The sequence below is a fragment of the Eptesicus fuscus genome, chromosome 10 (assembly GCF_027574615.1).
Source record: "Eptesicus fuscus isolate TK198812 chromosome 10, DD_ASM_mEF_20220401, whole genome shotgun sequence".
Classification (NCBI taxonomy): Eukaryota; Metazoa; Chordata; class Mammalia; order Chiroptera; family Vespertilionidae; genus Eptesicus; species Eptesicus fuscus.
The window spans coordinates 39,846,923-39,919,011 of NC_072482.1; positions in this window are offsets into that span (position 1 = coordinate 39,846,923).

The following is a 72,089-nucleotide window of genomic DNA, read 5'->3' on the forward strand; positions in this document are numbered from 1 at the left end:
CACACATCATAAAGATGAAGGTCAGATATATTGTCTGGCTTGAGAGCTCATAACAGGAAAGTCATTGTAGTGTTGTAGTTCAAGCTTTGTTCTATATGTCTTAAGGCTAAACTTCAAGTATCCTTTTGATTTAAATATTTTTTTTCTGGGAATAAGAATGCTAATTTTAAAATGTAACTTTAATAGAAACCTTATATTAATATTGACTCATTGCTGCAATCGGGAAAGGTAAATATTAGCCCTTTGAAAGGATAAAATGCTCTTCTAAAGACCTTCTCTCAGATTCTGATCATAAAGCCCGCTTCTAGGTTCTACCATATTTCAATGTTTTGTTTTGTTTTCTTAGCAGAATAAAACAGACAATAACAACAAAACTCTGACCTCTTAATAGTTATTTGCATTTTAAGTTTTGTCTTCTCAACTTTGTGTTCACTCTCCAGTGGGCTGCTTTCCATCTCCATTCCCCTAAAAAATTTTTATCTCATGATTTCTGTGTTGTATAACCAAGGATACTTCTCTGTCTGCATTGCCCTGCACTTCTTAGTGATCAATATAGATGACCACTCACTATGTATTGAAACAAATTTTTTTCTGGCTTCCAAGATGCCATGTTTTCTTGGTTATCATTGTAAGGAATAATTTGACTTTGGAATATACAAAGGAGATCACTGGATATTCTTTTTATGCCATGCTGGAGCTTCTGGGAATTATTTAATTCTATGGGGCCTATGATTTTATTTGTTTCTGGTCTGCCCAACTCTGAGCTATTTTACAACTGTGAATTATAGATAACTGAAAGCAATGGGAATGATTCTTGTCTATAGATATGGAAATAAAATTCTCTCTGGTGGAGGAAACAATTCTCACTTTCCCTCTTCCTCCTGAAAAAGTGAGTTTTGTGTCCATTTGTAAATTTGTTTCAACTTTTTTAAAATTATTATTCCATCTACATTTGTGGTTTTTTGACTTCTCCTTTGAATTGGTTTGGACATCTGTTTGGTTTTATTCAGTTAGTGACTTAAATAAAGTTTTGACATATTCATTTTATTATTATGTATGTTTGTATGAGAGTTAAGGTTTTTTTACTTTCAGTAAAATATCCATTAACACCAAGTGTTTATCTGACTTACTACTGTTTCTAGGTGTCATTAGTTGGTTTCTACTTCTACTGATGATTAGCTTTTCTCTGCAAGTGATATTATTCAGGCAACTTAATTTTTACTGATATCTTTATGCTGATTACTTTCAAATATTTATCTAGAGCCATAACCTCTCATCTGAGCTCCAGAATCATATATCCAATTTCTTATTGGATAGCTAGGTCTTATTGATTACTCACATTTTACAAGAAAAAAAAGAGGATTGATTCATGTTCTTCCTCCATCCATAAAACAATAGCAATAATAAGCAAATCCATCAAAAAACAACCTGTTCCTCTTTTAGATTTCCCCATTTCAATGAATAATACCATCTAGCCAATTGCCCAAGCAAGAAGCTCAAAACTTTGTATTGTTCTCAATAACCTCTGTCATTTTCTACCCTAAAATATCTCAAATGTGTTACTTGTCTTAATTTTCCCTATCACCACCACATTATCTCTTGCCTGGACCATAGTAATGGCTAGTTTAGTTTGTTTGTTTGGTACTTCTATTCTTGCCCTCCTATATTTGATTTGTTACCAAGCAGCCAGATAGATCTTTTAAAACATATATCAGATGACTTTAACACTTAAGACCCTTTAATACCTTCCAATTTCTTTTGGAATAAAATTCATATTCCTTACTATGGCTTATCTAATTCTTTATCTGTCTCCCCAAATCATTTATCTTGCTAACCTCTGCCTCACTTACTAAGCTCCAGTTATGGAAGACTTGTGTGTTTTTTTCCTTGAATAATCACAAGCCTTTTCTGTTTCCAGAACATTGCACTTACTGTTTTCTCCATCTAGAGAATATTCAATATGACTTTTCATATGTTTGACTCTTCCTGTTTGAATCTGAAAAAGAATCTTCAGGTTTCAAATCACCTTCTTCAAAGAGGCCTCCCCTACTTTGCCTAAAGTGGCTTCATCTCCCCTTACTTTCTGTCAGCTCACTCAGTCTTTTTTATTTACAGCATGCACCACAAACCACAATATTTTTTCACATTTTAAAAACTGATTTTATTTGTTTCTGGTCTGCCCAACTCTGCCCACCTCCCTCTTCCTCCCTTCTTCCATAGAATGCAAATACTCCAGGGTGCAAATAGGTTGCCTGCCATTTCATCCTTATGTTCTCCAAATTCATGATATACCCTGCATCATAACAGACAGTTTAAATGCTTTTTAAAAAATGAATGAATAAATGAAATAGTAACCTTCTATCTTTGGTGTAATAATTTGTCAATATCTACCTTGATCTCTCTACTGTAGAAGATAAAATGTAACTTGTAATTTTAAATTATTATTCCATTTCTAGGATTGATATTATGCCTGATCCATAGAAGACAATCAATAAGTATAAATTAATGAATTAATTAAGTAATATAATCCCAAGGTCAGAACAGATTCTTAGCTGCCACTTTACTACCAAAGACCAGTAGATCTAGTCTTTGAGGCCAAATGGGTGCCAATCCTGGGGCAGGACTAAGTATAGGAGGGCTGGTAAGATATGGGTAAATTGGTTAAAAGATTAGGCTAGAAACAGGCATACCATTGTTTTAGTTCCTAGGTCATTTTTTTAAATGATTACAGATGCTCCCCCTTTACTGACAGGGTTACATCCTAATAAACCTATGAGTTGGAACTATTGTAAGTGGAAAATACATTTAATACACCTAACCTATCGAATTTATAGATTAGTGTAGCCTAACTTAAACATGCTTAGAACACAATATCCAAAAAACATTTGCAACACAGTACACTATAGAGTAGGGCTTATTGTATTGGTTGTTTATTCTCATGATCTGTGGATGACTGGGAGCTGTGGCAGTGAGCAACATAGGATTTTACAAATCTATTACATGAGTAATGTTTATTTCATTACTGATTAGTTCTGATTGTGATGTATTAGGAAATTTGACTTGGTAGGAAATCTTAAAAAATTAAATATAAATGCTAATGTTTTAAAAAAAGAATCTATTTTACTCAGGAAAAGAAAATACAGCTTTGGTGGTGACTGTTCATTAATGTAGGAGTAGAAGAATTACTATAAACTCAGCTAAGGCCTCACTCCTTAAAAATATTAAAAATTTAGAAATAATTCCTCAACAGAAATTGACATAATAATAAGTATATAAAATAAAATATATAAATTAAGTAAGAATTTAATAAGTACAATAACTGTCAGGCCCAATTAAAATAACTTTTAGGAATAATTTTGGATAATGGAAAGAATCTTAAACACATAATGAGAACTCCTTATTCCAAATCTAGGTCTGATCATAATTTATTTTACTCTAGGACAGGTAAATTTATTCCAGTAAACTAGAAATCGTCATCTTCAAAATAAGGGGTAAAACATCTTAACTTTCTATGTTTATACTTAGGACATGATCCAGACCTAATTTATCCACTACTTTACTTAAAACTTATATTCACATAGAGGGGGGAAAAATCAAAGAATCTAGTCCAAAGGTCTTTTTATACATCACCTTTCTGAGAATTATGTGAATGATAATTTTTGCCTTTTTCCCACTTTTGATTTCCTAATGCAATTGGGTCTTATGGCAATGATCAGTTCTTGGATTCAGTAGTCTTAAAGAAAATGAAATCAAAGTAAAGTCTTAACTCTAAAACCCTTTTCATTCATTTTCTTTATTAGAATTATTTATTTAATATACTATCTCATTTACTCTGCTACTAACCTGGGTTACTTCATAAATTTTTAAAATTATGTTTTTTCTTACTTATAAATTTTAAAAGAATATTAGAACATGTTGACTATGACTATAGAGAATATAATTAAATATAACAATTAGTTATTGGACATTTGGAAAAATTGTAACCTCATGCTAATATCATTTATTTATTTGAGAAAAAAGAGTAATATAGCTGGCTCAATATTAAGTAAAATAGTTAAGAAATTTTTTCTACTGTCTGCACGCATAAGACAATAAAATAATAAAATGTAAATAAACTATTTAAAATACAGAAAAGAGTCGATGGAAAACTGGGAAATAAACCTCATACCTGAAACTAATATAACAAAAACACTAAGATGGTATGTCAGATTACAACTAAGCTTATTTTAAATAATTGGAAGCTTGAATTCATTATACTGTGAATGCATTGCACAGTATACCATAAAAAGTGATTCATATAAATAGAAAATATAGATCATATTATTTGAAATTAACCCAATCCATCATTAAGATTGGTTGGTAATGAATGTTGAAAAAGAGATAAATATTAGTTTAGATAGTTTAGAGTAGACACCTCTTATAGTTAACTTTTCTGTCAAGCAGAATGAAAGAGAAACATCATGATTCCATTTACCTACCAGCAGGTATTTACAGTTTTAACAAGGACATGTAGCTTTCTCTAAATTTCTCTCAGAGAAACCATGTTCACTGCACTGGGGGGATTTTATTCCCTCCCCACAAGTTTATGTTCTAGGAATGACAACTGTTATAGATTGAATATTTGTGTCTCTTCAGAAGGATTTTTGAAAACTCTGAATTCCCAATGTGAAGCTATTAGGAAATGGGGCCTTTAGGAGGAAATTAAGTCATGAGGGTAGAACTTTTTTTTTAATCTTTTATTTATTTTTTAATTTTTAATTTTTTTTAAAATTTCTTTATTGATTAAGGTATCACATATTTGTCCTCATCCCCTCATTCCCATCCCACACCCCCTCCCCACACATGCCCCACCCCCCTGTTGTCCTTAACCGATGGTTAGGCTCATATGCTTGCACACAAGTCCTTTGGTTGATCTCTCCCCTTTACCCCCACCCTCCCCTCCCCTCCCTCTGAGGCCCGACAGTCTGATCCATGAGGGTAGAACTTTTCTGAAGGGAATTAGTGCTCCTATAAGAAGAATCAGGATCTCTCTCTCTCTCTCTCTCTCTCTCTCTCTCTCTATTTCTCTCTCTCTCTCCTTTGCTTTCACTTTCTGACTCTGACTCTGTCTCACTCTTTGAGAAGCCAGTCATCTGCAAACTGGGAAGAGTACTCTCACCAGCATCTTGATCTTGGATTTCCCAGCTGCCAGAGCTATGATAAATAAATAATTATTGTTTAAGTCTTTGATATTCTGTTATACTAGTATCAGCCTGAACTGACTAGGACAACAACTTATCAAAGTTACCCCATAATTACAGGATTTACTGATAGCACCTTTTTGTGCCAAAATCTATTTTCTGTGCTCAGTTACTAACTTTTAGAAATGAAGCCACTTATTGAATTCTGCAACTACTTAAATCCTGAAGTAGCTTGTTTCTCTTTATCTTTGGTCATATATTCATTTTTACATTATCTGGAGTTTTTTCCAACTACTATATCTATATCTGTTCCTATATCAACCATTTTACGGACCATTTATTATCTTGCCTAATCTACGAACCATGCCTTTTACCACCTCACAATAAGTGGATTTGCTTGCCTTCTCTGTTGTGATGGTTAGGTCAGGTAGACCATGGTGCAGTGAAAATCTCAGACCAACAGGAGTATCTGAATAATGATAATCACAAAACAGTAAAAAATGATGATTTTAGAGAAATAGTCTAGTTGAATTGGTTACTTTGATTTTATTATAATAGAATCATTTGAAAGGTAATTGTGCTCCAGGTTCTCCCTTTGAAATATAGTTTAGGAATTCAGCCATTTTGAATTTTTGTTTTAAAATTCTACAGTCTTTTCAAATTATATTATGTAACTATTTTAATTTACTTTCAGATTGAATTGTTAAGGTGAATAACTTTATTTTGATTTGACCATGCCCAGAAAGCATATTTTTGGTGTGAAATGTCAAAGTATGTTTTTCTTCCCTACATGAAAATAGCTTGCAGATTTGGTTGACATTTGATAGAAAGTGATTTCTATAGTGTGAGGCACAAGTGAACTTCAATTTGAACCTTGTAATGATTATACATGTTTATGGAAAATGAGTTGAAATGTACAACTGCAATCATTTTCTGCATTTTCCAGGCTTTGCCAAGACTAAATACCTTTTTATTTAGAGAATTTTCCATGCCTTTGGTTACTAAGAATCAAAATAATGTAAACTAGTACATTTGGTTAAATCTGTAGCCAAAGAGGCAGTGACTGTGCGCTTTATTCACGATATCATATTTTACATGGGTTTTGCCTATGGCTCTTGGAACACAATGGTGGAATATTAGGATAGGGAAATACCATTCTGGGGAAATGACTTGGTTTAAGGCTGTGCTCAAGGACGGAAGCCAGAAAGCAAAGTTACAGTATTTAAGAGCACAGTGCAATCTCGGACTGATCTGTGATGGTGTTCAGGGTTTTAGCCCTGCCTGGTAAGCGGGTACTTAGCAAATTAAATACATGTACTAGTAATTAGTCTGGTGACATTCCATTGGATCCAAGGGGAATTCAAAAAGTTTGAAGTAAGACCTCATCCAGTAACCAAAAGGACTGGGATAGAACCCATCTCCCAAAGGAGAGGAAGCTGGCTAGATCCAAGCACTTATCAGGATCTTGGCCAAATTGTCTGGAGTTCAAGGTCCTAGTATCAGAGATATTTTGGCACACAAACTAGGAAGAGAGGCAAAGCCAAAATACACAGAATTTTCACAGATAGGGGCAACACAAACAAATGTGAGTTTTAGTGATCCAGTTATGGGGATTTCAGCTAACTCTAGACCCCACTTATTTCCTGGGAGGTAGTCTCTCATTGGCTTGAAGATAGAAAAGTCTTGAGCCTATGATTGAGGGGCCTCAGTCTAATGATAAATAAGCAGAAATGGAATTGCATGAGATCTCTAGAACCAATATTTTCAATTCAGTCAACTGATTGGTTTTATACTTTGTCATTGTTCTGATTAATTGATCACATTAAGCTTTTACCTCTAGGACTGCTTGGATACAATCCAAAGTACGTATATGGTCTTGAGTTCTTACAAATGTAATTCTTCTATATGATCTTGAGTTCTTACAAATGGAATTCTAAACCTGTTTTCATCTGAAGTATTTAAATATTTGGGTCATGTCCAAATTAATTTCAAGTAAAATTTTTTGAAGCTCCTTATTAAAGTATAAAATACATTGAGGAAAGTGGACACATTATAAGTGTACAAGTCAGTAAAAGTTCACAAACTGAACATGCCCAGGTCAAGAAATAGAACATTATCAGCATCCCATAAGCCTCTTTAGTTCTCCCTTCTAGTTACTAACTCCCAAAGAATAACCACTCTCCTGATAATAAATCAGTTCTGTGTGTTTTCAAACTTTATGTGAAATAAATTATATTATATATATTTTTTCTTGTCTCTTGCTCAACATTATGCTTGTGAGATTCTTTAATGTTGTCCTTAGCTGTAGATCATTCATTATCATTGCTGTGTGATATTTCATTGTATAAACATGTCATAATTTCTTTTATCACTTCTACTATTGGTAAATATTGAGGCAGTGTCTTATAATGGTGCTATTATGCATAGTGTTGCTATGAACATTCTAGTACATGTTTTGGGTAAATATATGTGCACATTTCTATGGATGCTTTGGAGTGGAATTGATGGGTTATGTATCAGTGAAACTTTTTTACATGCTATTGAAGTTTGAATTTTATCAGTTAGCCAATCCCAAAGATTTTGTCACAAATATATCACACATCTATCTTGTCCTTGCTGTACATGATTTGTATCACCTACTTTTTGCCAAGGTTTTTATATGTAAAGTTTAATTATGTGACTCTTCTGTTATACATTTATGATTTGCTAAATATTAACTCAAGTATAAGTGCTGTGATTGTAATGAGGAGATAATGTTTATTTGTGGTTTTAAAATTTATACATTAGTCTGTTTAGCTTTTAAGGTTTAGACACAACTTATGAAGAAATAGTAACGTTAACATAGCATAACAAGATTGTTCTCCATTTTAAAAACTGACCATGTCAAAATTGACATTTCAGAACAATAAATACCTGGATAATTATTCACCTTAAATATTCTCTTGTTTTACAAAGGGATCAACTTCAAATTTTTTAAAAACAAACTCCATTTTTAGAACAGTTTTAGATTTACAGGAAGATTGAGAGCATAGTACAGAGTTCTCATATACCCCACACAGTTCCTGTTATTATTAATATCTTACAAGTATGGTATACTTGTCAAAGCTAATAAAAAGACATTGATATGTTATTATTAACTAAAGTTCATAGTTTATTCATATTTCCATAGACTTTCATTAAAGCCCTTTTTCTGTTCCAAGATCCTATCTGGGACGCCATATTACATTTAGTCATCAGGTCTCCATAGGTTCCTTTGGCCATAACAGTTTCTCAAATTTTTTTCATTTTCATTACCTTTTGAGTTTTGTGAAGTACTGATCAGATATTTTGTAGAATGCACTTCAACTGGGATTTTTCTGATGTTTTTTTTCTAACTAAAATATTTAAATTGTGGTAAAAAACTTGTCATACAAAACTCATGTTAACCATTTTTCATCCAATTTGAGATAACCACATCACATAGTTACCAATTATTTTTTGTGTGTGTTAGAACTTTCAAGTGATACTCTTGTAGAAGATTCCAAGTATACAATACAGTATTTATCTATAACTATAATCACCTTGCTGCAGGACTGAAGTTGGAGGGCCTGGGCCTGCCTCAGAGCATGGGTGGGCATGACTGGAGCTAGTTCATGGAACCCTTCAGGGTCCACAGCCAGGACCAAGGTTAGTGGGCCTGTCATGGAGGGCATGAGCAGACGTGACTCCTGTTGAGTTCCTTTGCAGATGTTACTGGTCGCAGGTGCAAGGCCAAATGAGGCTATAGCTGAGCCCACAGGGGGACAGGGTTGTTTCCAGGTCTGTGGCTAGGACCAGGGTCAACAAGTCTGCTACACCTGGGCATACACCTACCTTCTCAAAATGGCCCTTGTTGGTCTTGGGCTCCACCAGTGTTTCAAAATCTCCTAATTGGATATCAGGGCTCCCCCAAAGGTACTTTCGTCTATGAAAGGCTATCAAATTATTGTTCCTGAAGGGAAATATAAGCAGGGTACCTCCTATTCTGCCATCTTGCTGATGTCACCTCTCATTTTAACCATTTTTGAGTGTACAGTTCAGTAGTGTTCACTATATTCACATTGTTGTATAAAAGACATCTAGAATATTTTTTATCTTGCAAAACTGAAACTCTATGCCTACTGAGGAACAGCTCCCATTTAGACCTCTTTACCCAAGATTCTTTTAATTATTAAATCCCCCAATACACTTAAAATACAATTCTGATTTTATATCAGACAGGTAAGAGTATTTATTGAAAACCTACTATGTGTCAGGCATTGTCAGTTCCTTTCAAATATGGTTTCTTATTTAGTTCTTACAAAAGTAGAGTGAGGCTCTGGTTATTGTTCCCATTTTTCAGATTTGGGAATCTTCGCTTTTTTAATAACCTGCTAAAGGTTACATAGCAATTGATGAGGCAGGTATTGAATACAAACTGGACCTATGGGAATGCAAAAATCTAAGGCCTTATCCTGTGTAATATTTCACTTCCAGTTTTTTAAGATTCTGCTTGTTATGTTAGCTAATGGAACAAATGGATGAATGTCTACCTATAGATAGTATTTTATAAATGAAGTTATGTCCCTAAATAAATGGGATAATTAAAATATTTGACAGAGGAAGTGAGAGAATCTGATAATTTAATAACATATTTTATTATTTTCTTAGAATATATAGAGGTTGGATTTTAAGTGGTTAGCAGTTTGGAGCTGGAAAGCCCTCAGTCTCAGGGTCTGCTGCACTCCCCACCATTTCACATTCCGTTCCTGTGACTGACTGATGTGCATGACTATGACAAACGCTTGGCAGCCTTGCTGGGCTGGGCCTGTGTGTGAGGACTCAGGCTGTCATTAACCTGGGGCCTGGAGCCAAGGACTGAGTGCATGCTGAAGACATTGCTCCAAGCTCCACCACCCTATTGGCCAAGGCACAAGTGCAGACTGTGCTTGTGAATTTATCATAAATTATTTTTTAATGGAAAATTTTAAATCAGACAAAGAAAACACTTTCCCTCTGGAATGGAATCCCACCCTATTGCAGTCTGAGTCTGACTTGATAAATAATGGGGCAGGCTACTGAGGGAGATTACAAATTATATCCCTCAAGGGTTTTAAAGAGAGAATAACCATCTGTCCATGATGAGTCCAAGGTAGGGTTGTGTCTATGAATCTTAAAAGTGCATGGTGTTGTGAAAGAAACATTTCACTAATAGGAAGCAGACCTAGGCTTTAGTTTTCAGCTTTTCGGTAACTTTCCTTGTGACCTTAAGTAAATACCTTGAATTCTATTTCCATATTGTGACATCTCCAGAGAATGGACCCTCATCTATATATCTTTGTGGCAGCTAGATAGCGATAAATCAATTCTAACTAAATTAGGATGAGAGGTTAGATTAAAATGTATCCTGTGGAAAGCTAGCTCAATGGGAGGTAAGTAACTACTCTGTTATAGAGGTGGTTTGTGACAAGCTGGGTAAAGTAAGTAGAACACAATTAAGCTTTCTTTTTTAATGCTAAGATTTCTCAGAGCCTTTAATATGCTAAAGAGCAGAGTAATTTTCAAGGGGTTAACTGGCATTGTGTTTCCCAAAGATACTTAGCCATGAAACTTATTGTATGCAACATAGCCTTGATCTGGTGTTCCATGAAACATTTTTTGAGAATCACAGATTTCAAGCTCAATATTGTAATTTCCAGCTTTAAAAATTCAGTATGCCTGTGTTTTATAAATATTTATCCTTATTTTAGCTGAAACCGGTTTGACTCAGTGGATAGAGCGTCGGCCTGCGGACTCAAGGGTCCCAGGTTTGATTCCAGTCAAGGGCATGTACCTTGGTTGCGGGCATATCCCCAGTAGGGGGTGTGCAAGAGGCAGCTGATCGATGTTTCTAACTCTCTATCCCTCTCTCTTCCTCTCTGTAAAAAATCAATAAAATATATTTAAAAAAAATATTTATCCTTATTTTAATACATACAAAGGAAAGCAAGAAAATGTATTCATTCATTAATTTATTTAATAAGGATTATTAGCACCCATTATGTGCCAGGATAGTAATGTTAAGTGCTGAGAATACATCAATGAATGAATAACAAAATGTTTGCCCTCGTGAAGCTTATATTTTAGTGCAGAGATACAGACAATAAACAGTTAAGTAATAACATATAAATCTGTGCTATGAAGAAAAATAGAAATCTGGGCTAACCATAATGACTTGTTATAAATGAGTTCAATAACATAATTTAGTAGAAACTGTATGATTTCTAAAGCTGGGTCAGAAAGTGACTGTGCCACTTGCTTTGATTGTCTTAGAATGGCCACTCATTGGCTGCTTTCTCATCAAATGTTGCATTCCCAGAGGCAATATTCCCATGCTCTGGAAATCACAAGCCACAGGAAGAGACCAAAAGTAGGTACTCTGGTCAACAGTCCAAGTTGCTCTAGTCCTTTGAGACATTTCAGCCCAAGTGCCCAAGATTTTTCTGTGTAACTTCAGTGCTCAGGCATGCAAGTTACCCCAGCCATGTAAGTCTTCCCAACTGAGGCTCCTGAAAAAGAAACAAGACATCCCTACTGTGTCCTCTCAATTCAAAGCTTAAAGAATCCTTGAGCATGACATGTTTGTTTGTTTAGCAGAAGTAGATCTGTAAAAAGGGTCATATCTCCATTTCTTAAGGTCACATATAGGTGAATGGCTGTGCTTTGCTTCAAATGACTTTTTAAAATCCATCTCTTCTTGTTGCTATTTAGATGGCATTTATGAGATCAGACAGCATCTAAAAGCTGGGTTGTCTTAGGTTCTGGCAAGGGCAACCCAAAAGTTCTGCCTTGCTTTTGTGTATACTATCAATGGCTTGGGGAACCCCAAACTTGATTCATTCAGTGCCATGGAAGTGAATCTGAAGACTGATATGTTAAACAGATTGCCTACTTCATAACGCACAGTGATTTATAACATAGCATGAACTAAGAATACTTATGTTGGCTGTTCTGCCTATCATCTCCGTTCAGAAATTTCTATTCAGGAAGTCAAATTGTTCAGCTACCATAAAATTAGAGCAAGAGTTGTTTGATTGATTTAAACGGCTAATAAAATTGATCTGTGATAAATTCATTATCCATTCCCATAAGAGACATAAATCCCTCACTATACAATAAATTAAGTGTAATTGTCTGGTTACTGCTTCTATACATAATACTAGGTGAGCACTATAAATTTGTTTCACTGTACATACTTTTTCTGTTCTATGCTGATCCCCAAATTTTGAGAGATACATACTTTCTTAAGAATATTCCAATGCCATTAATCATACTACGATAATATTTTTCTTTACACCCAAAAGCCATTCAGTCTCTTTAAAGTGGTTTTGAATATATCTCATCTTCTAGTTCATACCATTGATACAATATTCAAATTTCCAATACGCTAGAAGCCAACTATTCTATCCTCTTCATTGAGAAGGGTGGAATATCTACATATGAGCTCTTTATAAGGTACATTTCCTAATAGTCTCATGAAATCAATTATTTGGACAGAGTTCTACAAAAAATCTGTAAAATGGTACATTTATTTTAATATTTATTTTATTTGAAATGAATATAAAAAGCAGAGGCAATTCACAATATATTAATGTGATCTATGTGACATTGGTCATTATAATATGACTGGTTCTTAATTTAAATGAAGACTTTGGAAATTATTCTTAATGGCTTTGATGACAACTTATAGCACCCACTTTCCCCTTCCCACTGGCCCCTGCAGCCAGTCCTATCAAATTTTAAAAACCTAACCTTTTTTTTTCTCTTTAGGAGTGAAAATTTCTATGCCAATAAAATGAAAATCAACGTTATATGCAATTATTTTTCGTATAGGAAGAATTCTTTAGCATCTTAGTTCTAGTACTGTATAGTTGTCACAGTTATTAGTAAGGAATTATATGGTTTATGTAAGACTTCAGAATCAGTCCGTCTGCAGTTATGACTATGTATATAATTATTTACAAGCAGAATCTTCATCTTTGATTATTATAAATCAGCTATTGTCTCTTTTGGCTGACATTCTACAAGAAGAAAAGAATAAATGATATGAAAATTAAAGAAAAAAAGCTGACATTTATACAGCCTATAAAAGGAGACTATAAACATTAGGAGAGTGTAAATGGCTTGTTTCATGCTATGCTGCCTATGTAGTGCTGGAGTAGAGTCTATAAACTTAGAGAAACTTGTAGGTTCAGGCAGCCTTAAGACAAAACTGAAAAATACCCTGGTTCCCCAAGCATTTTATTGTGAAAATTGGCCCACACATTTATAATATAATTTTACACTTCAAAAATGCCTTAAGAGGACTTCTAATAGATAATAACAAATGCAGGACCCTTTTTTGGTAAAGCCCTAGCTCCATTTTTTTCTAAGCTGGCATGGTGTTCACATTTCCCCCTATTTTAAATGGCTTTAGCAATGCAGCCTCTCTTTTCTTTGTGGCTACTCTATTATTTGCAATCTTCATTTATTCATTTTCATCACATGTGTATTGAGAATCTCTTTTGGAGCAGTTACTGGATAAATAATGGATAAAAGCAGACATGTTTTCTGTCTGTATGAAGTATAAAATTCTAATAGGAGAGAGAAGCATAAATCTGGGGCTGATGTAACAAAATGTAACATTTAGTAGTTCTGGGAGTGATACATGAGTCTTGTATTATATTTTGAATGTATGAATAATAATGAGTTAACATTTATAAAGCACTTATTCTGTGCCAGGCACTGTTAAATGCTTTGCATGTGTTAACCAATTTAATCCTCACATCATATGATCCCATGAGATAGGTAGTCTTATTGTGCCCATTTCCAGGAGGATCATTAATTAGATTAAACAACTTTCCTGGGTGTGCATAACTTGTAACAGTCAAAGAAAGGTCTTGAACTTATAGTAGGTAGAAGAACATTTCTCCCTTCTCTCCACCCACCCTTTCTTCCCAAAGATAAACTAATCACAATTGGAACAGAGTTCAGGCAGTGGCTGGTTAGTACCTTGGATAGCTCCCAGGGCCTCCCTGGGTCTTTTATTTGTAGAGCATCCCAGCTATCTGATGGAGTTTGCCTTTCCCCTCTCCCCTTTCAGTGGGTCTCTGAACATTATAGAGGCTCAGCCAGCTTAATTTAGTAACCAGTTCATCAACACTTATTTAATATTACTTGGAAAATGCTTTAGTGGAAGGATGGAGGGGGAATTTATGAAGCAAATGTGCCAGTGTAGTCTGTGATGTGGGTGCTTTCTCCTCATTCTCCTCATATACTCCTCTCCCCATAGCACACACAACAGCCATTAGAAGAGAAAGACAGATCTTTTTAGCTAGCAAGGTATTCCACAGAGATTTAATGACCCCAGGAGCTCTAGCAGACTTGTGATAACACATTTTGAACAGTGAATCAGGAGTTTATTCAACAAGGATTAAAAGTAGAAATTTAAAGTAATTTCACAACATGGGGTATAATTGGTTTCTTTTGTGCTTTGCTCTGTTCAGCCAAAGATATGCAATCATACATTTGCTCTAAAATACATTTTTCTTGTCTTCATAGAATTGAAGCAAATAAATCTAGCTAACTATATATATATATATATATATATATATTCAGTTTATAAACATAACTGATTTTCAACTTCTGATTATTTATGGGGAAAACTCCTTCTATTGTTTTACCCATTGGCTCATAACCAGGAATAATGAGAAAACCACTGCCTGGTTCATCTTCTCTGTCCGCAACCCCGATGCCCACCCCGGGGAAAAATGCTGCCACTTTTTTTTAATTTTTATTTCCATGTGCACACAGTAGTTATCTTGCCTCAGATTTTCCACTTAATTGTTTAAGTTTCTGTACCTTTGGTGAAACTATAAAGAATTACCAAAGAATACAACAAGTTAGCGATAATGTGTGGACTTCAGAAGCTCTCTTCAAGGCCACTGCTACACCAGATGTGTGCTATCCATCAGAGCCTTTATTCTGCTCAATAATCCTATTGGCAAACTTTTGTATCTGTTCCTTATCATATTCTGAAAGGAATTTAATGAAACACCTTTGTAACAGAGGAAAAAAAGACAAAAACAGACCAAGAATTTCATTAGACAGCATTTCAGGGGGAAGAAAAAGAGAAAATCCCACATATTTGGAGTAGTCTAAAAGATCTTAATTTTAGTTTGGGATTTTTTACTAAAGTTGGGCAACAGTACTAATAAAACCAATCTGCTCTTCTTCATTTGATCCTCACAATAGAGAGCAGATTTTTGGCCTGATTAACAGATGTGTTAACCAATGCTCACAGAATATGTCTCACTCAAAGCAGGTGTGGTTAGTATTTTGACTTCCTAAGCTATTTCTACTTCACTAATCTGTCTCATAAATAATAAAAATAAATTATTTTTAAATGAAATAGAATATTATGAATTAAATTGTGAGGCAAAAATAACCAAGCCAAAACTCAGCATCAAATATCTCAGTGTCTGAATTTGATTGAATTATATGATCCTAAAAATGCTGTTTAATATGTCATCTCTATATAAAACCCTACTATGCAAATAGACCAAATGGTGTAACAACCAAACAACTGAACAGCTGGTCACTATGACATGTGCTGACTACGAGGGGGCATGCATGGAACATGGCAGGCATTGGTAGCAGGCAGCAGAGTGCAGAACATGGCAGGTGGCAGCCGTGGCAGGATGGTGGAGCAGGTGAGTGGGGGCACCAGACCAAGGCAGGGTTCCAGTTGCTGTCATTGGGGTGAGCCTCTGGTGGTTACTGAAAATTCTTTGCTCCCATGTGCTGCAGTACTGCCTGGTGCTTGCACCTGCTGCTGGCACTAGAGCTGCTCCTTGCGCTACCAGCGCCCAGCAGCGGCTGTCGGCTCTGATCGCCCCTCAGAGCTTCTCCACCTCCCCATGCTCCTGAGGGGCGATCGGGACAACAGCTGCTTCTCACACCCACTGCTGGCACCGGCCCTGCTCACACCCACAGCCACTCCCAGAGCTGCTGCTCACATTCGCTACCGACTCCCAGCGCTGGTTCCAATCGCTCAGCACCGTCAGTACGTGGGAGCAGCGGCGGCGGGAGTGCACTGCCGGCAGAGAGGGGACAGGGGCTGCGGCGCGAGAGGCCAGGTGGGGGCGCGGAGGATGGGCCAAGACCTGCCCCTGGGCCCACTGCAGCCTCGTGGCCCACAGTTCCTTTCAAAGTGCACAAATTTGTGCACTGGGCCCCTAGTCCTACCTAATAATAGACAAATATGCAAATTGACCACACCTTTGCTATGCCCAAGCCACGCCCACCAACCAATCAGGACAAGTATGCAAATTACCCCAACCAAGATGGCTGCTAATTTGCATATCAAGACAGCGTAGAAAGAAGCCAAGAGCTGCAGAAGGGAGCAAAGTTGCGGAGAAGCAAGCAAGCTGCGGGGAGGAGAAGAGAGGAGCAGAGGTGGGGCCGGGGGAGAAAGAAGGAGAGCAGGTGGCTAGTGGAGAAGAAAGAAAAGCAGGCGGGCTGGCAGAGAAGGCGGGGTGAGGGAGAAGGGAGGAGCCCAGGCGGGGCGGGGGAGAAGGGAGGAGCCCAGACGGGGCCGTGGGAGAAGGGAGAAAAGCAGGAAGGCTGGTGGAGAAGGGAGAAAAGCAGGCGTGCTGGCAGAGAAGGCGGGGTGAGGGAGAAGGGAGGAGAGCAGGCGGGGTGGGGTAGAATGCAGCAGGAAATCCTATTGCAGGATTTTTCCTGCAATGGGAATGCTAGTCTACTATAAAACCATAGCCTTATCAAATAATAGAAAAGGAGAATAATTACATTTATTTTAATGTGAGCTAAGTAAAAAATATTGAATAAAAGCTACATAGTATGGATAATTTCTCTCACATAGTATGGATAATTCATATGCAATTGTTATTAAATAAATGCACACTTCTAACATTCCTGAGTGCCAGATGTTCTTTTAAATAGATTAAACATTCCTCAATAGAGTGTCTTATACCATGAGTTTGTTTTAGCATACCTATTCATATAAATAGTGCAAAAGTGTTCATATCTGTGATCAAATTAAGATATAAAAGTCAATAAAACTACTCTATGTTGTCAGTTTAAGGTTATTGCTAAGAAGGATCTTTACTACTGATCAACAATGGTCATATAAAAGGGAGGGAGCACTGTCCATATCTTTTTTAAATCTAGCACAATAATGGTTTTGCGCACTCAGCTGGATTAAGCCTTAGCAATATTTTTTGTCAGTCTGAACCTGAGAGTTTTCATTACAAATAGCTGTTTGAAAATATTGTCTCCTGAATCATTTCCCATCAAATAGTAAGAAATGTTGTTTATGTTCTGTGTTAACTTTTTTCAAGCGTCAAAAAAATACTTCAGAAGAATAAGCACTTCAGAAAATTGATATATCCTCATTTTGGAAAATTCAAGCAATTCATTAAAATACAAAAAGGGAAAATACAGTCCGAATTTCATTACCCAGATGTGATATATAATTAATAGTACATTATACTGCATATTTCTCTATGTGTACATACTTATTTTACATGGTTGAAATGTGTATAAATTAAGTTGTCTTTCACCTGCAAATTACAAAAAATTAAATTAATAGTAGTTTAGATAAGTTTACTTTTTCCCACATAACAAGAAGTTGGAAATGGTATAGATAGAAGTTTAGTGACAAAGTTAAAAAAAAATACCCTTTATATCTTTTGCTGTGTTATTATTATGTCCTCCCCACCCCTCATAGTGACAAAATGGCTACTTTACATCCAAGCATCTATATGCAAGGCATGAACAAAAGGGCAGTGCTAGACTAGAGATGTGCTTTTTCTTTGTTACCAAGGAAGCAAAACATTTTCCAGGCAATTGTTACCTCCAGAAAATTTCTGCTTAAGGCTCATGATCCAGAACTATATTAAAGTTTCACTTCTAGCTGAAAATAGAGCTGAAAAAGTGAGGAATTAGCTTTTGCAGACTTTATAAGAGAAGGCAGTAAGGTAGAAATATATTTTTTATAAAAATGCATAATATGTAATCATATTTAATCTTGATACTTTAAAATAAAATATTTTAAGTTTAGTTCTACAAAAAAAATCCAAAGTAAACTTCAAAGAAACACTGAACTCCTATAAATATTTTCTTACTAAAATAATTATTCTTTAAATATACTTGTAAAATTAGAAAAAGTCAATAAAAACTGTTAAGTTTAATTCAATATCTTTTAAATACCACATTTAAATTATTTTCTGAAATAATTAAGTTGTGAGCTAAAAGAAAATTAGCACAAGTTTCTGTCCCTCATAACTTGATTTTTTTAATTTTTAAAATTTATACTGACCACTTTTTATTGTCAAGATATTGAACATTTCTATTTTTGTAAATTATTCCCATACTTGTTTATATGAATGTTCAAATTAATCAACAATTTATCCAGTCATTGTATGACAGCTTTTCCCTCACTTTATTTGTTTTGGATTCAATGAACTTGGTTATTTGATGGAGATTTTTTTTTAAAGACATGTTCTTAGATGATGAATTCTTCAAGTTGCTTAGCCTTTGAGAATATCTGTTTATAGCTTTTATGACTAATGACTATAGTGGGTAGTTGTAATATCTTGAGTCATAATTTCTTTCATTCATCATATACCTATTCCTACTTGTCTTTTGGCACAGTATGTTGCTATGGTGAATCTTAGGCTAGCCTGTTTATTTTTAATTATATAGGTGAATTACCTTTTTTTGCTTGTAGTTTTTGAAAAAAGTAGCTACTTTTGAGTTATTAACAGAATATAAGACCCAAATTATGTCATCTACATGGTATTTATTTGCAAATTGCTTTAATTTTATTTCATGTACTCTCCATAACAACCCGTAAAATAAATATTATCTCCATTTTTTTTTGTCATCCATATAAACTTAAAGTTCAAAGGATGAAAGTGATTCCCAAGGTCTTACATGTAGTATCAAACTAAAAATCCTAATATATAAAAACCCAGGGTCCGTAATGTCCAAAACGACCGAAGGCCTGACCAACTGGAAGTCAGTCCTGCAGTCAGTGCTGGGTTGCCATGGCGACCCAGCACTGACTGCCGCAGGTGCGGGTGCAGTGACCTAGCACTGACTGCCGAGGGGGCCATGGATCAGGCCTGGAGAGAGGCCCAAAGAGAGAGGCAGGGTCTGATCTGCAGTCTCTGTGGCAGCTGTTGATCAGCCGTTGCCTTTCTCTTTCTCTCTGGGCTTCTACAGCAGCCACGCCTCTGTTTCTCTCCGGGCCTCCATGGGGGCTCCTGATCAGCTCCGCCTCTCTGATCAGGCCTGGAGATAGGTCCAAAGACGCTGACTGGCATAGAAACCGACCAATCAGAACCTAATCTGGGTGAACTGTGAAGGCAGAACCTAAGGTGGGGGCTAAGGAGGGGTTTTAAGGGCAACAGCTATTTGGTGAAAGATGTAAAAAAGTGGTTCATTTTGACTGGTTTGGCAGTATAGAGCATATGGCTGGCTATCAGTCCAGATATAGGGATTATGTGGGATCTAAATGGGCAGTTGGACATCCCTCAAGGGGTCCCTGATTGGAGAGGGTGCAGGCTGGGCTGAGGGATTATCCCCCCCCCCGCCCCCGCATGTACGAATTTCATGTACCGGTCCACTAGTTGAGCTATAAAATAATTGTGAAAAAATGTCTCTGGTTGGCGTCTCTTGTGCTTTTTAGGTACATTATACATTAAAAATCTTTCTCCACTTAAACTGTATATATCCAAAGATTTAATATGGATGTTTCATGACCATATTTTTCCAAAGGGAAACAAAATCATTTTTAGATTTTTGTGTGACTTTGAACATGTGGATTTGTAGTGACAAAATCCTGTTTAGCTTTAAGTAGAATAATATGTGTGTGTGTGTGTTTTATTAGTACATATAAATTTAAAAGATGGAAAGTAAAGGGCATATAGGGTGACTAACCTAACAATTATTGAGCTTTTAGAAATGACATTGGAATTTTGTCAGGGATGGCATTGAATCTATAGATAACTTTGAATACCATGGACATTTTAATGATATTAATTATTCTGTTCCATGAACACAGGATATCTTCCCATTTATTTGTGGCTTTTTCAATGTCTTTCATAAATTTCTTATACTTTGCAGTGTATGTAGATCTTTCACCTCCTTGGTTAAATGTATTTGTAAGTATTTTATTGTTTTTGTTGCTATTGGGAATAAGGTTCTTTTCTTTATTTCTTTTTCAGGTAGTTCTTTGTTAGTGTGTAGAAATGCAACTGATTTTTATATGTTGATTTTTAAACCTGCAATTTTACTGAATTCATGGATTAGTTCTAACAGTTTTTTTGGTGAAGTTTTAATATATATTAAGCATATATATAGATGTATACACACACACACACATATGATCATGTCATCTACAAACTTCTTTCTTTTCAATTTGAATTCCTTTTATTTTTATTTTATTCATTTTTTCCTTCCTGATTACTCTGGTTAGCACTTCTAGCACTATGTTGAATGGAAGTGCTAAGAGTGAGCACCCTTGTCTTGTTCCAGATCATAGAGGAAAAGCTTCTAAACTTTCACCATTAAGTATGATGTCAGCTGTGACTTTGCCATGTATGTCCTTATTATATTGATATACATTTCTTCTATACCAGATTTGTTGAGAGTTTTATCATGAGTGGGTATTGAATTTTGCAAAAGCAGTTTCTATATCTGAGATGATCATATAACTTTTAAAAGTGTTTTTATTGATTTTATAGAGTAAGGAAGGGAGAGAAGATAGAAACATCTATGAGAGAAACATCAACATTGATTGGCTGGTTCCTGCATGCCCCCTGCCTCAGGAATGGAGCCTGCAACCCTGAAATGTGCCCTGATTGGGAATCAAACCAGTAACCACTTGGTACATGGGTTGATGCTCAACAACTCAGCCATACTGGCCAGGTGATCATGTAATTTTATCTCTCATTGTATTAATGTGATGTATCACATTTATTGATTTGCATATGTTGAAACATCTTTGCATCCTAAGGATGAATGTAACTTGATCATCCCACTTAATTCTTCTGCTAGTATTTTGTTGAGAATCTTTGGGCCTGTATTAATCAGGAATACTGGTTTTTAGTTTAGCTTTTTTTTTTTTTTTTTGGTAGGGTCCTTTTCTGGCTTTGATAGAGTGTAACGCTAGCCTCATAAAATGAGTTTAATTGTATTTTCTTGTTATCAATTTTTTGGAAGAGTTTGAGAAGTATGTGTCTTAATCCTTCCTTAAATATTAGGTAGAATTCATCAATGAAGTCCTCTGATCCTAGGCATTTCTTTATTGGGAGGTTTTTGATCATTTCTTTAATTTCCTTGTTATTGATCTGTTCAGATTTTCAATTTCTTCATAATTTAGTCTTGCTAGATTGTATGTTTCTAGAAATTTATCCATTTTTTAGATTGTCCAATTTGTTGGTGTGTAATTGTTCATAGTAATTTATGACATTTTGCATTTATATGATATCATTTGTCATTTCTCTTTATAATATATACTTATAATTTTATTTATTTGAGTCTTTTATCTTTTTTTTGTTGGTGAACCTAGGTAAGGATTTGTTGATTTTGTTCATCTTTTCAAAGAATCAGCTCTTAGTTTTGTTAATCTTTTCTATTTTTTATTCTCTATTTGATTTATTTCTGTCAAGTTTTTATTTCCTTTTTTCTGCTAACTTTGGCTTAATTTGTTATTTTTTTAATTGAATAGGACCTCCAGCTATACTACAATTCATCCATCTCTATCTGATTCCCATTGGTCAAGCTCTGCAGATACCCGCAGTGATCTGTCTGAGAAGAGACCCAAGTGGGCCTCCCAGTAAGTGTCTCACAAAGTGGATGAAGTTGAATGTCCACCTGGGGTTCTTTTTATCCTACTGGAGTAACTGTAGGTGTGGGGAGCCCTTTAGGTGCAGGGGCTGTGCTGACCTTGTTGGGGGGGGGGCACTGCAAAGTGTAGTTGTTCCTCTTACCTTGATCCTTCTTATCCAGGAGGGTACTTAGGCATCACTCTGTTTCTGGGGATTTTCACACTGGAGTCTTGTCTGTGAATAGTTGCTGGATTATCTTCACCTAGTGGGAACTGAAGTTGGAAATGACCTATGTTGCCATTTTGATGACATTACTCCTTCATTGACTATTTTAAAGGGAGAAAAAGTTTTTTATCATGAGAAGTTAAAAATAAAATCTGTCTTTGGGTTAGAATGGAAGGTGTTAAAATATGAGTAACAAGTTGCAAAGCAATAAAAATCATTTTATGCACACTTCTGCACACAACTCCTTATATACTATATAATAAAAGCCTAATATGCAAATTGACCAAACGGTGGAACGGCCAGAGGAATGACTGGTCACTATGACATGCACTGACCACCAGGGGGCAGATGCTCAATGCAGCAGCTTCCTCCAGCCTGCTCAGGCCAGCCAAGGTGGGTACCAGTGGGGCCCCCCCCCCAGTCGCCCCACCCATCACCTCCCACAAAGGGAGGTGACCAGTGGCAGTGTATATTGGGGGAGCCCCACTGGCACCTGCCTTGGCTGGCCTGATGCCGCCCGCTCACCGACCAGCCTTGTCCCCAAATCACCCTGCCAGTCACCCCACAGATCAGCCCTGATTGCTGGCCAGGCCTAGGGACCCTACCTGTGCATGAGTTTTATGCACTGGGCCTCTAGTTTGGATATAAAAATGAAATATTGGGCTAGAAACTTTTATCCTATCTAATAAAAGAGTAATATGCAAATTAACCACCACTCCACTACACCCACAAGCCATGCCCACCAGCCAATCAGGAGTGAGTATGCAAATTAACCCAACCAAGATGGCTGCAGCCACGGAGCGAGCAGGAGGCTTGGGTTTCCCCAGTAATGGAGGAAGCCAAGCTTTCCACACACTCTGGCCAGCCTAGGCCTCCACTCAAGGCTACAAAGTTTCAATTATAGAAGATAAATAAATCCCAACAAAAATGTCAGCAGCCACAGAGCTGGAGAGAGCAGGAGGCTTGAGTTGCCCCCGGCGATGGAGGAAGCCAAGCTTTCCGTACACCCTGGCCAGCCTAGGCCTCCACTCAAGGCTACAAAGTTTCAATTATAGAAGATAAATAAGTCCCAACAAAAATGGCTGCAGCCACGGAGCAAGCAGGAGGCTTGGCTCCACTCAAGGCTACAAATTTTTAATTATAGAAGATAAATAAATCCCAGATACCAGGGCCTCCACTTGGGTCGCCAGGGGGCGTGGCCGGCCTACAAACCACCACAGGCCCCTTGCCCAGGCCACCCCACACCCCAAGGGAACCCCCACCCTAATCTGGGACACCCTTCAGGGCAAACCAGCGGGCCCCCACCCACGCACCAGGCCTCTATCCTATCTAATAAAAGAGTAATATGCAGATTGACCATCACTCCAACACACAAGATGGCTGCCCCCATGTGGACACAAGATAGCCGGCACAAGAAGGCCAGCAGGGGAGGGCTGTTGGGAGGGACCAGGCCTGCAAGGGAGGGAAGTTGTGGGCTATCAAGCCTGCAGGGAAGGGCAGTTGGGGGAGACCCAGGCCTGCAGGGGAGAGCAGTTGCGGGGTACCAGGCCTGCAGGGGAGGGCAGTTAGGGGTAACCAGGCCTAAAGGGGAGGGCAGTTAGGGGCAAACAGGCTGGCAGGGGAGCAGTTAGGCATCAATCAGGCTGGCAGGGGAGGGGTTAGGGGGTGATTAGGCTGGCAGGCAGAAGAGGTTAGGGGCAATCAGGAAGGCAGGCAGGCGAGCAGTTGGGAGCCAGCAGTCCTGGATTGTGAGAGGGATGTCCGACTGCCCGTTTAGGCCCGATCTCAGTAGGATCGGGCCTAAATGGGCAGTCAGACATCCCTCGAGGGGTCCCAGATTGGAGAGGGTGCAGGTTGGGCTGAGGGACACACACCCCATGCACAAATTTCATGCACCAGGCCTCTAGTATTGTAATGTAAAGAAATAACATGAAGGAGTACTTTGTGGAATGTATGGTAGTAGGTAAAATATGCTCTTATAATAGCAACTAGAGGCCGGGTGCATGAAATTCGTGCATGGAGGGGTTGTTTCTCAGCCCAGCCTGCACCCTCTCAAATCTGGGACCCCTCAAGGGATGTCCAACTGCCCATTTAGGCCCAATCACGGTGGGATTGGGCCTAAATGGGCAGTCGAACATCCCTCTCATAATCCAGGACTGCTGGCTCCCAACCACTTGCCTGCCTGCCTGCCAGATTGCCCCTAAACACTTCTGCCTGCCAGCCTGACCACCCCCTAACCATTCCCCTGCCAGCCTGATCGACACCTAACTTCTCCCCTGCTGGCCTGGTCACTCCTGACTGCCCTCCTCTGCCGGCCTGTTCACCCCTAACTGTCCTCCCCTGCAGGCCTGGTCCCCCCAACTGCCCTCTCCTGCTGGCCCAGTCACACCTAACTGCCCTCCCTACCAGCCTGGTCACCCCCAACTGTCCTCCCCTGCAGGCCTTGTCACCCCAAACTGTCCTCCCCTGCTGGCCTGGTTGCCCACAACTGCTCTCCCCTGCAGGCCTGGTCACCCTCAACTGCCCTCCCCTGCTGGCCATCTTGTGGCGGCCATCTTGTGTCCCCATGGGGGCTGCCATATTGTGTGTTGGAGTGACAGTCAATTTGCCTATTACCTCTTTATTATATAGGATTGTCTAGATAGTTTTATAATTTTTAATGATTTTTATTTTCATCAACTAAATTACATGTTCTAATGTACAATTCATTAAGTTTTCACTATTGCTAGACTTCACTGTGGGAATTCCCATATTATTCAAAAGAAAGTATAATTTACAGAATTAATGTGTTGCTTACACATTTTTAAAGTTGGCAAAAATAATATGCAGGAACTCAGACAATAAAAGTAAATTATCTTTCAGAAGTAGAAAATGTATAATTTAAATTCTTCTCATTATTTACCTGATGCTGGGGGAAATCTGTGCTTTTAACTTTATGAAACTTTTCTTATTTAGCATAATTTAATCTTAATAATTTCCATTTTTATTAGAAACTATTACAAGAGGGAGAGAAAAACAATTCAAATATTTTGTAGAATGATACAAACTTGTGTATTTTAATCCCTCCCCCACCCCTATTTCTGCAATAGACAATCATAGAAAGACCCAGAAGGGAACTGAGAGGTTAATTTCTAAGATCCCCCTCCCTATCCTTTATTTAAGAAAGAAAAACAGAGGTTAATTAGTTACAGATCAAGGATATGACTTAGATCTCTTCATTTTTATTCAAAAGTCAGTTGAGTTTGAAACACCATGTGCTGATAGAAGAAGGGACAGTTACTACTGCTACTCTTGGTCACAGTGAACATCTAGAAGGTCTTGGAAGGTTTAAAAGCTGATATCCCTGCAAGAAAAGTGAATCATAAAATAAGAGATGAAGGAAAAAGACAGATGCAAGAAGGTAAAAAACTTTGTGCTGACTCCTTTTCTGTCACTTGACATGTTCACTCCAGTTAGTATGGTAGTTACTTTAACTTACATTTCTATCCTTGTGTTACCTTTAGTGTTGCCCTGGGTGAATGTAGGTCTTACCATTTTAAGCCAGGAAAAAGTTAGTGACTGATATGTGCCATCTCAGTACAATATGATTATTACAATCGAGTGTCTCCCCCTGAAAAGTCCTACTCATCTTCCAGACCCATCTCGTACACTGGGCTAGGAGTGAAGACTATTACCACCATACTAAATGATAAGTGTATATGATTCTGAAGATTAATATGAGTCTAGGTATTTAGATTATATTACTTGACCAATGTAAGAGAAAATCACACTTACAGATATTTAGCATAAAGAAATGGTGGATTGTTCTTTGTAAGTTTTTCTTTCTTTTTTAAATTGTATAATTTTCATATTATATTAGTTTCACATGTACAATATAATGACTCGATATATGTATATATTGCAAAATGACCACCACAATAAGTCTGGTTAACATTCATCACCATGCATAGTTACACTTTTTTTTCTTCTGATGAAAACTTTTAAGATCTATTCACTTAGTAGCTTTCAAATATACAATGCAGTGTTATTAACTATATTCACCATGCTATACAATACATTCCCAGGACTCATTTATTTTTTATTACTTTCTTCCCCTTTTGCCACCCCCCCTTTCTGCCTCTGCTTCTGGTAACTGCCAATCTGTTCTCTGTATTTATGAGTTCAGCATATGGTATTTCTGAATGGGCCTAAGCCTCCACTCAAGGCTTCAAAGTTTCAATTATAGAAGGTAAACAAATCCAAACAGAAATGGCAGCAGCCACTGAGCTGGAAAGAGCAGGAGGCAAGGGTTGCCCCTGGCAATGGAGGAAGCAAAGCTTCTGCAGCTCTGGCTGGCATAGGCCTCCGCTCTAGGCTACAAAGTTTCAATTATAGAAGATACACAAACCCCAAAAGAAATGGCTGCCGGCCTCGGAGGGAGCAGCAGGCTTGGCTCCACTCCAGGCTACAAAGTTTCAATTGTAGAAGATACATAAATCCAAGATACCAGGGCCTCTGCTTGGGTCTCCAGGGGGCGTGGCCAGCCTGCAAACCACCTCAGGCCCTTAACCCAGGCCGCCCCACACCCCAAGGGAACCCCCACCCTGATCCAGGACACCCTTTAGGGCAAACCAGCTGACCCCCACCCATGCACCAGGCCTCTATCCTATCTAATAAAAGAGTAATATGCAGATTGACCATCACTCCAACACACAAGATGGCTGCCCCCATGTGGTCAAAGATCCTGCCCCCATGTGGACACAAGATGGCTGGCACAAGATGGCCAGCAGGGGAGGGCAGTTGGGAGGGACCAGGCCTGCAAGGGAGGGCAGTGGGGGCAATCAAGCCTGCAGGGGAGAGCAGTTAGGGGTGACTAGGCCAGCAGAGGAGGGAAGTTGGGGGTAACGAGGCCTGCAGGGAAGGGCAGTTGGGTGGGACCCAGGCCTGCAGGGGAGAGCAGTTGGGGGGGGGACCGGGCCTGCACGGGAAGGCAGTTAGGGGTGACCAGGCCTAAAGGGGAGGGCAGTTAGGGGCAAACAGGCTGGCAGGGGAGCAGTTAGGCATCAATCAGGCTGGCAGGGGAGGGGTTAGGGGGTGATCAGGCTGGCAGGCAGAAGCGGTTAGGGGCAATCAGGAAGGCAGGCAGGTGAGCAGTTGGGAGCCAGCAGTCCTGGATTGTGAGAGGGATGTCCGACTGCCCTCAAGGGGTCCCAGATTGGAGAGGGTGCAGGCTGGCCTGAGGGACACCCCCCACCCCACCCCTGTGCACGAATTTCATGCACCGGGCCTCTAGTGTTACGATAGTTGGCTCTGTCAAGCTTCACCGCTCTTCTTTCATGAAGCTTCTCCTGAAACCAGATAACAGAGAAAGAGGAAAGAAGACAAGATAGAGTGAACAGAGTCAAATTAGAACTTCATCCAAGGAGCATTTGGTAGCCCAGTCCATTTGTATCCACTGCTATAAATTGAAAAGCACTTGGTAATCACAGGTAAACAAAGAATTATTTATTTACTTTCCAGTGCCAGGTAAACATTTATATGACTTCCACCCCCACCCAACAAAGTAGGTCATATTCTCCCTTGGTGTATATTGTTTCTGACTTATTAGACCCAATAAATTTGATATTAACTAAGGAGTTGATCATCTTGGCATTACTTTAGTCATTCCCTGCTTTCCAGTTATTTGCTATCATTTTGTAGCCATGGAATCTAAAGCCAGCCAAGCAATCTGCCTCTCAACCCAGTCACTTTAGTTCCTGGGCAGAATCCAGTCTCACACATGGACATAAACAAATCTCATTTGAATTCTCAACCAGGGAAATGCCTCTTTGGTGTGATCCAGAAAAGATCTAAATAGCAAAATTGTGTTATGAGTAAAGTCTGTTAATATCCAACGAGTTTGGCAGAATTTCACCTTTTAGTACCCATGAGGGTGCTTGTGAGTATAAAGTAGAATATTATGCAAGAGTCTGAAGTTTATTAGTCATATTTACTTACCTTATAAAACCAAAGTTATCGCTCTCAATTGTTTTGAAGACAGCTGCAGCTAGCACGTCTATTCCTCAGGGTACTCTCAGACTTGGGTTATATTTTCTCAACTCTTTGGAACAGTTTAGACCCTGGCTACCACATTGCTATACTGCAGCAAACAAATTATTCAGAGCATATTATTATTATGACTCACCACAGAGAGGGAGCTTCGGATTTAGAATGTTTCCAATGTTGTATGAAGTGGAAAACCTTGAAACAGTGGCATAACCATGTCTGCTTTTACGGGGAAGGCAACTATTTAGAATGGAGAGTTGGATGGCAGGTACTGATTAGTTTTTGAGTGGGAAAGTTGATTCTTAGCGGAGAACAGAATGGTAAAAATGGGACCTAACCTGCATCTGGATTTAGAGACTTTAGTATTTTGTGTGTGTGTTTTTTTCCTTCTAAAACTCAAAATCACTTTGATAGTTAATGTGTGTCAGGAATGTCCGACACTTTAATAAGTATAAAGATTACAAATTGTAAATGAACATACCCTACTTCATTTTTTATGTCACTGTAGTATTTCTTCTTTTTTTTTAGAAGTTGAATTTGTTAGTTTAGGTGAGGGGTCAACAAACTCTTTTATAAAGGGCCAGGGAGTGAATATTTTAGGCCTTTTAGGCCATATGATTTCTGTTGCAATGACTCAGCTTCACTGTGGTAGCTTGAAAGCAGCTATAGACAATATGTAAATTATGGGTATGTTTGTGTTCTCCAAATTTTCATTTCCGAAAATAGGATTGGCTGAGTTGGCCCGTAGGCTGCAGCTTACACCTCTGGTCTAGGGTTATTCCCATCTGAGGCAAATAGACCAGAGTTAAATTCTCTTAGGTTCTTAATCTTTGCTATATTTTTAAAATTCTAAACTCTTAGAATTATGTCAGTTTTTATGGCTTGAATCATCTATTTAAAACCTATAATAGGCTAATTAAAATAGTCTAGTTCTACAATATTTTTGAGGTGTCTTAAAATTCAACTCTTATTTTGCTTAATATACAAGTAATTTGATACCAGTTGATTTGTTAACATGCATCTAATCCTATAAGGCTAATATGCAAATTGACTGTATGGCGGAACTACCGGTCACTTGATGGGCACTGACCATCATGAAGCAGACACTCAATGCAGGAGCTGCCCCCTGGTGGTCAGTGTGCTCCCACAGGGGGAGCGCCACTCAGTCAGAAGCCCTGAGCCAGGCTCACGGGTGCAGCTGACATCCCCCCGAGCGCTCCTGTGAGCGGGCGCAGGCCGGGCTGAGGGACCCCCCTGAGTGCACGAATTTCATGCACTGGGCCTCTAGTATTCTATAAATACCCTCCCATAAGGTATCTAAATACCTTCAAGCATTCTCTTTGTTACTGCATCAAACTTTAGTTTCATATAGAAAGCTGTCTCTTAAGGTGTCTACTGAACCTATTTACACAATATTTAAATGATTGATAAAGTCTAATGCCCTGGATCACAATGAGGAAAAATTTCTGAACAATAGGCAATTGGGGATTTTTATAGGCCAAGAGGGGAAAATAAGCAAAGATGATTACCTGGGTCATTCATCATTTCCTAACCCTTTCATTATTTGAATGTTATTATATATTTCATTTACTTTGTTCTAAAAGCCCATATTTGCCATCTTTGTGTTTTAGATATTCTCAAGGTCAAATAGACCAATAAGCTTCCATTACTTGCTCCTTCAGATTTTGTTATTTATTCGGATTTAATTTTTTATCATTTGATCATTTGTTTCTCCATCATAATATAAATCCTTCATAATAAAATACTATAGTGATAATTGGTTCTTTAATTTTCCAGTTGATGATATCATGTGGCAATGTCACAGAATCTCAGAGGTAAAAGGGACTCAAAAAGCATCTGTTTCCTCTTTTCATTCAACAGCAGGTTGTAGATATTATCCACATTTTTTTCCTACCGGAGACTCGTAGACATTTTGTATTTGTGTCATTGCCAGCAAATAGGCAGAGAACTAAGCTTTAGCACATATTAAATCCTCTAATAAAACAACTTCAAGTAAAAATATTATTTACTAAAAGTAGGATATCTGTAACTGCTTAATCTTCTACCTCCTTTTTGATAGTAACATGGATTATTCAGAGGTGTCATATGCACCCACATTCTGAGTTTATTGAATTCAAGTGCAGCATAAAGAATTTTCTATTAAACTCAAAAAATATAGCTAAGAGGCAAAGAAGGAAGGAAGGAAGGAAGGAAGGAAAGGAAGGAAGGAAGGAAGGAAGGAAGGAAGGAAGGAAGGAAGGAAGAAAAAGAAAGAAAGAAAGAAAGAAAGAAAGAAAGAAAGAAAGAAAGAAAGAAAGAAAGAGAAAGAAAAGAAAAGAAAGAAAGAAAAGTAGAGCCATCATTTTTTAAGCTGTGGTTTTGCTGACCTTTCGGTGTGCTTTGCCATCTTTACTACAGTTTACTGTATTCTCTGATAATGTAAATAAACATAAGAATGCCCTTCCAAGAGATAGAGAGAGAGAGAGAAGGGGGGGGAGGGGAGAAACCGTATTCCATGGGGTCAATGTTTTAAAAGACACAATTTCTATTGTCCCCTACAATATGCAATGGTAGCCTAATAGAAGTTGTTAAATTGCAAACAAAAAGGGGGGTTGCTTTTTTTTAGATACTTTAAAAATAATAAAAAAACTGAATCTAGATTCTTAAAAATCACAGTGTATGCTGTCATTCTAAACAATGTCAGTGAGTAAAATGTTTCTCACCCCCATTTTTTTTTTTTTTTTTTTTGCTTGTCTAAGCTCTAAATCATGGAGATATTGGCAAACTATGGCTAAATTCAACATGTAACATAATATAAATAATTTTTTAAGGGATTGGTGAAAAGTAGACATTTTTTTCTCTCTTGTTATATAAGTACTATAGAATATTCTCAGTTTTGCTTCTTGGCCTGCAAAAAGAGTAAAATTTTTACTATTTGACTCTTTAAGTAAACAATTTGTTGACCCTTACTTTAAACAATTGTAGTGGTTAATGTTTCATTTTTATATATAAAATATAAAAAGCTTCAGACTTATAAGCTTGAAATAAGAACATTTTATCTTTTTTAAATTAAATCTTTATTGTTGAAAGTATTATGTATGTCCCCCATTGACCCCTTCTAGCCTGCCCCACCCCCACCCCAGGCCTTAACTCTATTGTCTGTGTCCCTGGGTTATGCATATATGCATGTATTAATTATCTTTTAATACCATTGTTAATTTGGAAAGGATTATAAAGAAGACTCCAACATACAAGGTTTTCACTGTTTACAGTAGTTTCCATTCCAAGTTCATAAACCATTTGAACTACCTTTGAGTACTGTTAGTACATCCAGTCCTGTAGCACTACATATTCCTAAATTTAAACATTTGAAATAAACAATGGTAGTACACTTTGTAAGTACTAAAAAGAAAAAACACACACACATTAGTTACTTCAATTCTTTCATTCTCTGTGACCACAAAAATGTTTGCAAAGAAACAGCCTTAAAAAGTTAAATGCAGACTCAGAAATTATTCCCTGATCATCAGTGATGAATAGAAAGTATGAAGAATATTAGCCATGCAGCAATAAAATGTAAGGAGATTGATAATTACATAGGAAAAAGTAACAAATATTGAAGAACGTCAGGAGAAATGACAAATGATGTTCTTACAGAAGAAATATAAGAGACAAAGTTGAATGTAGTTACTGTTTTCACCAAAAACTGGAATTTTTTTTTTTAAAGTGGATCAAAGAATGTCTTTTGCTCTAATTTTTGCAAGAGAAAAAAATTGGAAGTTTTTATAGAATATAATCTAGATTTATGATAAATTTTTTTGGTTAAGACATTTTATTAACATTTTTTTCTTATGTGAATGTATTTGCAGGCTATTAGAATCAATCCTGATGAAATAAGGCATCCAATAATACAGCATATTCTGGAATTCAGTGTGAAATGGGTTTTCATTAATTTCTACACAACTTATCCTTTAACACTTTTCTTACCTATTTGTATATCTGCTGCTTTACAGAAGCTTTTCAAAATTAATGCTAATAGAATAGGTGTGTTTTTTTTAAAAATCAGCTGTGAGTGAAGATAAATTGATAAATATTTGGCTATATTATCTATTGAGCATAAATACTTTTTAAAAATCCCTATTAATGAAATCATTGGTTAACTCAATATTAGTATTATTTATAACTGTGACAGATCAATATGTAGGTATAAGATTTTCCCTATGTTGTAAAAAAATATTAATTAAAAAGTATTAATTCAATATTCTTTTTACTATAACATTTAATTCTTAATTTTTTTTATGGAATAATTTTATGTATATACTAGAGGCCCAGTGTACAAATTCATGCACCAGTCGGGTTCCTCAGCCTGGACTGTGAGATCAGGCCAAAACCGGCTCTTCAACATCCCCTGAGGGGTCCCAGATTGTGAGAGGGCACAGGCCAGGCCGAGGGACCCACCAGTGCACGATCGGGGCTGGAGAGGGATCACGGGAGGGCTCCAGGGTGTGTGTTTGGCCTGTCTCACTCAGTCCTGATTGGCCAGACCCCAGCAGTAAGCTAACCTACTGGTTGGAGCATCTGCCCCCTGGTGGTCAGTGCACGTCATAGTGAGTTGTTGAGTGGCCTTAGCATATCATTAACATATTATGCTTTGATTGGTTGAACAGCCGACTGGATGACCGGACACTTAGCATATTAAGCTTTTATTATATAGGATAAGATTTATATATAAAAGATACATGTATATATGTGTGGTAGATACAAAATTAATACAAATATGGCCTAATTGGTTTGGCTCAGTGGATAGAGCGTCAGCCTGTGGACTGAAGGGTCCCGGGTTTGATTCTGGTCAAGGGCATATACCTTGGTTGCGAACACATCCTCAGTGGGGAGTGTGCAGGAGGCAGCTGAATTGATGTTTCTCTTTCATTGATGTTTCTAACTCTCTATCACTCTACCTTCCTCTCTGTAAAAAATCAATAAAAAATATTTTTTAAAAAACCCCCAAAACACAAAATTAATACAAATAAATTATTAGTCAACATTTTTCTTCTTCCCCTTTTTATTATTAATTTTTTTACTTATTTACTTCATGTCCTGATTTATCATAGAAAATAATTGTGCTATATAGAAGAATAAGCTATTTAAGAATGATATTTTCTGTCTATCAAAAATGCCAGGCTTGCCCTGTGTTCACATGTATCATTGTTATAAAAATTAAAAAAGTTAATATTTTCTTAGTTTATATTTCAACTTTAATGTATTACACAACAATTAACACTTTGAATTTCCTTTTCACCTTTAACTTTTCCAAGCAGTTTCTCATGTTTTCTGTGGCTTAACAGAAATAGGTTATTGGCTTGTTTGTTTTTTCAACAGGTCAGATTTTAAAATTTCAAACTATAATGCACAGAACTGAAGCAGTGAATTCTCTTCTCCTGATATTTCCATCCAGTGCAGGGAGAGCTATTAGTAAACAATCTTGGCCTCCTTCCACCTTCAGGCACCTTTCCCTGAGACAGGGAGTTGAAAGTGGAGAGGTGGGAGGGGAGGAGAAGCTGGTTAATGAATTTGGAAATATAAACTAGACACAATGACTCAGCTTTTTTCTCTTCCTTTATTCTGGAGCCCAGACATGGTCTCCCATAACATTTTTCCTTGTACTTTTATTACTATGATTCTATTTTCAACCAGCAAAACTGTCATGGTTGAGTGAGTAAATTGTTTTAATTCTGGTGTTCAGGATTAAGAAATACATTCATATTTAGAAATAAGTCTCATTCTGTAGTATCAACTTAATGATTGGTGGTACTTTGACCCCATGTGGTTTACTCTATTGTCTTATTTCCTAGTTGGTTCAGAACCTGAATAGAGATGGGCCTCCTCAGAGACCTTTCAATGGCAAATAACACTGTTAAACTTTGTGGTATATAATCCTTCCAGCCTATCTATCCTAATATATAAAAAGCCAGGGGCCATTATGACTGAAACAACCGGATGGACAAACGAACAATAGGCTGTGTGGGGTGACAAGGCCGGCAGGGGGGTTAGTGAGGGACGACCAAACAACTGAACAGGCAGGCTGCGTGGGGCGACCAGGCTGGCAGGGGGTGCCATTGGGGGCGACTAGGCCAGTGGGGGGGGAAGTTGGGTTCAACCAGGCGAGCGGGGTGCAGTGAGTGGAGACCAGGCTGGTGGGGGGGCAGTTGGGGGTGACCAGGCCAGCAGTGGGGGGCAGTTGGGGGCAACCAGGCAGGCAGGCAGGTGAGCAGTTAGGAGCCAGCAGTCCCAGATTGTGAGAAGGATGTCCAACTGCCGGTTTAGGCCCAATCCCAGAGATTTGTCCTAAACCGGCAGTCGGACATCCCCCGAGGGGTCCCAGATTGAAGAGGGTGCAGGCTTGGCTGAGGGGATCCTCCTCTTTGCATGAATTTCATGCACCAGGCCTCTGGTTTACAGTATATCCTATCTAATAAAAGAGTAATATGCAAATTGACCATCACTCCAAGACACAAGATAGATGCCCCCATGTGGTCAAAGATGGCTGCCCCCATGTGGACACAAGATGGCTGCCACAAGATGGCCTGCAGGGGAGGGCAGTTGTGGACAGTTAGGGGAGACCAGGCCAGCAGAGGAGGGCAGTTGGAGGTGACCAGGCCGGCATAGGAGGCAGTTGGGGGAGACCAAGCCAGCAGAGGAAGGCAGTTGGGGGAGACCAGGACTGCAGGGGAGGGCAGTTAGTGGGGGACCAGACCTACAGGGGAGGGCAGTTGGGGGGGTCCAGGCCGGCAGGGGAGGGCAGTTGGGGGAGACTAGGCCTGCAGGGTAGGGCAGTTGGTGGGGGACCAGGCCTGCAGGGGAGGGCAGTTGGGGGCAATCAGGCCAGCAGGAAGGGCAGTTCGGGGTGACTTGGCCAGCAGAGGAGGGCAGTTGGGGGAGACCAGGTCAGCAGAGGAGGGCAGTTGTGGGAGATCAGGCCAGCAGGGAGGGCAGTTAGCGATGACTGGGCCAGCAGAGGAGGGCAGTTAGGGGCAATCGGGCTGGCTGGGGAGTGGTTAAGGGGTGATCAGGCTGGCAGGGAAGTGGTTAGGGGGTGATCAGGCTGGCAGGCAGAAGCAGTTAGCGGCAATCAGGCAAAGGCAGGCAAATGGTTGGGAGCCAGCAGTCCTGGATTGTGAGAGGGATACCTGATTGGAGAGGGTGCAGGCTGGGCTGAGGAACACCACCACCACACACCCCCCGCCCCGTGCACGAATTTCATGCACCAGGCCTCTAGTTATATATATAAAAGGCTAATATGCAAAGTGTCCTCTCAGGAGCTCGACCGAGAGATTGGGAGTTTGATCGCTCACTATGATGTGCACTGACCACCAGGAGGTGGCACGGAATGAGGAAGGCCCTGGCCGGCAGCCAGCAGCCAGGGAAGGAAGGCCTCATTTGGCCCTGATTGCCAGCCAGGCCAAGGGACCCTAGCTGCTACTTCTGACAACTTTATCTTTTGCATATCATTCACTTTTGCTCATTGTTTTTTTTTTTTACAAAAACTTAGACAATTAATGTGTATTTATTAACATTACTATGGGTTTTTGACAAATGACAAATTTTTGGTATGTATCCACCATTCCAGTGTCATACTGAATAATTTTGCTGGCCTAAAAAAATCTTCTATGCATCACCAATTCATCCCCTCCCCTCTCTCTCTACCTGTACCTCAACAACTATTGATCTTTCTATAATCTCCTTTTCTAGAATTTATATAATTGGAATCATGCAGCATGTAGCCATTTCAGATTGACGTTTTTCACTTAGCAATGTGCATTTATGGTTCCTCCATATCTTTTCATGGCTTGATAGAGCTACTTTGTATACTGGATAATATTCCGTTGTCTGGAGGTACCACAGTTTATTCATCTATTAATTTATTAGAAGATATCTTGGTTATTTCCATAGATGCGTCTGTTATCATATTGTTTTAATTTGCAACTCCTTAATGATATATGGTGTTGAACATCTTTTCATATGCATGTTTGATGTTTGTATATCCTCTTTGGTGAGTCAGTTTAGATCTTTTGCCCATTTTTAATTGATCAGTTATTTTCTTATTACTAAGTTTTAAGAGATTGTTGTATAATTTGCATACCATTCCTTTATTATATATCTTTCTCAATGATTTTCTCCCAATCTGTAGTTTGCCTGTTCATTCTGTTTTACAAAGAAGAGGTTTTTAATTTTAATGGAGTCCAACTTATCAAGTTTTGATTTCTTTTGTAGACCGTGCTTTTGGCATTTCTTCACTTTTTCAATGCTATCTTTGAAGACTTCAATTACCAAGCATTTCAGATGGTATTGATGTTTCTTCCTTGCCCCTTCTGTTATATGCTCCTGTAGTTTTACTGTTTCTAAGTATTTCCACTATGTGAAAGGAAAGCAGTGGTTGACTTTTATTACCTGTTACTAAATTGATAAAGGTAGAGGAAGAAAATTAAAGCTGGAAAGAGATTTTATGGCATATTTGAGCATCATCCTGTCTTAGTACTCACTCTTCAATTAAATAGATAATGATGAGTTGATTGAATAATATACATGTTTTGTGATCTTCTGTGATACAAATTTGATCTTTGATTTCAAGCATTTTTTTCTATCACCTCCAGACCACTGTCTTGTAATGTGTATCCTTGAATTCTAGTCAATTTCTATCATGTACACATGTAATGTCAGCCACACGGCTGTTTACTTTAGACCAGTGGTTGGCAAACTCATTAGTCAACAGAGCCAAATATCAACAGTACAATGATGGAAATTTCTTTTGAGAGCCAAATTTTTTAAACTTAAACTTCTTCTAACGCCACTTCTTCAAAATAGACTCGCCCAGGCCGTGGTATTTTGTGGAAGAGCCACACTCAAGGGGCCAAAGAGCCGCATGTGGCTCGCAAACCGCAGTTTGCCGACCACGGCTTTAGACCATGTGACAAGGCTCCTGGTTGGGCTGCCACCCTTAATGCCCCTTGCTCCCACCTCATCTCATCATGCCCCATCCCTATGTGAACCTGTCACAAGAGTTCCATGGAGCACATGAGTCACTTATTCAAATATGATAGGGTGTGAGGCAGTACTATAAATGTTGTACTTAGAGACTTTTAGAATAATTTTGGCAAACAAATGGGCTAAATTTTAGAATTTTAAAATATATTTTTGTAGAAAAAGGGAGTTTTAAATGAAATAGAATGCTAGTTACTGAAATACTAGAAAGCATGACTACAGCCTGAAATGAATTGTTCACTGAGGGGATAAACTTTTCTGAATTGGCCCTGGGATATCCAAGCAGACCTGGGATTATTCTAGCTTATCTTCTCAAATATTGCTTAATTGTTATTTGGAAGAGGCATTTGCATACTGTATGAATTTGTTAATTCTTTTGTGAATGACTGTTAGTTTTAAAGAAATTACATAATTATTTTAACAATATGAAGTTAGTGAAAAATAGTTGAGTTGCAGCTACTGAATAAATCCTTAGAGACCACCAGAACAATTACAGAAACTGGGAAGTGTGCCTCTATAATTTCATTTCTGGGTTAAATTACAAAGGTTTATATTACCCATGGCAAAGATCTGTTTTTAATAAACTACAGTTAAACATGTGACTTGATAATAATGAAATGAATAAGTGGATAAGTCTAGAACAATATTTTGCACACAGCTGGCATTCTTTTAATTGTATTTGCTGTTTTCACAAATATAATTAGATGCAAAAAAGCAATCTCACTAAATACTAAACAGTGGCAAAACATCCTATTGTGTTGTGTGGTTTGTTTTTTTTTAACTCAAGATATGGGTTCCTTATTCTCTTCTGGAGGTTTTAATGATAGCAAGATGGTGATAGCATTATCAGGCATTAATTATCATAATAAGGTTAAAATATTTGATGCTTTGAGAAGTCTATGAAGTCAAGTAAAACCTCACTTATTATCCTTAGGGTTATATTTCTAAACCTTGTGCTTTGTATATGGGGCTCCTGATCATATATGTAGCTTTGGAGAAAAGAACACATAGGAAACATTTCATTATAGATTTAACAAACATTTTAATCTACATCATGAAAATTTTCAGTGCTTAAAATGCATAGACATTGCTTGGAGTAGAGAAGACTTATAGATAGAATTTTAGAACAAGCCTTTCTAGTATAAATTCTCTTTTACAGATTCAACAAGGGGATTCAGCAAGGCCAGGTGATTTACTTAGGGTCTCATTGGTGACTGCTGCAGGGCAACAGTCTGATCTCAAGTTTCTTCATTTACATCTTGGCATGCCCTTCCTGCTGGCCTGATTGCCCCCAACTGCCCTCCCCTGCAGGCCTGGTCCCCTACCAACTGCCCTACCCTGCAGGCCTGGTCTCCCCCAACTGCCCTCCCCATGTGCATCATGTCTTCAATTCATCACCCAGACTTTTTGGTTTGAGGTAAGAATATAGCTATTTCCTTTTCTCAGATCAGTATATGTACATAAACATAGAGTACTGTTAAAAAATAACACATACTAGTAAACATTTCTTCTAAGTTCTTCTAGTGATTGCTTATGAAGTTTGGGTACATCCTAATATATAAAAGCCCTGGGTCGTAAGATCTAGTAAGGACCAAGGCTCAACAACCCAGAAGTCAGTCCTGTAGTCTGCGCTGGATTGCCGTGGCAACCCAACGCTGACTGTTTCCACTGCAGGCATGGTGCCCCAGCACTGACTGCTGAGGGGGCTGCGAATCAGGGCCAGAGAGAGGCCTAAAGAGAGAAGCAGGGACTGATCCATTGCATCTGTGGCAGCTTTTGATCAGCACTTGCCTCTCTCTTTCTCTCCCAGTCTGGCCAGCAGCCAGGCCTCCATTTCTCTCCAGGCCTCCACCAGCGTTGCTGATCAGCCCCGCCTTTCTGATCAGGCCCCGTTGATAGGCCCAGAGACACTGACTGGCATAGAAACCGACCAATTAGAACCAAATCTGGGTCAACTGTGAGGAGCCAATGGCTGCCTAGGAGGCGGAGCTTTTGACACTGACTGGCATAGAAACCGACCAATCAGAACGAAATTGGCCAGCAAAGGAGAGCAGTTGGGGACGAGATCAGGCCTACAGGAGAGGGCAGTTGAGGGCAAGATCAGGCCGGCAAGGGAGGGCCATTGGGGGCAAAATCAGGCCAGCAGGGCAGGGCCGTTAGGGGTGAGATCAGGCCAGCAGGGAAAGGCAGTTAGGGGCGAGATCTGGCTGGCAGGGGAGGGCAGTTGGGGGCAACCAGGCCTGCAGGGGAGGGCAGTTGGGGGCGAGATCCAGCTGGCAGGGGAGGGCAGTTGGGGGCAACCAGGCTGGAAGGGGAGGGCAGTTGGGGGCAAGATCAGGCTGGCAGGGGAGGGCAGTTAGGGGTGATCAGGCAGGCAGGCAGGCAGAGGGGTTAGGGACAATCAGGCAGACAGGCAGAGGCAGTTAGGGGCAATCAGACAGGCAGGCAAGTGAGTGGTTAGGAGCCAGCCATCCCAGATTGCGAGAGGGATGTCTGACTGCCAGCAGTCGAACAACCCCCAAGGTGTGCCGGATTGGAGAAGGTGCAGGCTGGGCTGAGGGAACCGCCCCCCCCCCCCCACATGCATGAATTTCATGCACTGGGCCACTATTAGTTTTATAAATAACAAAATGTATGATGATTGTGTTTCTGTTATTACTCTCATTCTCTTTAAACAGTTTATTAAAGAATTTGTACTCCAAAGTCATGTGACCTTTGTTCAAATTTTGTTTTTCTATTATTTATCTATGTTGACCATGGGAAATTATTTAACTGCTATGTAGGCTATGATAGTACTTTCAGTCTTTCTTCATAAGGTAGGTAGTTGAAATAATTAATGTATAACACCTGTGTATTTGATTAATAGTGATGGTGATGATGCTGATGCACATGGCAATGATAATGGCACCACACTTTTCTGGTTTGCTACGCATCCCACTGGTCACTTATTTTCAAGTGACTTTTGGCTGATACCTCATTAGCCTGACCTCTTAACATTTTTGCTCCTCAGGGATCACCTTCTCTACCTGCATTCCCTTCTCTGTTAAATTCGTTTAATCTCATGGCTTTAGTATTGTATCAGCTAGGGCTCTCCACAGAAACGTAACTAATATATATGTGTGAGAATATATAGGAGAATTTATGTATATGGGAATATGTATAATGGCCTGAAAACCAGAAGCTTTGATGTCCAAAGGCAGAAGATTAATGGCCCAGCTTGAGAAGAAAGAGGAAGATTTTGCTCTTCTTCCAACTTTCTGTTCTGTTTGGTTTCTGTAAAGATTGAATGATTCCCACCAGCACTGATGAGGGTGGAATTTTTACTCAGTCTACTGAAACAAGTGCTAATCTCTTCCAGAAACACTTTCACAGAAGCCTCAGAAATAATGTTTAACAGCTATCTGGGCATCCCTTAGCCCGGTTACTTTGACACATAAAATTAACCATTACAAATGACATCTATCCTCTGACAACTATCAAAATAACTTCTACATGTATCTCTCCAAGATTTGCACTTGACTGTTTAATAGGCATTTTAAATTGAAAGGGAACAGAGGTAACCTTTTAACTGCAACCCAAATAAACAACCTCCCAGAGTCTTTCTAGCCTCATTTTGTGGCTACTCTATATTTGTATTGCTCAGACACAAACTCTTAGAATGATTCTTTTTTTCTTAGTTTTCTCTTAATATCCATATTTAATCCATATCAAATTTTAGTCAAAACTTATTCAAAATATATTCAGAAAATAAATGCTCTAACTCCCTCTATAGCCACCACCATCAACCCCCCTACCCCATCATTGCAGCTGTCTCCTCACTGGCTTTCAGTACTTTCAGTCTTTCCTCAATACACCAATCAAAATGGTCTTTCCTTAATGCAGCAACCAAAGTGGTCCTTTAATAGTTTAAAAAACGGGTCAAATCATGTAATGCCCCTACTCAAAAACCTATTTCCCTAACTTACTCAAAGTAAGTTCAGACTTTCCCCCATGTTCTAAAATGCCTACCTTCAGGTATACCCCTACTTTATCATTAATGCTTTCACCACTGTTGACTCTGCTCTAATCACACTCCTTGGGGTTCTTCAAACATTTCAGGCAAACTTCAGCCCCACTGCTTTTGCTGTAGTTGTTCTCTCTGTTTGTAACCATTCTCCCAGGCAGGTTTGCCATCTTACTTCCTTTGAAAATCTTTTTCTTTTTCCCAGTGAAGTCTTAAATGTTGCTCTATTTTAAAGTAAATTAATGATGTTGACTTTTATAAGATATTCACATCTATTAAATAATCTTGTAAAATCAAGTTGTCTTGCAAAAGGTAATCATAAAGGTTCAGAGTAATTGATGTTCCATCAAACACTGAAAATCTTGTGGAGGTGAAAAGGGTCAGTAGTAGTGGTCTCTGTGTTCCCTCACCCCATATCTTTTTGTTTCTATCAGAAGGGCCATGATTTGAGAATTGAAATGGAAGGATAAGGTGCTCAACTGTCAACTCAGTGTGGAAATTAGGAAGCCATAAAAACCAAGAAAATTATGTTAGAAAGCTTTCCATTTATCAGCTACTATAAACCATTGATTCTATTAAATTAATATAATTTATTTTATGTTTTAGACTGTAAGGACCATGCAGGAAGAGCTCTATCATTTTACCACTATATGCCATGCTTGGAACATGGAATGGTCTGAATAAAGTTAATAATTTTGGTAACCAGGCATTTAAGAATTTATGTTCCAGGAGAGCACATATTCCAAGGTGTAATTGCTAAAATATATGTTCTTCAAATATAAGTGGTCTCCATATGCTATTGCCCTGTATATAAGATAAAAAATATGTCTGTCACTTGGGAACATAGATGACCTCAAGGATGTTTCATTGAATACAATAGTGATAAATAATTTTGGGTTTATGTAAAAGTATGGTTTGTATGTTTTAAAAATAAACAAATTCACTAAATATTTTTACTGTGAATGACAATATTTGATAAATTTTCAGACTGTTCATTATAAAACACTGAAAGAAAAACTTTTAAGAATTTCTGGCAATATTATTATGAATAAATTGATAAATCAGATGCTACCTTTGTTTACTAGTATATACTATAACCTTGATCATTGTGATATTTATCTTTATACTCAGCTACATGATTTCAAGAAAAATTACAAAGGCAAATATTATTTCATTGAAATAAAATATTGAGTATTTAAGAAGGATAGTCTTACAGGTTAAAGAAAACAGTTGCTTCTCTGCATAATCTGACTACTTGTTTTATTTTGGTAATAAAGTACTCTTTTTGAAGTATATCCTAATAACAGGTGATTAAGGAAAGGTCGTTAATGGGAATAAAGAACAAGATAGAAGTTTAGTTATCCAGCAGAGCCTAATGTGGAGATTTGCTCTCAACTAGAGAAGAAGCCCAAATATTCTATCAGGGTGACAGATGACAGGGCCTTGGGATTTGGGGCTGGATCTGTTTAGATAATACCACAAATATTTCCAAACTGATGCTGGGAAACTGGGCTGGGGCAGGGGCTGGGACTTGAATCTGGTGAGGATGAAAGGGCTGGAGAATCTGGGAACCATCTGACTCACAAAACAACTTAGGATCTAGAATAACTTAAAAGCTCTTGAAAGAAATAAAACCTAAGATTCAGTAATCAACTATTTGTCTTCTTCCCCACAGAATCCATTAATGATTGGCAAAATTTTATTTTAACAGCTTTCATTTTACAAGAATACTTTTTCACTATAAAAAAATTAGCAAATGAATGGAAAAAACCTTGTTAATTATTGTTACAATTTTGGTGCTTGTAATTTTAGGTATTTTCTCTATATATGTATTTATATCCCCAACTTTTTCACATTGGAGTTCATCTTAATCTTTATTTGTTTATATTTTTATTTTTCGTCTTAGTCTTTAAACCACGAGTGTTCTCTTTCTGCACTTGGTCCCTTGATAACCTTATCTAGTCACAAAGTCTTAAATACCATTCAAATGCATACAGTTCCCAAATGTAAATCTCTACCCATATCTTTACCATACATATAGATAATGTATGTATATATATAATCTGTGCCTATGATTATGTCTGTCTATGTCTGTGTCTATGTCTATATCTATCTATGTGCATGTGTGCATGTATGCATGTGTATGTGTGTGTGGATTTACTGCATTGTGGCTATCTCCACTGAGCTGTTCCACAGTCTTACCCATTGTACTTAATGACAATTATGTTCTTGAAATGCCTCTTCCCCCAAAACTTGACACTATCCTTGACTCCTCTCTTCTCTCACACTCTTCATATAGTACGCCAGAACAATTTCCTAGCCCAAATTTCAAACTATGCTCATAATCAGTCAATTTTTCACCTCCATTGGCATCACCTTGAATTAACCACCATTATCTCTCCCCTAGATTATTATAATTGCCTCTTAATTCAACTATCTGTTTCTACACTAGTTTCTTTTCCAGGGTGGACATATAACACCCCATGTATCTCTCTCCACCTCTCTCTCTGATTTCTTCTTTCCCTCCCTCCCACTCTCATAATTTTCTGCTATCTTTTAAATATATCTAATTTAGAATCTATCAACTGTCTCTATTTCTAGATAGTAAGGATTCTGAGGGCAGGAATGTATGTCTTATTAAGCTGTGTCTCTCTAGAGATGGCATACAGTAGGTGCTCAATAAGTTTAAGTGAAATTAAACAGTGACATGATCAAAAGAATGAATATGGAATGTGGTTTGGACTGGGGAAAGTTGATGATCTGGCATTTACAATGAAGGCAAAACTGTGGTGTGAAAATGTGAGTGGTAGGAGAAGCAAAGATGTTGGAATAAGAAAGGAGGACATAATAGAATGGGGCTGCTTTAAATGATGATAAGATCAGGGTTTTCTAACATGGTAGTCAGTAAATGTGGAGTGAAGAGGGTGTTGATGCTTGAGAAGTCCAAGATGGCTGAATATGAGATGTATCATCCAAGTTACTGAAGATAATTGCAAGGAAAAAAACAAAGATTTTGATTATCTTATGAACTTCTAACTCATAACCACAAATATGTTTATCTTACTAAGTCCTCCAGCAATTTTGCAACTTCCAAAATAGACACAGTTGAGGAAATGAGGCCCAGAATGGTAAAATCACTTGCCAGGTGTCCACAAATAATAAAAGGTGAAACTTAAATAAAAATGTCTGTTTATCTGAATCCAAAACTCATGCTGTATCCACTATGCTACTCTGAAAAACGTGAAGCGGGTGATGAAATTTTCTATCAAATGGGAGATTGAGCTAAAGTAAGATTTGGATGGAAAAAGTTGACCCACTTAAGTTAAATGAATTGTTTGTGCTGTAGGACCAGAAAACTTAATTCAAACTACATTAAAAATAATATTAACTCTCCTTACTAAATAGCCCAGGGACTCTCTAACATTTGGGGCACCCTCCCCTCAGGTACAAATAATGTCAATAGGATATGATTTATCTTCCAATTTCTTGACTCTGTTTTCTCCTATTTTCATTTTATAGAATGTTCTATTTTCATCACAAGATGGTGATGAGAAGCTCTTGAGGTTGCATTCATCTTTCCTTTACCATGCACATCAGCATAGAAATGATCTCTTGCAATAAATTCTGCAAAATGAATAGGTTTTCCCCTTCCCTTAAATGGCTGCAAACTCTCACTAGCTCTTATTAGGTCACATGTACATCCCTGAAGCAGTTCTTTTATTTTAAGCTTTTCCTTGAAGGTGTCATAGATCAATTCTCCAAACTCCTAGACTGAAAATGTAGGAGGGGTTAATGCTCTGTTGGTTTGAGTAAAGTTGCCATGGTGTAAGTGTTGGGAAATGGATGATGGAGAGTCAACCAGATATGAATACTTTATCTGGGATGAATACTTCTTGTATTAATTTACTCATGCAGCAACATTTATTGATCATAAAATGTGTTAGATCCTGTGTCAGGAGTTAGTTATATAGTCAACAATGGCACTTATCCTCAAGGAGCTCGAGATCTATTATAGAAGACCAATGAACTAGCAATTAAAATGGGGTATAATAGATATTAGTGTAGCAGTCACATGGCAACAAGTAGGAGTCATCTGATAGGAAAGGCCAGAATGAAGAGTAAGCAAGCAAAGTTTTTGGGGAAAGATGCACCTGAGTTGAGACTTTAAGGCCCAATAGAAATCAAGAAGGTGAATAAAGGAATTCCAGATAAAAAGAGCAGCATGTACAAAGCTGTGTAGGTGAAAGACAGTGTGGTTCATCTGCCCATTGCAATTAGTATTTTATGAAGAATCTGCTCAAGGACATCTAGGCTTTTATAAAACATTCTTATGAATGTAAGAGTGAAATTAAATGAATCAGTGGTTGGTTGTTCAAGTAGTGAATTGTGGTTGGCAAATGAATTACATTTTGAGTAGTAATTTTCTTTACCCTTCATAACTTATGAATATGTTACTGTTTTCTTAGGCATGGAGCCTAGTCATTTTGTGGGGAGAGTAATATGAGGAAAAAAGGACAGAATGGGATGGGAACATTTTTTTCCTAATTTCAGTCCAGTTATTTTAGAAGTGAAAATTCCAAATGTGCTTGTCTGGAGAACAAGCATGTTGGACAGATCCTAACAGGTAATGCTTAGGAAAACAAATCTACTGTTTATTCTCATTTCCAGGGTGTTTCCTAAAGGAATCATTGACTTTCAACAAGGAAGAAAGAAAAACAAGTAGGTGTAAGGCCCTGTAAGAGCTTTTCAGAGAATTGAGGAACCCATTCAACCCCAAATAATATTTTACTTTTGATTAAAAATAACCAATTTTAGATTTTTTTTTTGTTTTTTTTTTTTTTGTTTTTTTTTTTTTTACTGATAGTATCATACTGGGCTTAAATATGAATAGGGAGAAAAAGAAAACTTTAGAAATCTTAAAAAGAAAAATAATTTGACAACACACAATAGAGAATATTCTATGTTCAAATATAATTGTTTTTCTTCCTAGGCTGACAGTGGAACTATTAGTTTAGGAAAGCCTCTGGGATAATAGGTCTTGCCAAGCCATTTCATAGACAAACACCATCCTAGTTAAGAAAATAAAGAAAAAAGCAAGACAAACAGTATTTGCTGGGATGATCTCATCTTCACAGACCCTCTGTTAGGGGCTGCTGGAGGAGGGAATCCTCTGTCACTTTAATGTGACCATAGTCTAGCCATTGTCTGGTCTGATTCTGAGAAACAGCTGGAGACATTTGGAAACCGTTTAGGAGAATCCTGTTTGATTCTGCATTGGCAAAGTACTAAGTGTCTTGATAATAATAACAATTCTATATTTTATTGAATGACAATATTATTTCATCACTAAGAAAAACAAGGAAAAATTATAATGAGCAAATCCACATTTCAGCACACTAAAAAAATTAGGATACAGTTTTTTTCATTTTCATAGTTATATTTTTCCTTAAATGGAATTGACTGACTGAAGATGTGAATGAGATTCAGAAGGAAAAAGAAAAAGAAGATAGGAAGTCAGAATTTTAAGTTTAAGACAATACGGGAAAAAAGGAGTCAGAATTTTATGTGGTAAAAAGCATTAAGAATTATCATACGTTTAGTTCAGTATTATTTTTACAATTGATACTCTCCTGAAATTTGTTCCATACTTATTTCTATGCTAGTAGATAGAAATGGAATAATTCTTAAAGATGAGGAAAGTGAGGGATAAAACAGTGAAGTTATTAGTCACACAGTTAAGTGCAAGCTTTCATAAAAACAAAATAATATATTGAGAAAAACTTTGAAGTCAAGCAGATCTCATATCAAAGCTCCATGATTTTTTAACAAACCATCCCCCAAACTTAGTGGATTAAAACAAAAGGACCATTTATTAGTTTATAATTCTGAGAGCTGGCAGTTTGAGTTTGAATCATCTGGGTAGTTTTACTGCTGATCTCTCCTGAGCTCAGTAGTGGACCTGAAGTAGACTGTCAGATTGGCCGAACTAGTTAGTCTATGAAGCCTTCACTTACATAGTTGGCAGGTGTCAGGTTGTTAAACCAGGATCCCTCAGTTGTTTTCCATGTGGTACCTCTAGAAGGCTATCTCAGCCTCATTCATATCTTTGCACACTGGTCTCAGAATCCCAAGAGTTGCCAAAGAGGGCAAGACTCAATGTGCAAGTGCTGCTCAAGTCTTTTTTTGCATCCTATTGGCTAATATTCTATTAATAAAATAAGTCATATGACCAAGCCTAGATTTAGGGATGGAGAAATAGGCTCTTTCTCCTAGAAGGAGGAGCACTAAAGTCACATTGGAAAGTAGCAGACATACATGGAAGGAGAAATTGTTGGGGTCATCTTTACAAGCAATCTATCACAATTCAATTAAATAAGAGGGAAAAAATACTCCTAGACAGATTATTAAGAAACTTAAGGGCAATTAAAACAGAGAGAAAAAGGTAAAAGCTTCTAGAGGGAAATAGCAGGTGACTCACAAAATTAAAACAATTGACTGCATATCAGATTTTTCAACAGTGGTAAAGGGAGCTGTTATATTAAAACTAGTGTCTCGGTGCACGGATTCGTGCACATTGAAAGGAAATTAATTAGAAGAAATATTTTAATATTGCTATTCACCCTTTCTCTACAAAAGAAGTGTCAACCAAATTCACGATCGACAATGACAGATTGAAACACACCTGTGTGATTTGCACCAGCGAGAGCTTTATATGTATCGCACATGCACAAGTCAAGTTAGCCTTTTATATATATAGATAAACTTGCTTAATTAGACCTGCTTTCTGATTTAGCTAAACTTTTTCTTGCCCAGTGAAGCATCCCAACTTCTCTTTCAGGTAATTGTCAGCAACACAGCAGTAAATATCAACAAGAAGCAGATTATCATTGTAGATCACACAGGGAGAACAAAGGTAAAATATTTAACTGCGGCAGTGTTTGACTCTATTCTGCGCAGTGAGAAAACCTGAAGTCATTTTCAAGACTCACCATTTCTTCTTTTCAGTTGGGTCAAGTTTTTAAACTTTCTAAATCTCCATCTTCTGGCTAATGAAAAGAAAATAGGATTCTACCAAGTCTCCTATCTACCTGCTCCAGGACTTCTGTGAGGATCAAATAAGATGAAGCACAGGAAAATGCTTCACAGACATTTAGTTAAAGTGTGAAATGTTTACACGACTGTAAAGCAAGTCGTGTTCCTGGGCTGAAGAAATTGCAAGGAGTCTTTAAATGTTAACCTCATGTATCTCTCTCCCTCCATCTCTCTCTTCTTTCTTCTTTCCCTCCCTCCCACTCTCATAATTTTCTGCTATCTTTTAAATATATCTAATTTAGAATCTATCAACTGTCTCTATTTCTAAATAGTAAGGATTCTGAGGGCAGGTATGTATGTCTTATTAAGCTGTGTCTCTCTAGAGATGGCATACAGTAGGTGCTCAATAAGTGTAAGTGAAATTAAACGTGACATGTGATCAAAAGAATGAATATGGAATTAGACCTGCTTTAGCTAAACTTTTTCTGATTTAGCTAAACTTTTTCCAGCCCAGTGAAGCACCCCAACTTCTCTTTCAGGTAATTGTTAGCAACACAGCAATAAATATCAACATGAAGCAGATTATTATTGTAGATCACACAGGAAGAAAATAGGATTCAACACTCGGCTTCCCTCAAGTGGGACACAGGCCCCGACACCACCCTGGAGCTACACCCAACCAAATCACAGCCAACGCTGCCAAGACCCCATGGCACAAAATGCGGCCCACAGCCCAGCCCAGCCCAGCCCAGAAACAGTTGCTGTGGGTGCTGGGCTATAAATTTTATAGCCTGTACTGACTTAAAATTATTTTACTTTTGTGAGTCACCTGCTATTTCCTTCTAGAAGCTTTTACATTTTTCTCTTTGTTTTAATTGCCCTTAAGTTTCTTAATAATCTGCCTAGGAGTATTTTTTTCCCTCTTATTTCTCTCGGCTTCCTATTTCTCACGCAGGGAGAAAAAAGGGTAAAATATTCTACCAGGTGCTCGGTAGAATCCTATTTTCTTTTCATTAGCCAGAAAATGGAGATTTAGAAAGTTTAGAAACTTGACCCGACTGAAAAGAAGAAATGGTGAGCCTTGAAAATGACTTCAGGTTTTCTCACTGCACAGAATAGAGTCAAACACTGCTGCAGTTAAATATTTTACCTTTTGTTCTCCCTGCATGATCTACAATAATAATCTGGGGTCATCTTTACAAGCAATCTATCACAATTCCTCCAGGGACAGAAAGCTGGGTTCGTGACGTCATTACCCGGTGCCCACAGCAACCGTTTTTGGGCTGGGTTGGGCTATGGGCCACATTTTGTATCATGGGGTCTTGGCAGTGTTGGCTGTGATTTGGTGGGGTGTCACTCCAGGGTGGTGGCAGGGCCTGTGTCCCACTTGGGGGAAGCCGAGTGTTGGTTTGTCGGGCCAGGTCCGTGATACCTTTTATTTTTAAACTAGAGGCCTGGTGCACAAAATTCATACACTGGGGGAGGGTCCCTCACCCCAGCCTGCCCCCTCTCACAGACTGGGAGCCCTCAGGGGATGTCCTACTGATGGCTTAGGCCTGTTCCCACTGGGGAGCAGGCCTAAGTCGCAGTCTGGCCTCCCTCTGCAGGAGGCGACCGGACTGATCAGGGGAAGGCGCCAGCCCCATCACCACGCTGCTGCAGCCACTGCCAGCCACCGCAGCTGCCAAGGTGTTTTCATCAACACAGACTCCAGTCCCTTCACCAGGAAAAAATGACACCTTTCTTTAGGCATTTTCAAGATGTGTCTTCCATAGGATATGACATTTCTTTCTTTTTTCTTTTTTTAATCCTTACCTGAGGATATGTTTCCAATGATTTTTAGAGAGTGTGGAAGAGAGAGGGAGAGACAGAGAGGAACATCAATGTGAGAGGGACACTTTGATTGGTTGCCTCCTGCATGAGCCCTGACCTGGGTCCCGGCCAGGGAGGAGCCTGTAACCTAGGTACATGCTCTTGATCAGAATCGAACCCGGACCCTGCAGTCGGCAGGCTGAGGCTCTATCCACTGAGCAAATCCGACTAGGGCAGGATATGACATTTCTTAGCCCCTCTAGCAGCAGACCTTCGTTTTTTCCTCCAGGAGTGTGGTGGAAAAACCTAGATCACCTTCTTGGATTCTTATAACCCAAGTTACCAAGAACACTGCAAGTGGTGGCATACAGGGAACTTAGCCAATGAGCGGTCAGAAAAGGTGTTTATGTTCAAACTGGTTTGGCTCAGTGGATAGAGCGTCAGCCTGCAGACTGAAGGGTCCCAGGTTTAATTCCTGTTAAGGGCATGTCCTTGGTTGGAGGCACATCCCCAATGGGGAGTGTGCAGGAGGCAGCTGATCAATGTTTCTCTCTCATCGATATTTCCTACTGTCTATCCCTCTCCGCTCTTCTCTGTAAAAAATCAATAATATATGTATTATTGATTTATATATATATTTAAAAATATATATATATATATTTTAAATTTCTTTATTGATTAAGGTATCACATATTTGTCCTCATCCCCCCATTCCCATCCCACACCCCTCCCCACGCATGCCCCCACCCCCCTGTTGTCCTTAACTACTGGTTAGGCTCATATGCATGCACACAAGTCCTTTGGTTGATCTCTTCCCTATATCCCCACCCTCCTCTACCATCCCTCTGAGGCCCGACAGTCTGATCCATTCCTCCTTGTTTCTGGGTCTGTTCTTGTTCATCAGTCTATGTTGTTCATCATTTCCCCTAGATGAGTGAGATCATGTGCTACTAGAAATACACATATAAGAACCAAAAATGAGACAAGCAATAATGGTTATGCTGAAAGGCAAATGAATCAGTCTGTAGTGAGTTTCTTTCTGGGCCAACAGTTCTTTTGAGACCCAATTTCAATGTCAAACAGTTCCTTATGTGCACATGTCATCAATGATATTTCAGTTCTGGATGGTGGACAAATGATGGTAATGCAGGTCCGACCCTCTCTGGTTTGGTCCTGGGCAACCTGCAGTGATGCACAGCTGCTGACTGCTAGTATGGCAAGGCGATGTCAGCGTCTTCCATCTCTGGACTGCTTCTTTTCTGTCTTCATGGCTGGAGTAGTCTTGTCGATTCCTCTCTGTTGCCGGAATCCACATGGTCTCGGAGTTGTTTAAATATATTTTTTTTAAAAAGAAAAGAAAAGGTGTTTCCTCTGCAGCTCATGCACAGAGGACCCCCTGCGTTGTATCCACTGGGCTAGGGGCGTGTCCCTGCGGCCCGGAGAGGCACTCCCCAGAGGCCAGCAGCCAGCCCTGTGTTGTGGGCACCAGGCTGGGGGTATGGGCCTGGGCCACTGCTTGTTGCCAGCGCAAGCGCAAGTGGCTGCCCTGCCCCCAGCCGCTTGGGCATTCTGGGTCCCTGGCCACTCCGGGCCTATGGGCGGGCCTATAGGCTAGGAGCGGCCTGGGTGCCGAGGATGTTCCTGGGACCCAGGCTGCTTGGCGCCTGTGTATGCAAATTAACTCACCATCTTTGTTGGATTAATTTGCATACTCACTCCTGATTGGCTGGTGAGTGTAGTGGAGGTACAGTCCATTTACATGTTTCTCTTTTATTATATAGGAGGATGGCCAGTGCACATCATGGCAGCTCCAGGGGTGAGCATCTGTCCCCTGGTGGTCAGTGCATGTTATAGCTACTGGTGGGAGGGAAGGACAGACACTTAGCCTTTTATATGGATGTGTATGTAATAAAGACATTATGGTATCATACAAGGGCTCAAGAGTTTAACATACAGCCGAAACTGGTTTGGCTCAGTGGATGGAGCATCGACCTGCGGACTGAAGGGTCCCAGGTTCGATTCCGGTCAAGGGCATATACCTTGGTTGCGGGCACATCCCAGTAGGAGGTGTGCAGGAGGCGGCTGATTGATGTTTCTCTCTCATCGATGTTTCTAACTCTCTATCCCTCTCTGTAAAAAATCAATAAAATATATTTTTTAAAAAAAGAGTTTAACATACAAAGATCTCTTGGAAAATTCTTTTTGAGTAATGACTTTAAATGAAAAGAAAATAAGAATCAATATATACAGTATATGGGGAATAAGACTGTAAATTATTAAATAAAAATGTTTGTGGCTTCAAAAGTAGATGACTCCTCCTATTAGCTTCAACAACATTGCCAGGATCTGCTCCTGATTAGGATGGAGAATTTCCCCACTTTTACTATAACAGTATTTTCTTTAATTAAATTACAAAGATAAGGTGTTATATCTCAATACAGTGTGTGTGTGTGTATGTACTTTAAAAAATGAAGTAGGGTTTCATTCTCTGCCAGAGCTACTTTGTTAGTCTTTAACAAATCTTACTCAGTGGATGCCTATCTTAAGGCATCTCTATAGTTTATCATGCAGAATTTAGCTATTATATGAGGTTTACAACTGAAAGGAACTCAGCACCAGAGAATGTTTTAAATAATAAATGTTTGCTGTCCTTGCTTTCTAAAAACCATCAATACAATGCCCTGCCAGCATGGCTAAGTGGTTGAGTGTCAACCTATGAACCAGGAGATCACAGTTCAATTCCCAGTCAGGGCACATGCCGGGGTTGCATGCTGGATCACCAGTGTGGGGCATGCAGGAGGCAGCCAATCAATGATTCTCTCTCATCATTAATGTTTCTATCTCTCACTTCCTTTCCCTTCCTCTCTGAAATCATAAAAAATATATTTAAAAAAATAAAAACCATCAACCCAATAGCTAGAATTTCACTGTTAATACCCTGCTGATTATTAGATGGCTCAATTCTCATTAAGGAAACAATGTATAACAACACTTGTTTTTATTAAAGTAGTCTCATAGATACTTGAGATTCATTGAGTGTCACATGTGCTTCACATTTTCAATATGTACTTATGTTAATTCTTAAATGCACAAACAGTCCAATGCCAGAAAAAATATTTTTATGTAAGCATAACCGTCTATGTTTGAAATCAATGTATTTTCTTGCTTCACCATAAAATTTCTTCAAAGCCATTTGCTTACAAATATTTCTCCCCTGGGCTGAGTTGCTATAGCTGCTGCTCTTACAGTTTCCAAATGGATCATGAATTGTATAGATTATGCAAAAAATGTTAAACATGCTTTGTGCTTCTTTCTAAATTGAAATTAAATAAACTAAATTTATTTTAGCAATAAATATTGATTGAATGTTAAACATTTATTTCATAAACATTAAACCACAAAATCTATTTTATTTTTTTATCTAGAGCAAATTAAAGTTATTGTTTTTAATATAGCTAACAACTGCCATCGTTGAATGTCATTGCAAAGTGAAGATGGTTAAACTTGAAATTGTAAAACATAATTGTCTAAAGCAAAGGAAAAAATGGAGCAAAATTTAATATATGAAATTTCATGCCACTCTTTATAATATCCTAAAGAAAAACATCAATCGTTTGGCATAAAAATTTAATATAAAAAAGGATGCTTTTTTGAATCAAGGAATAGATTATAGAAATCAGCCTGAATAGTGTTGTGTGCTACCTTGTAGCATAATGGTCATAGGTCTGGAAAAGATAACCTCAACTAGGAATTAAACTCTAATGTGCTAATGAGAGAGTGGTGACTGGGAAGTGGGTAGCTAGCATTAACTCTGTCACCTGCTGTGATAAATATTTGAAACCCTAAATCAGATAATTTTCCTGTTTTAATTTATTCTGTTCATCTCTGACAAAAAATATCTGTGGCCAGGGAAGATTCAGTAGTGTGCTATAGCAGCAGTACAAATATAATCAAGTCTCTGTTGGAATTTAGAATGCCTCAAGAATTACCCTATAGTTTAACCATTATAGATAGCCAAGTTCTGTATGTGACATATCATGCAGATCTTTTGATGCACAGGTTTCATTGAATTAGAATCAATTAACTATGATATAGTAGGAGCCTACTTTGTGTCCAGATATATTTTTAATACCATGAGACTCCCATCTATTCACATAATTGATGTCATATACTTTTATTTAAAACATTTTTATTTTACAGTTTTAGATTATAGAAAAATTGAAAACATGATAGACTTCTCATATAATCCACATCTTGTTTCCTCCATTATTAACTTTAATATTAGTGTAGTACATTTATCACAATTAATGAACCAATATCTATATATTATCTATATATATAAAAGCCTAAGCGACCATCCAACTGTTCAACCGGTAGCTATGATGTGCCATGACCACCAGGGGGCAGACACTCAATGCACAGGCATGGAAACATGGAACAGACTGATGAATCTCAGAGGGAAGGGAGGGAGGAGGAGAGCAGGAAGAGATTAACCAAAGATCTTATATGCATACTAGAGGCCCGGTGCACGGATTCATACACTGGTGGGGTTCCTCAGTCTGGTCTGCAGGGATCGGTTGGAAACCAGCAGTCCAACATCCCCTGAGGGGTCCCGTTTTGCGAGAGGGCACAGGCCAGGCCAAGGGACCCCACTGGTGCACGAATCTGTGCATCAGGCTTCTAGTTATTAACTAAAATCCACAGTTTATTCAGAATCTAATTTTCTTTTTATGTTCCAGAATCCCATTCAGGATACCTCATTACATTTAGTCATCAGGTCTCCTTAGGTGCGTCTTATGTGTAACAGTTTCTCACACTTTTCAATTTTGAGGAGAACTGGCTACATATTTTGTGGAACAGCCTTCCATTGGAATGTATCTGATGTTTTTTTTCAATGATTAGACTGGGGTTATAGAATATTGAGAGGAAGAGACACAATGCTATTTTTAAAAAATATTTTATTGATTTTTTACAGAGAGGAAGGGAGAGGGATAGAGAGTTAGAAACATTGATGAGAGAGAAACATCAATCAGCTACCTCCTACACACCTCCAACTGGGATGTGCCCGCAACCAAGGTACATGCCCTTGACCAGAATCGAACCTGGGATGCTTCAGTCTGTAGGCTGATGCTCTATCCACTGAGCCAAACCAGTTAGGGCCACAATGCTATTTTTATTATATCATCCTATCAACATGAAGTGTCACTGCAAACGTTAACCTTGATCACCTGGCTGAGGTAGTGTTTGTCAGATTTCTCTACTTTAATATTACTATTTTCCCCTTAATTATACTATACTAGAGGCCCATTGCACGACATTCGTGCAAGAATAAGCCCCTGGCTTCACTCCCAGCCGCCCGGGAGCCAGCAAGTCCCCACTTCCCACCCCAGCTGCCCGGGAGCCGGCATGTCCCCACTCCTAGGCCGCCCAGAGCCGGCAAGTCCCTGCTCCCCAGCTGCCCGGGAGCCGGCATGTCCCTGCTCCTGGGCCGCCCAGAGTCAGCAAGTCCCTGCTCCCGCCGGGAGCCAGAAAGTCCCGGCTCCCAGGCCGCCCGGGAGCCGGCATGTCCCTGCTCCTGGGCCGCCCAGAGTCAGCAAGTCCCTGCTCCCGCCAGGAGCCGGCAAGTCCTCGCTTCTGTCTGGAGCACCACTCAAGTAGCTCCCTCCGCCGCCCCCCCTTCCCCTCATAGCAGGCTTCACACTGCTCCGGCCTGCATATGCAAATTAACCTCCATCTTGTTGGGTTAATTTGCATACTCTTTCTGATTGGCTGTGGGCATAGTGAAGGTACAGTCAATTAGCATTTTTCTCTTTTATTAGTGTAGATTATATATCAGACTTCCTTCACTTGGAAGGGAAGCTCCTAGTGACTTAAGATGTGAGGAACAATGCTCCATCTCTCTGAGGTGAAGTATCCTCATAAATTATTTGGAAGTTATACACCAGGCGTCCTCAAACTACGGCCCACGGACCACATGCAGGTGTTTTTGCCGTTTTGTTTTTTTACTTCAAAATAAGATATATGCAGTGTGCATAGGAATTTGTTCATAGTTTTTTTTTTTTTAACTATAGTCCGGCCCTCCAACAGTCTGAGGGACATGAACTGGCCCCCTGTTTAAAAAGTTTGAGGACCCCTGTTATACACCTTTTAGTGTTTTTAGTTGCCTCTCTCACCTATGAAAGAATTAAAAAGAATAAAGGAAAAATGGATTCTTGTGCAATTAAAAATTTCAGTGGGACTGGAAAAAATAAAAATGATGCTTAATTGCAAAGCAAAAAAATATGATATGCTAGAAACATGTTGCAAGTCAGCAAGTAAACAATATTTGTAAAGCTTTTAATGTAGAGAAGTTTCTGAAGGAATGCTTAATCAGAATTATAACGTTTATAGCCTGTACTGACGTAAGAGTATCAGTAACTAGGACCTTGGGTCAGGAGATGATATTTTACCTCAGTGAGGAAGCACTGCAAGGAAAATGGGAATTTGACTAGGAGCTATGGGCCTCCACTTAACTCACAACTAGTACTATGTCGAGAAAGTGAAAATCTGTGTGTACATACTTATGAAGAATGTGAAAATCCCAGAAAGGCAGAACACACTACATATTGACAAATTAAACCCGAATAGATGAAAATAGTCTGATTTTATTGTGACTGAAAAAGGAATAACATCACTACATGAAACCTGGTAACTAAAGGTGAGGGCATGGAGAAGGATAAAGAATTAGTGCAGGAAAATAGAGTACCTCTAAAACTGCACTTTGGGATAAAGGAAAAATTCAGGAAACATTTTGAAATTCTCAATGGGCTTGAAGTATTATAAACATAAGAGCAGCTCTAAAGAGAGAGAAAAAACTTACATGAAAAGAAAAGATAAGATTATAGCTAACAGAATGAGTTGGAAAGTCATAATGAATAAAATGAAGTGAACATGGCCTGGGAACAAATTGTCTGGGTTTAGAATCTGGCCCTTTGACCTCTTTAAACTCTCCGTGTTTCACATTCCTCTTCTCTAAAATGAGGACAACAAAATATTTAATTCACTTGGATTGTTTTGAAAACATGTAGGGTAATTTATTTGTAAATGCCTGGTGCATTATAAGTATTTGGTAAATACTGTCTTTAATATTTGGAAAGGATTGCAAAAGTGTAATATAAGGAACACATGCAAAATATATTTTATATGAAAATACTTAAAACATAGAAGAAAAACTTCATAAACTTGGTGTAGACACATTTTTTTTAGGACAGAAAAACATTAATTATAAAAGAAAAATATAATAATTTGAATTTAATGAAAACTAAAATTTTATGCACTTTAAAAAAGTAAAAGGGCAAACCAAACACTAGGTAAAAATATGTGCAATTTATATATTTGACCAAGAATCTATATCTAGAATATGTTAAGAACTCTTGAAATAATAAGAATTCATTAACCTAATTAAATTAGCAAATGATTTGAATATATACTTTACAAAAGAAGGTTTGTGAATAGCCAATAGACATATGAAAATTATTCAACATAATTAATCATCAGGAAATGCAAATTAAATCATAATGAGATACTGTTACCTACCCAGTAGAAAGGCTAAAATTTAAAGAAATAGCTAAACAATAACAATACTGCTGTGTTGAACAAGTGGATAACTAGAACTCATGTCTGCTGACAGGAATGTTACATGGGAGAACCCTTTTGGAAAACATTTAGCAAGTTTCTTCTATTGTTAAACATTCAGTTACCACATAATCCAATAATTTCACTTTAATGTATTTATTCCCCCCAAATGAAAACATACATTAAAGTATTGCACATGACTATTTAATGGCTTTATATAATCCCCCCAGAATGGAAACAACCTACGTGCTTATCAACAGGTGAACTGTTAAACAAATTGTGTATGACCATATAATGGAATATTACTCAGAAAAATAGGAACAAAATCTTAATATATGAAACAACTAGATGAATTTAAAAAACATGCCAAATAAAAAAAACCAGGCATAAAAGGATGCATACGGCTATGTTAGTCCATTTATATGAAATTTCAGAACAGGCTAAACTAATCTATAGTGACAAAGCAAAACTGTGGTTGACTGGGCCAAAGGAGCAGCAGGATTGATGGCAGACCTTTTGGAGTAATATACTGATTGGGGTGGTGGGAATGTTTTGACCTTTGTCAAAACTTATCTATTTAGATAGGTGCTATTATTTTATGTAAATGTTGCCTCAATAAAAAAAGGTTGAAAATGTTTTTAAAATGTCATTTATGTACAGCACAGGTATAAGTTAAATATTTCAAAAGAAGTTTTTCTAAGATGCCAGGACTTAACAAAAATATAGCACACATTTTGTTTTCCTAGGGGAAAAAAAAGTTATTTGAAGAAAAACCCTTATTACTATAAAAGAAAGGAAAATTGATGTCTTGAGGTCTCCCAACTGTAAACTACAAGTTCTAGGGCTGTGCAAATAGGCATTTGTTGAGGAAGCCAAGAAGTGACAGGGGACTGTGGGAGTTAGCAACCCACACCCAATCATCAAGCTTGTCTGTAACGATCATGATGAAGAAATGGGCCCTGACGTTGGTATTTCTGATTTGGAGAACTCTGATACTCTAAAAAAATAGAAATCACAGATTGTCCAGAGCTTGGCTCTTATCTTTAAATACTCTATGGCCAGATATTGCATTTTATGTCTGTTACATACAGGTTAGTGACTTCTCTATCAAATGTTTGCTCTACAGGAATTATGAGGCAAAAAATAAAGTGAAAAATATATGAAATAAAGCCTCTACCTGCTTTTAATCACTGGTACCAATCACTTTCAAAAGCATATGCAAATGTCAAAAATGATAATGGTGTATTATGTGAAACTAATGATTCAATACTCTGAAATTAAACCACAGTATAACCAAAAAGTAGATGAATGCTTAGGTGGGGAAAATTGTGTAGAGTAAAGGTGGATTCAGTTTTCACCTTAAATAGAAAGGACACTAAAATATCAGACCATGCCTCTGATATGAACTAGAAATCTTCATGCTCTTTACAACTTAACTGATTGTTAGGTTTTAAATCTAAAATCTGGTAAAATTAGAAATGGGACACCTAAAGCATCCAAAACTCTGTAGAAAATAAAGAAAAAAAAAAGCATAATTCAAATAGGAAAAGCCAGATAAAAAGGAAATACAAAAGCACACAGAACAGAAAGAGCAAAATAAGATGAAAATTGTAAGCTATATCAGATGAAGAGGTGAGTCAGCTTCTCCAATTTCCATTTAAATAGGCACAATATAAACAGAAAGTGATTTGAATTGAGTAATGATTTGTTTATTCTTCATTATTCCACCTTAGAAAATGCAGGTTAATAAAATAGATATTATATTTAAACCATAATAGTAAATGGCAAAGGGAGGGAGAGAAGAGAGGTGAGGAGGAGAGAGATACAACAGTTTATCTACAGAATCTGCAAGGATGTCAAGGAATAGTTCCACTGCACTAGCAGCCTTTCCTTGCTCATGAAGAAAGAATCCACGCGGAGAGAGTCATGCATTATCAGCAACCTCCTTATCCTTCTTTTTGTATCCAGAAGTGGGTACTTCAGGCGTGCACAATGGGATATTTTCATCCACCTTTGCAAGAAGAGAGTACAGCTTTCAAAAACCAAAAATTAACATCACTGATCTGGCAGCAGATAAAGCCATTTCTAATTACAGAAGACATACCATACAACTCCTGTTTGCACTGAAAAAGATACAAGGGAAATATTGAACATTGTCCTGCTCTCTACCAGTTTACAACTTTGTTGATGAGATGGCATTATCTACATATATAAAGTAAACATGTGTATAGAGAAAATATAAAATAACAAAATGTATAATAATACAAGTTTGGAAAGAGTAATCGATGTAGGCTGCTATCCTTAGAACATTTTCATGGGAACAGAACACTTAGATTGTGGTCATGGAAGCTAAACAGGCTCTGGAGAGTGGAAGGGGAAGAAATAGGAGAAAAGAGAGAGCAGGAAGGAGCAAGCTGCCAGGAAATGGCAGAGACCAGGATGGGTTTCAGGGAATGAGATGTGGGTTAATCTACAAGGGAGACAGTAGTAAACCTGGGTAAAGCTTAGCATGTCTTGACTACAGAGTTGCATGTCTCACAGAAGTGGTGTAGGGGTGGCTTGTATGTATATTCAGAAACTGTGCATCTTGAAATTAGTCAGTTTTCTATAGAGTTGCATTCATTGGCAACACTATCTCTGTGACTACGGCTCTTAGCTAGGAAAAAAGAATTGAAGATTAATGTAGTGTGTAGCTTTCAGTGAGTCTGAGGTTGTTTCATTAACACTAACCAACTTGACCTGCATAACAATAACAATAACATCAAAGTTTTGTAGAAATAAGAAAAACTCCATATAAAATGTACAAACCATAAGCTGATAATCTATGGATGATGGAAACACTTTATGAATTTAATGGATCATAAGTAGGGGGCTATATAGGTGTGGCATGGATCCTTCGGAGGTAGATTGTTTTTAAAAATCTGTCTCAGTTGTAACAAGTAATCCTTAGATCCTCATTCTTCTTATATATATAAATTTGAAGTCTCCCAAAGGCTCTTTACAATAGCAGGACCCATAAAAAAGAAAAATGGATGAATGCTCTCTTGACCACAAGAATTCTGCCTTGATATAAAATGCCATTCTTTCAGCATACGTCTGAGGAACTAGTGAACCTGGCCACATTTTTAATGTTCCAATCATCTCAAATTAATATTCTACTCTGCCAGGCTAAGAAAACCCAATACATATTTCATATAACTTTGTGTATTTGAAGGAAACTTTCATCCATGTGTTTTTAATTAATTTACATTTATATAATCAAATATTGGTTTTATGAGCTTTTTGATGTACAACCAACTTTAGCTGCCTTCTCAATAAGGCATGTTTCAGTATTTTTCGCTTTTAAGAACAGGAAGGCTTGTTTTGCTAAAGACAAATGCACTCAAATATACAAAGGTAGATTTGATCTGTAACTTGAAGCTCACGTGATTTGCATGTCTAGAATTACCTCCCTTCCCTAGTACCCACATAACTGAAATAACTAGATTCTCAAGATACTCCTGCCAGATATTCAACAACCAAAGGACTTTGGCAATGACCATTGCATAAAAACTTCAGAAAAAATGTGGAACTCAAAAAATATTGGCAAAGTCTTGACTGAAACTGGTATTTAACCTAAGCTCAACAATACCTAGGCAAGTTATAGAATAACTAGAGGCCCGGTGCACGAAATTTGTGCACTGGGGGGAGGGGGGGGGTGGGGGTGTGTGCCCCTCAGCCCAATCTGCACCCTCTTCAATCTGGGACCCCTCAGGGGATGTCCAACTTCCAGCAGTCGGACATCCCTCTCACAATCCGGAACCGCTGGCTCCTAACCACTCACCTGCCTGCCTGCCTGATTGTCCCTAACCCCACTGCCTGCCTGCCTGCTCACCCCTACCTTGATCTCCTGCCAGCCTGATTGCCCCTACCTTGCCCTCCCCTATCAGCCTGATCACCCCAAACTGCCTGTGCCTTGGCCCCCAGTCTGGCCTCCCTCTGGAGGCACCACCCCCATAACCCCAATGCTGCTGCCACTGCAGCTGGTTATGGCTGCCTGAGCCTTGGCCTTTGTAGCCACTGCGGCTTTGTCTGGAAAGATGTCCGGAAGACAACCACTCTAATTAGCATATTACCCTTTTATTAGTATAATTATCATTGAGGATAAACATCAGCTAATTCTAGATTCCTGAGTTTCTCAGAATAGGATGTTCCTGGGAAGTATTTGATTTATATACTTATTGAACATTATGCGATATTTCCTCAAAGTGGCATTTTCTTCAATTTTTGCCTGTTGAGCAGAGTAGTAGAATTCTTTATTTTTTGAGTATATAAAATTCAAAAGAAATTCCCAAATCTGCTAGTGTCTGCTGGGATTGGATCAGTAAGTCTAAGTTCATCTTCTTTGTTATGTTTGTGCTTTCATTCACTTTTATCTTGACCCCTTTTATCTGTTTCTCTATAGCAGTGGTCGGCAAACTCATTAGTCAACAGAGCCAAATATCAACAGTACAACGATTGAAATTTCTTTTGAGAGCCAAATTTTTTCAACTTAAACTTCTTCTAACGCCACTTCTTCAAAATAGACTTGCCCAGGCCGTGGTATTTTGTGGAAGAGCCACACTCAAGGGGCCAAAGAGCCGCATGTGGCTCGCGAGCCACAGTTTGCCAACCACGGCTCTATCGTAAACAAATTCAGAAGTAATTGGGCATGTAAACATATGGAGAAGAGAAACAATTGGATGCTATTTTCATTTTGGAAAAGAAAAAAAATGGATTTTGAATGTTTCTTTATCAAAGTTTTATTGCCAATGTTATTTAAAATAATGTATTAAGAGACTAGGAGAAATCTTTAATGATGACTAGGGAAACATCTTAGTGATTAAAAATAAATACAGAGGTAAATGAAGCTTTTTCTATATGGCACACTACATGAGGTAATATTCCCTATAGAAAGACTTTATTAAGCTCTTTGTATCTTATCAGGAACAACAGAGATTTTATGTTTGAAAAAACATATCTCTTATGCAGAGCAGATGGGTCTCTTAAGTGTTGTGAAGCATTTGTAAGAGTGTCACCGAGAATTTAGGGATAAATCATGCATATAATAATATAGGAATCTATGTCTTCCATCCAAGAATTTTCTGAAGGCACTGGCTCTACCCTAAGGGAGCAGAGGATAATCAGAAAACATATTAGAAACCAAAGAAAAAACCCGAACCCCTCTCTCCCTTCCTTTCTGCATCACCCTCCATACCTACGAATTAATAGATGCTGATATGCATTGAGTGCCTACTATATGCCAGGCAGTCTTCTAACACTTTATAGGTATTACTTTTTGCAAAGTTTTGAGACAATGTACTATTACTTTTATTCCACAATTAAGGAAACCAAGATACACAGGGGTTAAATAACTTGTTCATGACAACACAAGTATTACTAGTAAATGACAAATGCAGGGTCTGAACTTGAACACTCAGATTCTAGAGCATGTCTTTTAAGCACTGATCCATACTGCCTTTGCATACAGTCATGGTTCATACCCATAGGGGTTAATGTGGGACATTTGAAATATCAACTGAGCTAGATGATGTTCTTGAGAAGAAACATCTATGAGTGAAAATATTGCAAAATGGGAATAAGTATGGTTTATCCAAGAATTCCAGAGACAGGAAAAAAATAAAATAAAGTGGAGGAAGCTAGAGAGATCAGACACCATACCCACAACCCAATGGTTCCCCTGGAATATTGTTTTTCTTGTGAGCCTGGCACAGGAATGAACTGTCATAGGACTGAGCCAGGGTAAGCCTAGGCCGGTTCCATCTTGTTTGTTCAGCTGCTCATATAGAGGGAACAAGACCTTTATCAGAGGTAGTATTTGTTTTTTGTTGTGTTTTTTTTTTTTTTTTTTTGGTAGGTACAAGTTAGATTTCTAGCAATTAGTCCCAGAATTACTGGTAACCTGTTTTTAATATCTTAAGTAGTTTAATCCCCATATTATATATTTTTGTCACATTTTTTCTTTTTTCTGAGAGTCTATACTATATTTCTACATGAAAAATAAAATTTTATAGGAAAATCTATATATTAAAAATCTGTATATTTATTTTTATGTAATTAATATTTTCAAATGGAAAATAATTCCTCTCTGTTTTTTTAATCTATTCAATTTAATCAAAGTGAAGAAAGCATCATTTATCCTATCTAATAAAAGAGTAATATGCAAATTAACCATCACTCCATGACAAAAATGGCGGCGCCCATGGCCACAGATGGCGGTGCCCAGTCCTCTTAGCCCCGAGCCCCGGCAGAGTCCCCAAGTCTGCCCAGCAGTGGCAGTCCAGGGTGTCTAGCTGGGAGGCACCCGTCCCATCCCCCCCACACACACACAGCAATCCCTGCACAGTGGCGGCAGACCGGGGTGTCCGGCTGGTTGCCCCTGAGCCATGCGAGATCCGGGGCAAAGTGGGCTGCGGAGCTTGAGGCTGGGGTGTCCGGCTGGCAGCGCCCCGCCCCCAAGCCGCACGCGATCTGGGGTAAAAGCGGGCCGTGGGGCTTGGGGCCGGGGTGTCCGGCCGGCAGCGCCCCGCCCCCAAGCCGCACGCGATCTGGGGTAAAAGCGGGCTGCGGGGCTTGGGGCCGGGGTGTCAGGCTAGCAGTGCAGTGCACCCCCAATGTGCAATCTTCAGGCCAGGAAAGGCAGCCTGGACTGGAGCCGCACACCCACTGGGCTATCAGCGGCCAGGCTGAGATGGTAGCCTGAGCAGGGGTCTCAGCCTGGCCAGGGCCCAAACCCCTCCATCGGTGGCAGCCTGGGGTCTCAACCATTGAGTCACACCAGCCAGGCAGATATGGAGGAATCTTAAATGTTTCTTTTTTTATAGTATATATTTTATTGATTTTTTACAGAGAGGAAGGGAAAGGGATAGAGAGCTAGACACATCTATGAGAAAGAAACATCGATCAACTGCCTCCTGCAAACTCCCAACTGGGTATGTGCCCCCAACCAAGGTACATGCCCTTGACCAGAATCGAGCCTGGGACCCTTGATTCTGCAGGCCAATGCTCCATCCACTGAGCCAAACCAGTTAGGACTGTCCAATATGCTAAAGAAAAAACCCTATCTAATAAAGAGGGAATATGCAAGGGAGGGCATTTGGAGGTGACCAGGGTGTCAGGGGAGGGCAGTTAGGCGTCGATCGGGCTGGCAGGGGAGTGGTCACAGGGTGATCAGGCTGGCAGGCAGAGCGGTTAGGAGCAATCAGGAAGTCAGGTGCTTAGTTGGGAACTAGCAGTCCTAGATTGTGAAAGGGATATCTGACTGCCTGTTTAGGCCTGATCCCATGGATCGGGCCTAAACAGGCAGTGGAGATCCCCCAAGGGGTCCCAGATTGGAGAGGGTGCAGGTTGGGCTGAGAGACACCCCTCCCCCCGTGCATGAATTTCGTGCACCGGGCCTCTAGTATATATTTAAAGTCTAAGCGACTGAATGACTGAATGACTGGTTGCTATGATGACATGCACTGACCACCAGGGGACAGATGCTCAAAGCACAGGATCGAGCTCCCTCCTATCTGAATGGGGCCTGTGGGGGGTCAGGCTGAAACCAGCTATCCAACATCCCCCAAGGGGTCCCAGATTGCGAGAGGGTGCAGGCCAGGCCGAGGGACCCCATTAGTGCATGAATCCGTGCACTGGGCCTCTAATATTTTATAAAGAACCATGGTCACTTTTGACAATCTGACATTTTATTTATCTTTTATTTTGTATCAAAAAGGAAATCCCCAAAGGACCATGTTTTCTTTCACAATTTGAGCAGTATTGTTTATGAATGAAACTAGTATTTACTATTTATAGAGAGCCTCTAGAGTACCAGGATTGTGTTAATGATGGAATTGAGTCTTCAGAATTTTTCATACTTTTCTTTATGGGATGGAAATATTTTAAAAAATCAATTTTAAAGTGAAAATATTTATAAAAAGGAATTGAAATCTTTTTATTTTGTATTCATGTAAAGATATTTTTTTGGGAAATGGTTTTGTTAAATAAAGTGTACCATTTAAGAGAAGTGAGTGTGAAATTTATTGGGGATATTCACTATTATTTTACCAACTGTAGAAAGAAGTATAAAGGACATAGGACAAAGATAATCTAATCATATTTTTTAGAGTTGGCCAGTAGTTCAATGAGTAATAAAATATTGCACTGTGGATATTCTACATATTGTGAAGAAGATTCAGTGAGAGAATGTGAACTTCGCTCTGAAGTTAAACCAATCTGCGTTTGTTTGTTTGTTTGTTGTCTTTTTGTGCCCGAGTCCCATCTTCAGCCACTGGACAGTAAATGTAGGGTAACTTTGAGGCAAAATTCTCAGGAGAAAAATGTGTTTTCTATTCTGGTTAATGTGGTGTTTCTGAGTGTCATTTAGGAATAATTGCTCTCCACACTTCCTCTTCTCCTTATTTATTCTCCATTAGAAGCCAAAAGTAAAACTTGTTTGAACCCTCACTTATTTCATTGTGTGCAAATGTTTAATACTATATCACAATTCATTTTATGTATTTTTGTCATTTTTTCTTGATGAAAGATAAAATTGTTGCAGGAAAATCTATATATTAAAAATCTCAATTACTTCCCAGTGCTTTAAGAATTATAGGAAAAAAAGAATTATAGGGAACTAAGTACTATTTCAGTATCTATTATTAACATTCTTAGTGATGCAAGGTGATTCCATTTCATGTTGAATAACTCTGTTAAACTCGGAAGCATCACCACAGTTCTTATGACACTGTGGTGCCATTGTTTCACATTATGAACATATGTGGACCACTTAACATTGCACATGGTTTTGTTATACATCAGTGACTACACAGACTGAATTGCTTTGGCCCCATAATCATCTTTCAGTTGCCTTAATTTTCCTTTTTGGTACCTGAATATTTTCCTGATAATTCTTTCTAGAGCTATATAAAAGGTCATTTAGCATACTTTTCTTTTAATGTTAAGTTTTTAATCTTTAATTGGGTTAGCCAAATTGGGAGGGGAGGGTCAGGCAGAAATGGATTGCCAAAACCAATGCATTGTCCCTGTTCTTAGCTCAGTTGATCTCTTGTTAGCATTTCATATGGTTGACATTAGCTCATTAGTTACTGGAGCACAGGGACTCAGAGTTGAATCACCTGTACCTGGCATAGTGTCTGACATAAAGGAGACACCCAGTATTTGTTAAAAATGAGTATTAGGGTGATAATTTTATAATTTTGTTATACTAAAAGCAGAGATAAGAAAAACAAAAGAATTCTGGTTTGGGGTCTGATGTGTGAAGAGCTTGGAAGATGTCAATCCCATTCTTACAAGAAAAAAGCTGAACAAACTGAAAATGAATAACTCTTCTTACATGCACCCGAGAACGGAGATTACAGACAAACACAAAGCACTACCCAAAAAACTGGAGAGCCAGCAAAAGCAAGTATGACAGCTTACCTGGAGCAGGGGCCGGTGCTGGAGTCAGCAACTAGTATGAACAATTGTAAGGTAATTGATTAATTGTTGGAGCATGAACCTGGACTAACTTGAGAGATAAAAACTCCTAGGGGCCCAGCCTTTAATGAGTTTTATTTTCAGGAGCTCCAACAAATTCTCTAAATGTAAGAATGTAAAAGATGAATTAAAACTTTTTGAAATTTTGACCTGTGCGTTTAAATGAAGGTGACAGGCATTACCTCTAGGCTAGAGCATTTAAACACTGATCTGAAACTCGTTAAAGCTCTCTTTCCTCTGTCATATCAAATAGAACATTTCAAGATACTGACTGCCATACTACACAAACCCACAATCAGTCTGGAACTCAAAGTGAAAAAAATATGTGAGAAACTGTGATGTGGGTGAGAAAAAACATTTTATCTTAAGCCACTTGAATTGTGGGTTTTTGTAATATGGCAGTTGCTAAGACTGTTAAATGTTAAATTATGGAGACTCACTACAGACTTTCAACATTGGTAAAAAGACTTAACAATTTAAGAGTATTAAATACATTTATAAAAAGTAGCCAATAGAATAATTAAACATAACAGAACGTAGGCAGAGGGGTCGGTAGGAGTATTATAAGCTAAATTCCTCATTTTTCAGAATAAAAGGACATATATGCTTCCTGGGGGCTGTAAATCAACAAATCAAGACAAAACTGAATTATTTGGAATGTGGATATAGTAACCATTACAAGATTTAAATCCAAAAGTGATCAACAGAAGTGGCACTGAGTAGCGGAGGATGAAGACTTGCTCTTTATAGCATTTTCTTTTCTGAAGTTGTGTGCATGCATTGTTTTTGTAAATAAAGAGAATACAGGCAAATTCAGATGTTTCTCTAGCTTCTGCTTCCTTCTCCAGTCCCTCTTGTGTTGTCCATGAGGTTCTCTCTTTGTACACTGAAGTCCTGATTACTGTCTTACTGTATGGAAACAAGGAATAAATGACCTACTTAGACCTGTGATGGAATGGTCCAGTATTAAAGTCACATCTCAGAGCTTGCTCCCCAGATCATCTTGTTCAGATGACACCTGTACTCCAGTAACCCTGGGGCAGTTCCAGACTGCCTGAGTTGTCTGTAGGTTCCAACTTTTTGTTTCCTGAGTGCCTAAGTAGAACCCTGGTCTGCTGGATTGGGCTTTAGCCTTCTTCCCCAGTTTTGCCTACTAGCCCAGACCTAACACACACCTATCCTGCCATTGTTCTCAGGGTCTTTACTACTCCACTTTGACATAGTTCCTCTTCCTCTCCTGACTTGAGTCCTTGCCCCACATCTCAGCCGATGGTAGAGTGAATGGCTATGCAGAGGTTTGGATGACAGTCTTCCTGACTGACTCCTGAGAATTTCCACTGATGTATTCTTTATCTGAATGAATGCTGTCTCAACCTAGTGCCAAGTAAATCCAGAAGGGCTGAAACTGAAGTACCCTGGACATGGTACCCAGGTACCTGGCTGGCTCCTATAAGCTTGTCAACATTTCCTATTTCTGATGCATGGGTCTCTCTTGGTTCCAGGTTGCTGTGACTGGCATGTATATTTTATTACTAAGTTCTGAGTTCTGTATGCCATCAGAATGTATGACTTTTTCTGCATAGTTTCTTTTCGTTCAATTTTTTAATCATATGAGTACTATAAGAGAGTGTTTGCTTTAAAAAAAACTAAAAGCAAGAATAAAATGAACACATTACATGCAAGACTCAAGTCTGCTTTGGTTAAATCTTTTGTTTCTGCCTCATCTCTTAAAGTCAAATGCAGTAATGAGTTCAAATTGTATAGTTCTGAATGGTTTAACTAGAAATACTTTTAGTGTTATTGAGTGTGCACACGTGTTTATATGTTGATTTTTCTGTCTTTTCAGAATCACTAAACTTTTAATTATTTTACATTTTATTGCCCAATAGATAAAAAAGAATATTTTATTCTCATCTTGAATTGTTTTCATGTTTGAAAGTGAGAATGAATATTATTTATTTAATTATCAGTTTACAATCTGTCATTTTTCTATTGGTATGTTGGCCTTTTTTACTCTTAAAAACTATTCTTTATTTTGATTAACTTCTGTTTATTATATATATGCAAATAATTTTTCCAAGGTAATATTCAACTTCTACTTTAATATATTGTTGGTAATTCAAAATGCAGCCCAGCCAATCATTCTCTCTTTAAGAAATTTCCTTTAAAGTTTGAAAAGACTTTCCTAATCTTCAGATTAGATATGGCGCATTAACTTTTGAAACACATAGGCAAGTTTATTACACTGTTGTATAAAATAAAATAGGAATGTGCCAAAGTCAGATTGAAATGAAACCCTCAGGTTCCTGGAAGTGGATGGTAACCATAAGAAGGAAGCTATTGATTGAAAAGGAAATGAAATTAAAACTCTGTCAGGCACTAAATCTTAATAATATATGTAGCTCAACTCTACTCAAATACACATTTATGAGGCAAAAATATCTAAAGAGTAGGAGTGAACATTTGTCTCTTTAATCTGAGGTCACCATGCAGCAGGCATTATAGAAGACTGAATAAGAGAAATATGACAGTTTCATGTTTTGAATTACTTTTTGGCTAGATGTGGTTTTCCCTTTCACAAAAAAGGATTAAACAATCTAATTACTCTTTCATTGAAGCGTTGTCTGAAGTCCTTGCACTTCAGTCAGTCACACAGCACTGCAGGAGACTGGAGCGGAGCCCAGGGCTGGGTCCCCAGGTCTCAGGCCAGAGCCAGTCACTTCCAGAAGGCAAGGTGCCCTCTAGCTGGGGATGCCCTGCCCTTGATTCTTCCAGAGGAAGAGTTTGGAAAAAGAGGAAGGAAATAGGGGTGGGAAATGTTACTTGAATTGATCAGTTTGAATTCTAATAGGGACTGAGGCCTGAGGGATCAGATGAAACACAGCTGTTCACAACATTTGAACAGCTCTCTAAAAGCATTATTTCTCCTGATTAATACAATGTTAAGAAACATTCTCCTTGAGGTCTCTATTTTAAAACATTATCTTCTGGAGATACAAACATGAGAAAGGGATTGCCTCTAGTATAGTAGTATTGTTTCTTCTTTTTTCCCTCCTTCCTCCTTCCTTCCCTCTGTCCCTCCCCTCTTTCCTTCCTTTCTCTGTAAAATAATGTTATGAAGTCTCACATGTTAAATTCTTCCCTACATCTAAAATTAGGAGAAAAACTGACAGCTGTCAAAGGGGAGGATGGTGGAGGGGGGACTAGATGAAAGAAGGTGAAAAGATTAGTCAAAGAACAAATAAATATGTATAACCCTTAGGCACAGGCCATAGTGTGGGCGGGTGGAGCTGGCTGGAGATAGGCAAGTGGGGGAGGGGAATGGGGACATCTGTAATAGTGTCAACAATAAAAATAAAGTTAATAAATAAATAAGTGAAAAATAATTTGAGAGAAAAATTTTAAGGGAAAAATTTAAGAGAAAAACAATTATCTACCTTTCTGGGTTCATTCAAATTCATCTTTCAGTTTCTGGGACTGAATGTGTACTAAGTGTTGTTAGGATCATCTTTTTAGCTTCATGCTTTTGCAGATTAGGGGATACTGCAATTTCTTTTGGTCACCTGAGCTTGATAAGAGGATCCCAGGAGCCAATTGTGAGTTCTACTTCTACACTTTACCTAGACCTTCAAACAATTACTTAATTGCCAGTCTTAGGTAATTAGATACCTCTGTTTTGTAAACCTAACCTCTGGAATATTAGACTAGAAAAAATGCACTTTTATTTTGTTTGCAATATACATTACAATGTGTCTAGCACAATTTTCTCTCAACTTAAATTATCCCAATGTTTCAAAGAACCATATTTTTATCTGGCATGTTCTTGGCCTAATCATAGAAGAAATATGTTTATTGCTTACATAACCATGTGAATCAGGCATGGAAAATACATATTAAATTATCTAATTCATCTTTATGCCAATATTGGATTATTCCCCAAAGTCCATTGGTCTATGTTTTAGACTTGTTACATGATTCACTAATAGAATTTAACCAACATTATTTTTCTTTGAGAATTGACACAGATACCTTTCTGCAGTAAATGCAATCTTTGTTAATATTTACTGATTATATAAAGAAAGTATAAATAATGCCTTACATTTTATAGTAATTCTCAGTGTGTATATATAACTTCCTTTAATCTATACCAGTGGTGACATTTTTTTATCTATTATGTAGAAGATAAATATTAATGTGTTAGACTATATAGCTTTCTGGCTACATAGTAACAAGTATTGAACAATTTTTCTATTTTTTCTTGTTGATACAGTGATGAAATTACAGTAATTTTTTATTGCCTTTTACCCGACTACACGCTCCATGAAGATAGGGATTGTGTCTATACTGTTCTCTGATGTCACACATGATTCTTAAATCAGAATGTTACTCAAGATAAATACGTTTTCAATTATGTGTATACAAACATACATATATATATATATATATATATATATATATATATATATATGTAGAGAGAGAGAGAGAGAGAGAGAGTAATATGCAAATTAGGCCGGGATGCCATAATGGGTCATGACTGGACAGGAGAAGGTTGCGCGCACAGGTGAGGCCCTGAGCGGACACGAACAGGAACAGGGCGGGGCCTGGCCTGCAGCCTCCGTGGCCGATGGCAGGCCCTGAGAGGAAAGGGCAGGCCCGCCCACAGCCTCCTGGGCCAATCGCAGGGCCGGAGTAAAACTTTGACAGCAAGTCCCTTCAGTGTAATTGGGCATTAGAGGCCCACAGAATGATCATTTCCTTTTCTATGAA